Source organism: Bidens hawaiensis, unplaced genomic scaffold, assembly GCF_021521415.1.
Source record: "Bidens hawaiensis isolate Kalapana, Puna unplaced genomic scaffold, B.hawaiensis_p1.1 tig00003781_1, whole genome shotgun sequence".
Classification (NCBI taxonomy): Eukaryota; Viridiplantae; Streptophyta; class Magnoliopsida; order Asterales; family Asteraceae; genus Bidens; species Bidens hawaiensis.
In genome coordinates, this window is record NW_027491218.1 from 1,737,365 (window position 1) to 1,809,453 (window position 72,089).

A 72,089-nucleotide genomic window follows, 5' to 3' on the forward strand; every position below is an offset into this window, starting at 1 on the left:
ATAAAAGGGCTAAATGTTATATCTTTATTACTATTGTTATTTAAGGCTAATAGTTGCAATTTTTTTCAATTTTTTTTAAAGAGAATCCACAATCATCAAAATTCTTCAAATTCCACTAATGTCCTCATCAAACTTGTTGTGGCCGCTTGAATGCTTGATTGCTTTTCAAACCCCGCGTCACCCAAATTCTTCAAATTCCAAGCCTTACTTATGGCAGGCTGGTGGAAGAGATTGTTTTGGTCTTGACTGATTTACAAGGGAGGAGATTTCTCGGGATAGATTTACATGGATGAAGCTTTTTGTGTCTTGGGTAAAAGATGAGGTATAAAGAGAATCAATTTATGATATTATAAGACCATGGGTAGTCATAACTCTCCACCCTCAAACATTACGCGTCACGTGGCGTCCAGTCAAAGTTTTGTTTTTTTTACAAAAACATGGTGCAGTCATAACTTTCCGCCCCCAGGCGTTATGCGTCACGTGGCGCCCAGTCACTTTTACACCTTTTGTTCTTTTTATTTTTTTAATAAGAATAATCAAATAACAATAATATTTTATTAAATAAATATTACATTAAAATAAAAAAAATTACTCGTCGTCGTTGTCGTTCTCGTCGTCTTCGCCTTCTTCGTTTTTATCGTCTTCGCCATCGTCGTCGTCGTCTTCATTGTTGCTCTCATTTTGATCATCGTTTTCACCAGGCAAAGGCCGGTACATCCAAAGATGTTGGACCAAATCCTCCTTTAGTGCGTTATGTATCTCTCTTGACCGTACGGAATCCGAGTTTTCGAGTATTTGCTCCATACTTGCCGGAGTCCGTGGTGGATCCGGGTCCAGTATGAAAGTTGGACATATTGCTCTTCCCTCGTCCTCAATGATCATGTTATGCATTATGATAAACTCATACATAGCACATTTCATTCTTTTTAAAGACCATAGACGACAAGGATTTTTAACAAAATGTCATCGTTGTTGAAGAACACCAAAACACCTCTCGATATCCTTTCTCGCAAACTCTTGCACTTTCTTAAAATACTGTCTTTTTTCATTCATCGGGTCTCTGAATGTTTTAACGATTATTGCATACTCTGGATATATTCCATCACCCAGATAGTACCCATGATGGTAGAAGTTATCGTTAGCCCAAAACGAAGCGACGGGAACGGTCCCAGATATGTAACTCTCCATCACAGGAGACTGCTCTAAGACGGTTATGTCATTGTTGGAACCGGGAACACCAAAGAATGCCGACCAAATCCAAAGGTCGTATAAAGCAATCGCTTGAAGGCTGACCGTTGGTCCCTTTTGGTCACCTCGTGTGATTGACCTCGCCATGCAGTTGGACAATTAGTCCATTCCCAATGCATGCAATCTACACTCCCTATCATGTCGGGGGAAACAATTCACCTTTGTATGTGCCTCGTAAAGACGTCGTAGATCGTTACAGTTGGGCTCTCTCAGATAATGTGGTCATATAGTTTCAATATTCCTATATTTTACACAAATTTTATAAAATAAATGATTAAAGTAAACAAATGATAAAATTATTTAAAACAAAAAACAAAACGTACCGTAACAAAAATACTCCAAGGTGTCCCGAGTTGTTTTATCGACCATCTTTAAATACTCGTCGTTGATGTCGGCCGTGTTTCCGTAGGCGAGCACGCGTACGGCTGGCGTAACCTTCTGAATAGCCGTGAATCCTAGCGTCTCTCGACCGTCCCGCTTTTGCTTAAAGTAATCAAGCTCACGCTCCAAATCATTGGTGATGCGCATAAATAAATTTTTAGAAATCCGAAAACGACGCCTAAAGGTCTTCGGGTTCTTGTATCTCGGCGAGTCGCATAAGTAATCCGTCATCAACCAGTTGTTGGCTTCGGTACGATCTCGTTCGAGATATGCTCTTTTTGAAACGGGGGGTGGTGGAGAGCTAATCGCACTCGTAACGGAACTCATATAATTTGTCGCGAGCATAATCGCACTCGTAACCGCCTGTTCCTCCGCGTCGTCGTCGGCTTGTTGGCCGGGCCCGGAAAACCGTTTATATATAGATGGAGGATCCATGTATATAGTGAATTTTGTGTGAGGAAATATAGAGTTGAAAGAGATTTTTTATAAGCTTGATGATTTTTTACATATAGGAAATAATAATAATTTTTTTATTCCCCAACGGTAACTAATATTAACGGCTCTTTTTTTGATATTTGAGCCACATACTCGCGTTATATGTACAACGTTAAAAAAAACCAAAACGTCGGGAGGGGGGCGGTGTGCCCCCGACGTTATACACCAAAACGCGAGCATAACCCCACGACTACGGATGGTCAAAGATGATGAGTGTTATAAAGGTAGAAAAGGCTTTTGAAGGGTCTTTTGAGTAGGCAGTAGTGAAAGAGTGACAAAAAAAGACACATTGCGCTTTGTTATTGGGCTACAAAAACACATTGTCGCGCATAAACAAATACATCGTTACGACGAAATTGACGGGACAATATGTGAATTTATTTGTTGGTGGGAACACATGTGAATACTCTTTTCTTAGAAAGGACATGTTGGGAATTTTCCCCATGTAAACTAAGGACCACTTGTATCGCATGTTTATAAATGTATTATAACATATTATCTAATGGATAGTGAATTGTTTTCACTTTGTAAATAAAGACTCTGTAGTTAAATAACAATTAAACTATCGCGTTTATGTCTAATCATAATCGTATCTCACATCAATCCATTGTCGTCGAGTTGTATACCATGCTTAACAGGATTTCGACTATTTCCATCCTGGTTCGGTACTTATCTTTTAAGTATAAATCCTTATTAGCAAATAGGGATCTTCAAAGTCTTGTTCAACCAATTTTGACAAAAACTTTATTTTGAAACGCTAACTATTGTTTTGGAAAAAGATAAAAAAAACGAACAAATGAGTTTGGTTGTTTGATGGTTTGGTTTTCACAAGCTGGCGTTTTTAAACAAAGAAAAAAGTAGTTTTATTTTTCATAGGCATAGTTTTGTAATAGAATTTATGAAATAACAAGGATTGTCTATTAGTATAATACATATACATAACTATATATTTCTAAAATAAAAAAATAAAACATTGTTACAATTGGTTTCAAGTTTCAAACCATAAACTGTCAAATCAAACCGTATATATTTCAAGCCAACAAAAATGACCCACTTTCTTGGATTTGAACAATGTACATTGATGCATGATAATAGTTTTGTATACGACATGAATTTAAGAATGTGTTTCATGTAAGAAAAAAGGAAATATGAATTTTAGTGAACACATAACCATGGTGTTGCGTTAGTCTTGGTTATACGTATAATAAATTTGGCCATATGTGTATTTACAAACATGATTGCTTTGATAGGTTGTATACAAATTATTGAATTGTATGTTACATTTAAGTAATCAACTTATACGTCACACAACATGTACATGATAATGTGCATGATGTCATCGATGTATCATTGTCCGACTAACAAGTGTGCACAAGATCATTTCGTCATGAGGCCTTGTTATGCGTTTCAACAATTTTATCAACTTTGTCATCAAAACTTTTAAATATCGCGAAGACAACGACAACACATAACTATGCCCTAAAAATTGTATAGTAAAATTTATCTTAGCATTGTCTAGTGGAATTTAAGACTTTGGGCACATCATACACAACATTGTTATACGCTAACCTTCCACCAACTTATATCAAATGTTTATATCATTGTAATGAAAGGCTAAGAGTATCTTAACTATTATTTGAAAGTAGTTTTGACAAATAAAAGAAGACCAGTATACAAATGACTACAACTAGCGGGATATCCCACCTTGAGAAGGGGAGGTATATCAAACTTTTAAAAAACATTTAACCAAAAAATAAAATACGTAAAACCATCATTTATCAAGATTTAACGAACAAAATTAAAAACAAAATAAAAAACATTTATTTTAAATACCACTTATACCACATGCCTTATAACACACCATAGGAATCATCTTCACTTTCCAAATTGTAATTTTATTAATTAGAGTTTAGTAATTAGTAGTAACGAATCAGTCCTTACTTATATAGCATTTAAACTATCGCGTTCAACTTTAATCATAATCGTAGATTCGTATCACATATTAGTCCATCACTTTCGACTTACATCACGACTTTCAACCATCTCCAATTCTCCATCCCGGCTCGGTTAACCAAATCAAACTCTGCTCCGTCAACTCGGGTCGGATTTTGTAAAATACTCCGTTTTAAAATACCCGTTTCAAAATTCCTTTATAAATATTAGTAATAGTAATAATAATATCATTACTTATTATTATCTACCTACCAACCACAAAACCCCCAAATTACAAACGCTAACTCCTCTCTTCATTCATCAATGGCCGTTGATCGTGGAAACGATCCGTCGTTACCGCCATCGTCACCGGCGAACGTCGCCGTCGCCGTCGCCAACGGCGGCGGACTGGCACCATCAAACGCCAACTACCGGCTCCGATTGAACCCTAACCAAGACCACCGGGCGGATAACTACGATGATCTAGGTATGGAGTTCACTCCGCTTCTGTTCAGCTCACTCGAACGGTACTTGCCGCCGAATCTGCTTGATGTGCCGCGAGATACGAAGTATAAGTACATGCGAGATATATTGCGGCGGTATTCGACCGAAGGAGATCGTACTCGGGTGAGAATTTGTGGTATTTTTGTGAATTGGATTGTTGATTATGGTTATGAAGGTTGAATTATGGAAATTGAAGTGTTTTAGGGATTTATTTTAATGCATGTTGTTATGTATATGGATAATTTGATATTGTCTTTGTGTGTTGAAGCTTGAATTATGTTGTGTTTAAGTTGTTGAATTGAAGTGATCAAAAATTTAATCTAGAATGGTAAAATTAGGGCTGTAAACGAACGAACAGTTTATGAATCCTAGAATGGTATAATTAGGGCTGTAAACGAGCGAACAGTTTATGAAATTTCGATCGAAGGAGAACGTACTCTGATGAGAATATGTTGTAGTTTTGTGAATTGGATTGTTGATTATAGTTATGAAGGTTGAATTATGTTAATTTGAAGTGGTTTAGGGTTTGATATGCATATATGTAGTATATTGAACATGAAGTTGCTAGGTATTTGGATAATTTGAGATTGTTTTTTGTGTGTAGAAGCTTGAATTATGTAAATTGTGTGGATTTTTAGCAGAATCTGGCTATGTTTTGCTACTGTTGAAGGAATTGAAAACAGTTAGGTGATTGAATTGAAGTGATCAAAATTTAATCTAGACTGGTAAAATTTGGGCTGTAAACGAGCGAATAGTTTGTGAATTGTTCGACGAAGTTTAAGTACATGAGGGATATAATGTGGCGGTATTCGATCGAAGGAGAACGTACTCGGGTGAGGATATGTGGTAGTTTTGTGAATTGGATTGTTGATTATAGTTATGAAGGTTGAATTATGGAAATTGAGGTGGTTTAGGGTTTGATTTGCATATATGTAGTATATTGAACACTATGCATTCGATATCACTGATATTCCCATTTTAAGCTTTAATTAACAATTTTTAATGTATCATGCTAGTGTTTTAAGTCTTAATCAGTACCTACTTGCTACATTTGTTAGTGTTTTAATTTGCAAGTTGAGAAAGGTTATTTTGTTAATGGTAGGAATTTTCTCTATATATAAAGTATTAGTGTTAAATTTTCTATATATATAAAGTTTACATGATATTAAAATTACCGATGTCCGTTATTTTTTTCGCATTAACTGCTTAGATTGAATATGAAATAGCTAGGTATTTGGATAATTTGACATTGTTTTTGTGAGTGATGAAGGTAGAATTATTTGTGCTTAATTGTTGAAGAGATTGAAAACAATTAGGTGTTTGAAGTGATTAAAATCTAACCTAGAATGGTAAAATTAGGGCTGTAAACGAGCGAACAGTTTGTGAACCGTTAGGCGGGTAATTTGTTTGTGTTAGCTTGTTTAATAATTAGTAAATGAATGAACATGAAGTCATGAATGAGGAATTATGTTCGATTAAGTATGTGAACGAATGTGAACAAAATAAAGTTTGAATTCTGAAAGTTGGTTGTTTTAGGGTTGGATTTGCATGTATGTAGCGTATAGAACACAAATTAGTTAGGTGTCTGGATAATTTGACTATGTTTGCGTGTGTAGAAGCTTGAATTATGTAAACTGCGTGGATTTTTAGCAGAATCTGGTTAAGTTGTGCTTAAATTGTTGAAGGAATTGAAAACAGCTAGGTGATTGAAGTGATTAAAATTTAACCTAGAATGGTGAAGTTAGGGCTGTAAACGAGCGAACAGTTTCTGAATTGTTCGAAGAAGTATAGGTACATGAGGGATATATTGCGGCGGTATCCGACCGAAGGAGAACGTACTCGGGTGAGAATATGTGGTGGTTTTATGAATTGGATTGTTGATTATGGGTATGAAGGTTGAATTATGTAAATTGAAGTGGTTTAGAGTTTGATTTGTGTATATGTGGTATATTGAATATGAGGTAGCTAGGTATATGGATAGTTTGATATTGTTTTTGTGTGTTGAAGCTTGAATTATGTTGTGCTTAAGTTGTTGAAGAAATTGAAAACAATTAGGTTATGAAGCGATTAAAATCTAACTAGAATGGTAAAATTAGGGCTGCAAGGAGCAAGCAGAGTTCGTTTGTGTTTGCTTGTTTAATAAATGAATGAACATGAATAAGGAATTCTGTTCGATTAAGTATATGATCGAACGTGAACAAAGGTCGCGTTTGTATAATTAATGGGAATGAAGTTTGAATTCTGGACATTGAGTTGTTTTAGGGTTTGATTTGCGTGTATGTAGCATATAGAACACAAATTAGTTTGGTATCTGGATAATTTGAATATGTTTGCGTGTGTTGAAGCTTGAATTATGTAAACCGAGTGAAATATTAGCAGAATTTAGTTATGTCATGGTTAAATTTTTGAAGAGGTTGAAAACAGTTGGTAATTGAAGTGATTAAAATCTAACCTAGAATGGTAAAAGTAGGGCTGTAAACGATTGATCAGTTCGTGAACTGTTTCACGCGGAGTTTGTTTGTTTATTAAATGAATGAAGATGAACGAAGGTCGCGTTCATTTAATTGTTCTGAACTTCCATTCGATTAACAGGAATGAAGTTTAACTTCTGAAAATAGATATGTTTTAGAGTTTGATTTACATATGTAGCATACAGAACGCGAACAAGCTAGGTATTTGGATATTTTGACACTGCTTGCGTGTGTTGAAGCTTGAATTATGTAAACTGAGAGGATTTTTAGCAGAATCTAGTTATGTTGTGCTTAAATTGTTGAAGAAATTGAAAACAGTTAGGTAATCAAAGTGATTAAAATCTAACCTAGAATGATAAAAATTAGGGCTGTAAACAAGTGAACAGTTCGTGAACCGTTTGACAGGGAGTTTGTTTGTTTAATAACTGAATGGACATGAACAAGGAATTCTGTTCACTAATTAAATGAATATGCATGAACGGTTGCATTTGTTCAATTGTGTTCGTGAACGTTCGGTAACATGTTCATGAATGTTCGTTCATATAAGTTCATTTACATTTGTTTATGCTTGTTCGGTTTGTATTTTTTAAGTACTTAACTTGATGTATGTTTTGGCTAGTTATGTATCATATTTGGGATTAAAATGTTTTCTATCTGCAAATTTATATATGTTTATCTGTGATCACTTTATGTAGTTATGTCGTTTTGTGTTCAAAGTTAACGAACGAACAGGAACAAAGTTATTTTTTAATGAATGAACACAAGCAAGAAATTTTGTTCAGTCATGTGTTGGTGAACTGTTCTTTAGTCTGGTAAACTCTTAATGAACAAAGTCATGAACACAAACAAGGTTTCGTTCGGCTCGTTTTGTTTACAGCTCTAGGTAAAATACCTGCAGAAGTGCAGATTGGTTATTAGCTTTTACTTTTGCAGAATTCATTGATAATTTTGCATCAAAGCATGAGTTTGGAGTGATCAATTTAAATTTGGTATTTCTTATATCAAACAATAATTGTGGTAAATTAATAATAACTTGTTAATCATCTTTTCTTTGTTTCAATTTTAACAGGAGCAAAAGCATAAAGAATACCGCCAAAAAATTGTATCCAATTATCAGGTACAATTCAACAATATACACAAGTATCTAGTTTGGTATGACTAACTGCTATTTTTCATTTGAGTTTATTCTGATATGCATATGTTTTCTTGATTGTTTTGTTAATTTTCAGCCTCTTTACAGAGAACTTTATACAATAAATTCTTCAATGTTTTTCGTTCCATCATTTACGAGGGCCTTCAGTGCCCTTGAAAAGAACAAAGATGAGAGTATTAAAAGCATAATAAATGAACCTGCTCCCGGAATCTACACATTTGATATGCTGCAGCCACGTTTCTGTGAAATGTTATTAAGCGAGGTTTATATTCCTATTTTGTCATCGGATACTTTAAATTTTATGTTTTTATAATGAAATTCTAATTGCTCAGGTGGAAAATTTCGAGAAGTGGGTTCACGAAACAAAGTTCAGAATCATGCGACCGAATACAATGAACAAGTTTGGGGCTGTTCTTGATGACTTCGGCATGCAAGGCACACTTGATAAGTTAATGGAAGATTTCATCCGCCATATCTCAAAGAGTAAATTCGTTTATAAAAGTTTTTTAACATTAGTTAAAAATAACCCTACATGACTCTTATTATTGCCCTGCTTTTAAAATCTGTGCAGTTTACTTCCCTGATGTTGGTGGATTCTCTCTTGATTCTCATCACGGATTTGTTGTGGAGTATGGCATGGATAGAGATGTTGAGTTGGGTATGTGATAAGTTCCTGCTTTATAGATTCTGTTTTGTTTGTTTAAAATTAGCGCTTACGTTTATTTGAGGCAAAAAGTCATTTCAGTAGGTAGGTATTTTAGACAAACTCTATAAAAATTGTGCCATTTTTTGTTAAGTTTTCAAGAACATTACTCAAGTATTTAATTTTATATTCAGTCTTGCTATTGTTTCAGTGGTCAAAGTTCTCACGATTTAGTTGTTTTTTTTAACATTTATATATGTATATCGGCTTATCTCATTTCTAGGTTTCCATGTGGACGACTCGGAGGTCACTTTAAATGTATGCTTGGGAAAGCAGTTTACAGGTGGGGAACTGTTTTTCAGAGGTTTGCGATGTGAGAAACATGTGAATACTGAAACACATCCCGAGGTACACAAATATGTTTTTGTTACATTATATGAATAGAGTAAAATGTTAACCAGCTTCACCTTATATTTCATTCTACTATATAAACTGTTTAACATGCTACGTGATGGTACACCTTTCATTACATGTTAAGTGATGTATAATACTAGTTTACTAGTTTCTTTTATTGCTTTCTCAAATCCCATTGATCACAGGAAATTTTAAGTTTTAATTTGTGTAGACGTCGGATAAAAGTTGAGGATTTTTATTGGGAGAGAGAAGAAAAAAAGGGGGGGGGGGGGGGCTGTGGGGCTTTTTCTTTGGCTTAAGTTTTCTTAATGTTTCGGTGGGCTTTGCATGTCACAATCCTCTTTAGTTCCAAAATTATATAATAACTTAATTTTGTCTCTTATCTTAGTATACATTTTTCAGTTTAAATTTTAACCATTCAATTAATCTCCATTTGGTGAAAATCTCTTCAAGAAAGAATTGACTTTATAGTATCTTCGACAAGCATACCCTCAATAGCTTCTTCAAGTTCATGCATTCACAACAAGAGCTGCACGATGTGTACTCATAAGGTTCAGTTGGGAAGACACTGATAAGACATTTGTTGACCATCATTATGTTCTTGCTCAACAAGGTATTTGCAAGTTCAAGGATGAGGAGACCCAAGGAAGGAAAAGAGATAAATGGCTAGTATCTTACTGCCTATTGAAAACTCAAGCTTTCACATCATTGTTTTATCCAAACACTACAGACCATCATAGTGCTTAAGTGAGCGTCTGACGATTATGGAATGCTATAAGATGAACGGGCGACAGCTTTCCCAGACACTCCGCAATCTCCCGAGGCTTGTTTAAGCACCGTGATGAAGATGTGTAGTGTTTGAAAAAAAAAAACAATGTGATGTGGCGATTGGAATCATAAGAGTTTTCAATGGATTGTAGGCGCTCATCGTCTACCTCCTTTTCTTTTTTGAGTTTCTCGTTTACCTGGAACGTGCAAATACCTTTTTGGCCAACAACATAAAAACATAAAAATGTGCAACGTAGGTCTTACAAGAATCTTCATTTCTGAAACTAAGAAAATACATCATATGGCTAGCTCTTGTTATGAATGCATGAAGAAGGTATGCTTGACAATACTAAAATCAGTTCTTTTGTGAAGAATTTTCACCAAATGCTTGCAAAGAAAGTAGGGATGAGATGAGTGTTTAAAATAAGGGGTAAGATGTTATCGTAGTTCACATGTGAAACGGGTCAAAATCTTGGCTTTAAGAATCTTCTGGATGTGTGTTTTTTATTATTAGTTTCTTTTGGGTTATTTTGTTTATGGAGATTTATTATTTCGGGATTTAGATTATGGTTTTAATTTCGTTTCCTACTCATGGTGTACTCTAATTTTCGGTTTATTAAATGCAAAAGGGTCGGTCAGTGTTTGGTCAAACTCCTCCTCTTGTGTATTTTCTTTTGTGTTCGGACAACATATGCGAACCACTCAAATGTTGGATAGTTATTACATTTATCTCAACTTTTTATTAGTTAAATTAATAATTCATGCATCTATTAATGACAGGAAATTTTCGATTACTCTCATGTCCCTGGTCGTGCAATTATTCATCGGGGTCGTCATAGACATGGTGCCAGAGCTACCACATCCGGGCATAGAATTAATTTACTCTTGTGGTGTAGAAGGTATGTGACTCGTTTACTTATGAACATGCCAATTTGGATTTTTGTCGGTTTTTATATTACTTACCTAATACAAAGCATTTTTATTGCAGTTCTGTATTTAGGGAGCTGAAAAAGCACAAAAAAGAGTTTTTAAGTTTTTGTGGAGAATGCCAAAGGGAGAAGAAAGGAAGGCTTTCTCACTCTGTGGCTGCAAGGAAAAAGGTACTAGCATAGTACCGGTGATGTAAATGACCCAAGCCCGAGCTCATTTGAGCTCTATAACCAAAGCTCGGGCTCGAGCTCGGCTTGTTATATAATTATATTTATATAAATTTATAACTATGATATATTATATAACATAATATATGAAGCTTGATTATTAAACGAGCTAGATGTTTTTTAAGCTCGGCTCAGCTTTTAGCGAGTCGATCTTGAGTAGTTCACGAGCTGCTCGACTCGTTTACGTCTATAAATATTAGTATTGTCATGTTTGTATGGTTTTTTTAAAAGATCCTGGAAACTAATTGTTTTGTCTTTGATGTTTTCAGGAGTTGCTTGTAGGTGAAGGAGACGTTGCTTTGTGAATCATCGTCAAAAGATTATGGTTATGGGATCGTGTTTATTTTGACCATGTTGTACATTCAGGTTTCTTGCTCTTTAAATTGAACCACATTTTCATACTTTTTAGTCACTTTTAAGGTTCTTAATTGTCCTTGTGATGGAATGTTGTTTGTTAGAAGTTATAAACGTATGCCTTTTTTTGTGCTCGTTTTTGCTTTGACATAAATATCTTCTTACTTGATGGACGCGTGATCTTATATGTCATAATGTGCATTCAATGGATCGCGTTTGTTGTGTTTTGGCTGATTTAGAATCAATACACAATTCTAGTTTTATAAGTTGAGCATGTTTTTGTGAAGTTGAGGCTTGTGTGTTAACACAAATAACCACTCATCATATACTATTTGAGCTCTTACTTGGATCGACATAGTTGTAACACGTGTGCGTAGGTAGGCCTCTTTTGGATCAACAGATGTTAACACGTGTGCATATTAGGTTCTTTTATCACAAAGCATGGGTAGATGTTAGGCAATCCGTAGTGGAGGAGGGGGGAAATGCAAAAAAACTTGGCTCACATTCCCCTTCATCTAGTTGTGTACACAACGTTGGGTGGTTTTTTGAAGTCTAACACCCCCCCCCCCCCCCGGCGGAGGAGAGGGGTGTTCCCCGCCAAAACAACTCTCACAATGCTCTTGGTATTAGAGCGTCACAATAATCTTGGTATTAGAGCGCATGCAAACAGTTTAAAGGGAGATGACCTTTAGTTGTCCAAGTAAACGTCATTTATTAAGTTTAATAATGTTGTAATGTATCCAACTCGTCGAAGAACCGTTTATGTAATTCGTGTACTTTATATTGAACGACAATATTCATTCCATATCTTCTAGTTGTATGCATGCTAAAACATTGCTATGTTTCATAGCATTAAAACGTTTACTGATACCTTATCAACCGTTACCACATCAACTTAAAACTTTAATCTTCATTAGTTGTCTTTAAACTAAGATAAACTGTTATCAACTTATAGACTTTAGTAGATATCTCATGTTCAAATCTTACTTTGATTAATTTCCTATATATTAATTTCGAATCTTACTCTATAGACTTATCTATTAGTTAATATTACATCAGGTCTGGCAATTGTTCCGGTAACCAATTATATGAAGTTTTCCCAGCATAATAAAACTATGCGCTATAAATATATATGTACGTAAAAAGAATGCAAATATATTTAACTTTCTAACTCCCTTTTGCATTTTTCTTTTCTTGAACATGCAACAAATCCTCTAAATAGATGACTAGCAAAATTCATCACACTCGCATTTTAATCCGGAGAAAACTCACCTCAGGCCAACGCCCGTGACACTCGCCTGAAGGCATGAAAATACAACAAGATAAAACTCGTCCAGTTCAAGAATCCAACTAGTGAAACACACCTACTCACCTCTCATGATCACCTGATGTCAAAACTAAATAAAGAGAGAGGATTTGAACATGGGTTACATTGTTAATCTTTTGGCCGACGTTTTTACTCAAAATTCTCCCAAACCACCATGTACACCGGCCCGCATCTAAGTTTTTGGAGACATTTTGGGTGTCAAAGTTACGTACATAACTTTGAAGGGGATTCGTTTTGTGTGTGTGACAGAGAGAGAGAGAGAGAGAGGAGGAATGATTGCATGAGAATTATGGAGTTTTTATCACTATGTTACTTTTTACAAACCGCTCCAATATTTACTGGATCGCCACGTGTCACAAAACGCTTAGGTATAAAAAGTTTTAACTACACATGTTCTTAGCGGTAAAATTATAATATTTTATTCTTGAGTTAATGACCATTTTAGTTCCTGTGGTTTGCTACCTTTACCACTTCAAGCCAAAGTTTGAAATTTTGTCAATTTAGTACTCATAGTTTTAAACATTAGCCAATTATGTACCACATGTCTAAGGGCATCCAACTATGTTGTTAGTTTAAGGGTATTTTTGTCTTTTTTTTTATTTTGAGTTAATGGTCATATTCGTTCCTGTGGTTTGATACTTTTGCCACTTCAGTCCAAAGTTTGAAACTTTGTCAATTTAGTCCTCATAGCCAATTATTTCCTCTCGTCTAACGGCATCCAACTATGTGAGGCCGAATATCGTAGCGAACAACGTAATTATGTCCCCTCGTCTAACGGCATCCAAATGGATATTCGAGATTAACATACCGTAGCGAACATCTAAGTCGAGATCAACATCACGAGGTCGAATATCCCACATTTCCATGTTTTCTCAAGAAATCGATACACCAAATCGCCTGTGTGTTCTTCAAATCATGGTGTTGTTCTTGAATTCGTCGAACTCTAGGGTTGTAGATGGCTAAACAGTATTGATTACGTCTAAAAAGACGATTATACCTTCACCTAATGTCTAAAAAGACATTTATGACCCGCGCGCAAGAGAAACGTGATAACGAAGTAACCACATAGTTGGATGCCGTTAGACGAGGGGAAATAATTGGCTATGAGGACTAAATTGACAAAATTTCAAACTTTAATCTGAAGTAACAAAAGTATTAAACCACATAGACGAAAATAACCATTAACTCAAAATAAAAAGAAGAAAGACAAAAATACCCTTAAAATAACGACATAATTGGACGCCGTTAGACAGACGAGACGTAATTAACTAATGTTTAAAACTATGATTACTATATTGATAAAATTTCAAACTTTGAACTAAAGCAGCAAACCACACGAACGAACGAACGAAAATGTCCTTTTAACTCTTTATTCTTTGTGTACTGTGTTTAGAAGGGTAAAAGCGTCTTTTGGACACACTAAACCACCACCTTCGTCTTATTATTATTATTATTATTATTATTATATAAACCAACCCTTGGCCACCGGCGGACACTCCGAGATCACACAGTCACTATAAACAAACAAACCCTAACTCTTTATTCCATCGATCAGATCCACAGTTCAATGGCGTCCGCAAACTTCGTGAAGCTAAACGCATCTTCTTCACCGTGGATCGGTCAACGATCGTTCAGTCAACGGTCCGGATCACCTGCCGTTACTCGTGTGTCAGTTATTCGTGCTGGATCGTACTCCGAAGAGCTTGTTAAAACCGCTGTGAGTTTTTTTTTTTAATTATATATGTTGTTTTTGAATTGAATTGAAATGAATTTGCTGTGAATTGTGTGTTTGTATAGAGGATCTGATTTGTTTTAGGTAGTAGGTGATGTTAGGGTTTAGCACGGTTCAGTTCGGTTTTTAGGCGAAACCGAAACCGAAGTCTTCGTTCAGTTTTTCGGTTATTTTCGGTTTCGGTTCTAGTTTTTTTTTTCTTTTTCAGTTATGTGTAGACATGGTGAAAAAATAAAATAAAAGTGAAGATACAAAGTTATTACGTGGAACCATACGAATACAAAGTTGTTAAGAGTAATAGAGTTTAAAATTCAACAAAGTTCTTAATCAAAAAACACTAAAACCTTAGTCCTAATCTTTGTTCATCATCTTGTTTATAATCAAAGTTTAGTCCCTGTCTTCATAATCTTCATCATCATCAATCGGTTTTTTTCGGTTTTTAAAAATGGAAAACCGAATCGAAACCGAGAATTTGGTTTAAAAAAAAAACAAAAAATAAATAGTTGGTTAATGCCTCGGTTTGGTTTTTTTCGGTTAATTCGGTTTTCTGCTCACCCCTACCAAGTGGTAACGTTCTCTTTGAATCATTAGCAGTTGTAAATGTGTGCAACCGGTCCGAAACTGAACCGATGGTGTGATTTTATGTTTTTGTGAAAACAAAACTTACGATTTGGTTTTGGTTTTGCATAATAAAAACCGAAACGAATTTGTAGAGTTTCATCTTTTAGTCTGTATTTTAAGTAATTTATAAAAGCTCAATAAAGCAATGCAATTCAATTATTGTAGCCCAAATGTATAATAATCAACTGGTTATTTATTTGCAAAATAGCCATAATGCACCGGACTTTATTAGATTTGGAATCCTGAACTCCTGTTTTTTGTAATGATATTTGTGATCATTTGAAGTGGAACATGTATCTTTGAAAAGAGAGATAGCTCTTTTCACTATAAGCTATTGTTTGTGAATTTTGTGATTCAATCATCTGTACTTACTGCTCGTCTGCTTCAAAATATGGGACTACGAAATTAAATGACATGAAGTGTACACCAGTATACTAGTATAGTGAGTATTAAACTAACTCAAATTTGATCATCATTGTTAGCTTACTCTTTAGTTTTTTTAAGTTGTAATTTAGAACCTTTTCTAGAGTTTTTCTGTACCTCTTTTATATACCTTCATTGTTAGTTATTTACATGAAATATTTCGTTCACAAATTGGGTAAATATAGACACAAATATGTGGAGTTTTCTTTTAAAAGAGTGTGTTTGTTTGTGTGTGTGTTCAATACAAAATCAATTTTATGTAGACAACTGCAAGAACCGCATAAACATCTGTACCTATTGCTTTTAATGTGATACCCAAGGCAATTATTTGTTAAAATTTGTTTTCTATTGAACAAACTTCTAGCATTATTAGTCAAACCTAGAAAACGCTGTTGAAAATATGGAGCTTGAACTCTTGAGAAGCTAATGCAAGATTCAGGATAATTGCAAGCATTAATATATTAATCCTTGCTAAATTACTCTTTTTTTTTCTTTCTTGGATCAGAAAACAATTGCATCACCGGGTCGTGGTATCCTTGCAATTGATGAATCAAATGCAACTTGTGGAAAGAGATTAGCATCTATTGGATTAGACAACACCGAAGCCAACCGACAAGCATACCGACAACTTCTGTTGACCACACCGGGCTTGGGTCAATACATCTCGGGTTCCATCTTATTTGAAGAAACCTTGTTTCAGTCAACTACAGATGGAAAGAAAATGGTTGACTGCTTGCGTGAACAGAACATTGTTCCCGGAATCAAAGTTGATAAGGTAAATCTAATATTTCAAAATATTCTTTTAACTGTTTATTTATATTCTTACATATTTGAATACGGTCAACAGGGTTTGGTTCCACTTCCAGGATCCAACAATGAATCTTGGTGTCAAGGGTTAGACGGTTTGGCCTCTAGATCAGCTGAGTATTACAAGCAAGGAGCTCGTTTTGCCAAATGGTGAGATATATATCATGATAAATGTGCAAATAATATAAATACGGTGTAGTATTAATTAGGTTTGTAAATGAACCAAACGAGCGCGAACGGAGCATGTTTGTTTTTGTTCGTTTTACCTTAACCGAACAAAAAAGTCTAGCGTGAACAACTAAACGAAGTGCTTTTTTTCGTGTTTGTTTGTTAAGAAAATGAACGTGTTTGTGTTCGTTTATGTTTGTTCATTAACATTATAGACGATTGTAAGTGAATTGACAATAAACGAGCATAACTGAGCTAAAACCAATTAATAGTAAAAAAAAAGTAACAACATATTGGGCCTAAAAAGTTATTAAATGAGTATTATGTATTTGGCCTAAAAAAATTTAAATGAATATATTTACGAACGTAAACAAACGTAAATTAACGAACATAAATGAATGCAAACGGGTGAACATAAGCGACTTTAAAGTAAACGACCGCTCATGAACATAAACGAACGAACATGACATGTGTACATGTTCGTTCGTTTATTAAATAAACGAAATTCCCACCAAACGGTTCGCTAAATGCGTGGTTCGTTTACAGGCCTAGTAATAATTAGTTAATTAATCATCATATTTTATTTTCTAGGCGAACTGTTGTGAGCATTCCATGCGGTCCGTCTGCTTTGGCTGTGAAAGAAGCTGCTTGGGGACTTGCACGTTATGCTGCTATTTCTCAGGTTTCTATTTATTATATATTGTACACTTTTTATATTTTAATATAGTTTAATAGTTTATGATATTTATATAAGTATGATCTCTTTGTGTAGGACAATGGGTTAGTGCCAATAGTGGAGCCCGAGATCCTTCTAGATGGGGACCACTCAATCGACACGACACTTGAAGTAGCTAAAAGAGTTTGGTCCGAGGCTTTCTACTACTTAGCAGAAAACAATGTTTTATTCGAAGGAATTTTGCTTAAGCCCAGCATGGTTACACCAGGCGCCGACCACAAGGAAAAAGCTGACCCTGAAACCGTTGCTAAATATACACTCACCATGCTCAAGAGGAGGGTCCCACCTGCAGTTCCAGGCATCATGGTACCATTTACAAAACTTAAAAACATTGTTAAACGTATTTAATTTAATAAATCTTTATTTTTAACTGAAAATGGTGGTTCTATAGTTCTTGTCAGGAGGACAATCTGAAATGGAAGCTACACTAAACCTACACGCAATGAACCAAAGCCCGAACCCATGGCACGTGTCTTTCTCATATGCACGGGCCCTTCAAAACTCCGTGCTCAAGGCATGGCAAGGGCGGCCCGAGAACGTTGAAGCAGCCCAGAAGGCATTGTTGACCCGTGCGAAAGCAAACTCACTGGCCCAACTTGGAAAGTACTCGACGGAAGGCGAAAGTGATGATGCCAAGAAAGGAATGTTTGTTAAGGGCTACACCTACTAACCGGGTTTACGTAATTTGTTTCAACATATGCTTGTAATATTGGGTTTGGTTAATAATTTGGTCTGAAGACCATGAGGAAAACTAAGATCTGACCCTTTAATATGTGGGGCGGTCAAAGGTGAGGGTGAGTTGTATCATCGGTTTGATTAATCATTTAGGCTAAAACCGGCCATGAAAAACCATACCAAACTATGAGATGATTAGTTTTACAGATTTTCGTTGGACTTTATTGTTTAGCTATACATACGCAATCTTCCTTAAAGCTCAACTTGAATGGCTTGTAGCCTACATATAAAAGTGCGTAAAAAGGTGTTCCACTTTAAACGATCAAGGGTTTACATCACAATATTGTGACTTGTTAACTTATTAACTTATCTCCTCACAATAAGTCATAATACAAAACACCTATCAACAATCCCAAACACCCCCGTAGTAGTAAGCTTAGAGGTTGTGTAAGTTAGCCGGTCTTAAAAAAAACCTCAACCCTTAACAACCTCCGAGTATCTAACTCTAAATCGGACCATAAGCACCCCTCGCTTATGTACAATCTTGCTTACCACCAAATTCACTTGTGTATAGAACTTAACAATAATAACCTTTTTTCGTATGTCTTTACATCTATAAACACAAAAATGTCTTAAAATATACAAACCTAACTTCTTGTCGCCCAAAACGTAGATTTCAAAAAAGTAAAGTGATTACACGTCAAATGGCTTCTAGCTTAGTGGTATAAAAAATGATAAATAGTAGTGTCCATCCTCATTAGGGTTATGGATTCGGGTATCATACTAAGTAGTGGGGTAGATTTAGGAGTATGACTATGGGTGTGTGAGTTAACCGTTCTAAAAAAAAGTGAATACACATAACTCATCGATATGTCTCATTGGTATATAAGTAAAATCTTATGATGTAAACACTCATGTATAATATATCTTAAAAACAGTCAATTCTCTTTAATTTCCTTTCATAAGGGTAAAAAAAGAAAAAACTTTTCTGTCAGAATTTTAAAAGAACTCATTTGGGTTGTATTAAAAGATAAGATTTTCAATTCAAGGTTACTTGGTAATTAGTAATTACTAAATTTGGAACATAGAGTTGAAGTTGATTTTAGTTCACAATAGTACTAACTACATACTAACATTGTGTAATATTTGTACAACAAACACGATATGCGCATAATACACTCGCAACAACATTCATTTCCCATGAACGATGACTCCATTTAGCCCGAAAGTGTGTTTGCTTATCCTAATCCTAATATGATGGTTTTCTTGTCTTGTTCATTCATCCCTTTTATATTATTATTGATAACCGAAACAATCCATCACTGAAAAACAGCCTAACCAATGGGACCAGTTAAAATGCAGCCTAACCAAGAATACATGACGGTTGCGGTTTACTTTGCATTTGTAGCTAAAAACTCATTCTTGCAATTATATTAATAACTTGTACAAGTAGATCGTCCCCAAGGGGAAAGAAGTAAGGCATGCATTTATGGTTGACATGATAATAATCATACATCAACATTCATTTAGTAAAAAAATGAAAGAATACAATTTCAAAATTTTCGGACATTTATCTCATCTACATCATACCTGTTATACTATCACTATCCTGTCTTATGGCCAAAAAGATTGCCTTTTCATCTCCTTGAATGTATTACATCCGAGTTAAGATCACTGCAAAACATACAAACATGATAAATAAGCAACCAAAGTTAAACGTTTAAACGGGCTAGTTTGACACTTTGACCCACAGTCGTTTATTAATTTTATTAACGAGTTATATTTTTACGATTTTGTACTTAAATACAAAGGTGAATGTTATGTAATATGTACATAAAAAACCATCAAACTAAATTGTTCATATGTTTTCCTTTAGCTTTTAGTTGTTTACCTACAATACACATGTGTAGGTTCTACACACACTATATATATATATATATATATATATATATATATATATATATATATATATGGACAGGTTCAAGAGGGAACTAAAAAAAGTGGGGAACTGAATCACTCTTCATTTTACATGTAAAAAAGATACTAAAAAAATCATTTTTCATGTAAAAAACACATTTTTACATAATCTTTAGAGATTTTTACATGTAAAAACATGTAGAAGCCTTTTTCAAAAATGAAATTTCTTTTTTTTAATTTTCAGTTTAAAAAGCGTAAATTTTTTATTTTTTTTTGCAAAATTCGTTTTTTTATTGGAATGTCTCTACATGTATTTATAAGCAAAAAAGTCTTAAAAGTTTATGCTAAAACTAATTTTTTACATGTGAAATTGAGCTTTATATTATTTTTTTACATGTAAAATGAACCGTTCCCAGTTCCCCACTTTTTTTGAGTTCCCTCTTGAACCTGCCCTATATATATATATATATACACACACACACACACACACATAGACAAGAATATGAATCAAACCAACCTAAAATGCCATGCAAGAGATCTGCCAATGTGTCCACCAAAGTCATTTCACAATTGATGAGCCACATAACTTAAAGAAACTTTGCATCTTCAACTACCACTATGAATAACCAACCGATTTCCGTTCACCATTCACATAACTACCAAGTACCACATTTTCAAGATAATGAACCGCATGAGCCTTCGAGTTCAACCCTATATGCTTCAAAAGTGCACTATACGTACACGAATCCGCCTCGATCCCTCTATCCACCATCTCATTATACAACCGTAACGCCTCACTCCAATTTCCCAAATCATAATTCCCTTTTATCAAAATTGTGTACGAATATTTATTAGCGGTTAAACCTCTTGACTCCATTTCAACAAAACATTCATAAGCATCGTACATTCTTCCGGATTTACAATAACCATTGATTAACGCATTGTACGTAATCACATTTGGCATAATACCCTTGTTTACCATGTCTTTGAAATACATAAATGCCGATTCTACCCTTCTACTAACCGCATGAGCATGAATCATCACAGTGTAAGTCACGACCGTTGGAGTCACACCTTTGGTTTCCATTTCAAAAAACAAGTCTTTAGCTTTTCGAATATTTCCCAAATCTAAATAAGAACATATTATGCTTGTGTACGTCACGTGATCCGGAACAAAACCGCTACTAACCATTTCTTTTAATAACCTATTAGCGTCTTCAACGTTAGCAGCCTTACAAAGTCCATGTACAAACACATTATACGTGATTAAATTAGGTGTTAAACCCTTTTCCAACATTTCTTCTAGTAAATTAAAAGCCTTTGATGTGTCACCAAGCTTAAACTCTCCAACTATCCGAGTCGTGTAAGCGTAATGATCCGGTTTCAACCCACGAGCCAACATCTCATCAAACGTTTCTTTAGCCATGGTCAAATCACCCATCCTGTAACAACCATTGACCAATATCGTATAAGTGTAAACATCCGGATCAAAACCAATATCGACCATTTCGTCCATCAATCGTCTTGCTTTCTCCAAATTCCCGTTCATACATAGTCCTTGCATAAGGGTGTTGAAGGTAATCATAGTAGGATAAAGATTTATACGTCTTAACTCATATAACAACGAGAAAGCCTCGGTCAAACGCCCCAAAAGACTATACCCGTATATCAAAACATTATACGAAACTATATCCGGTGTAATATTCCTTTTTAACATAGCGGAATGTTGTTGCCTAGCGTTAAAAACCCGACCTTGTTTGCATAAACCATACATGAGAATATTATATGTATACACACTCGGTGAAGCTCCCGCTACACTCATTTCCTCAACAAGATTAAACGCTTTAACAACCCACCCTTTCTCACAATACCCGCGAATCAAAGGATTATAACTATACGACGAAACTTTCAAACCCAAAACCGACATCTTCGAAATCATCTCTTTCGCTTGCTCGAAATCACCTGCTTTAACCAAACCACTAATTAACGCGTTATACGTAACATCGTTCGGTGCACACCCTCGCGTTTGCATCTCTTCTAAAAGACTTAACGCCTGATCAATCGCCCCCTCTTTACAATACGAATCCAACAACGTATTGTACGTTACAATATTCGGTTTAATCCCGTACTCGTTCATTATATTATATATCTCATTCCTTCGACTAACTAGCTTCTTATTTCGTAAAAGCTTCAAAACCCGATTGCAATTCTTGACGTCCGGTAAAACGTTACATCTAATCATCTTATTAAACACTAACAAACATTTTTCGACGAGTAAATTCTTAACTAAAAAGAAAAGCATATAGTCGAACACCTTATCTGCAACATTTGGATTCATCTTTTTATCAAACAAATCATCCAAAACCCGATCAAAATCCAGACAAACCACCCGTTCCATAACCGGGTACGCTCGATTCATCAAACCGGCTTCCGCGAGGATCTCGAGAACCGCGATAACCGAGCAATTCGACACCCGAACACCGTGTTGTTTACTAACCCAATAAAAAACCCTAATTGCGATTCTGGGTTGGTGTCTAATGGAATAAAGAAGCTTAGTGAGCAAATGGGGTTGTGTAATGAGTGGGTTTAGGTGTTTCTGTAATGGGGTTTGGGTTAATTTTGTCGGGTGTGAAAACGCCCAATTGGTTGATGAAATTAGAGTTTTCTTGAAATGGGTATTGGTGGATGAATGGTGGTATGAGTTGATTGATGAGAATAAGAAGGTTAATCGGACCTTGGTGACGATGGATCTTGAAGATCTAACATGGAGGGTCATTGAGATTCATTCATGTGATTAATTGATTGAATGAAATTAGGGTTTTGAATGATGGATTGACGTAGATGAATCCATTGCCACCAGTAGCTCTAGTGGACGGCGGCTGGTGTTGTGTTTAGTTTAGTGGACTTTCGACTATAGTAGAGATTCATTACACGTCAGCTCTAGTGGACTTTCGACTTTTATCCTATTTGTTTTTGTCACTCTCTTGCTAAGAGACGACTACGTCGTTATTGAAGATGCTGACGTGGACGTTTTTATAATTGAGCTAGCAAGTCTACATGGAAAATCCGTTTTAAAGAAAATTCATATTTAAGTTGATCACTTCATCTTCGAGATCATAAAACCCTAACCACCACCACCACCCGCCTCCATCGCCACCCCCTTGCCTTTAACCACCACTAGTAAAACAATTGTCGAAGCACCACCGTCTACTCTCGTGCAAAAAGTCTAATTCCACAATCGTCTTTCCTACTAAAATGACTTCACGTTCTCTCCAGACTTATTCATGACCATTCATGTAACATCCCGAAATTTCTAAAAATAGTATTTAATATATTATTTATTTATAATGAAAAAGTTTACTTGACTTAGTAGAGAATTGATAAAATAATAAGGATGAAAGGATAAGTAGGCTAATTAGATGGAGTTAATTATGGACCAAAAAGGAAATATGGGCCTTAGGTCCATGGGCTTAAGGGAGTATAAATACCCCCTAAAACCCTAATCCTTTCCATTATTATCAATCTCTACACCATAGCCTACACCTTAGAAAACACACACACAACACCATCCTAAAACCCGAACCAAGATCCGAAGGCGAAAACCCGAGCTTGTTGGTGCCGGAACGTCGTGACGGACCAAAACACCATCAAGGCTTAACCGTGTTCGTAGTTCGACTCGTTCAAGGTACGTTTATAGTTAGAAATCGTTCGTATAGGTTCGGTTTGATTTGGGAAATCATAGATCTGTGTTAGTTTGTTATAAACAAACCCAAAACAACAAATATTACTGGAATTGATTAGCATTTGATAGGTTAATTGTTAACCTAAAAGAACCTGTAACCTATATGCCTAAATCGCACCCCTTAAACATCGATGTTAGGCCGATTTGATGGTTGGGGTTTGTAGGCGCTGGTCAGACGATTCCATTGATACCAAAATCGTGATATATGGTTAAGAAACGAAGGTTTAATTGCATATCTAAGATCTGTTGATTATTTGCTGTTCTTGACGATTTTGACTTTGACCCTTGAGTCAAAGTCTGGATAAGAACTATGGGTGATTCGTTATGGGTGATTCGTTAGCTAGTTCGTTATGGGAGCTTAGCGAATCAGAGGATGATTCTTTACCCAATTCGTTAAGGGCAAAGTAACGAACAGGAGTTTAATATAAAGGCAGAATGGTCCCTGGACTTAGAAAAGAATTATATAATTACATAACAGCCCTTAGAGTTTGGCAATTTATGAAAGATACCTTTAAAGGTTAATGAGTAACGATTAACTAACCAGGTAATGATTTAATGAAGTAAAACAGCTTAGACGTGTAAGACTAATTAAGTAGCAATGAGATGACTAGAGCAGTACTTAATACTGTAATTATTAAACAGTTAGACGCGCACAGCTCAAGAAGGAGTAACCGTTAGCAGAAGAAGTAACCTAGTTCAGGTGAGTTTCTAGCCCCATTCCTCGTTATGTTTTCGGGGCTGTGTGCATACTCGATGTGTTGTTAATACATTTATCCTAAGTGATAAGTGTATGCCATATGTGATATATGTGATAGGTATGAATGATTGCTTGTCGGTACGCGAACGATCTTCGGATATTGCGCGTACTGTTAGGTTATAAATAAAGGTACGAATATTATATATGGAAGATGTATGAACATTACAAATGAACACTTGTCGGGGCGTGAACGATCTTCGGATATTGCACGTATCGACAAGGGGTATGGTTGTTAAATGAATGATGTAAAGAACGCCTAGAGTGTTCTTATGCTATAATGTAATTATTGTATATGTGAAGTATGTGTATACAGATACACTAATGGTACGTGAGTCCTACGTTCGACATAGTAAGTTAGGATGGCGAATCCCTCTAACTTCTGTTGGACCTAGACTCGGCTGGTGATGGCGTAGTTAAGGACTGTGGGCCTTATACGTGATGTAGATGATAGATGTAGACGTAGATAGGGACGGTGGGCCTTATACGTGTTATAGGAGATAGACGCCAACGTAGGTAAGGACTGCGGACCTTATACGTAATGTAGATAGGCGTCAGCACAGGAAATGACTGTGGACCTTATACGTGCTATATTTGTGTTGTGGTAGCATAGGGGAAGACTGCGGACTTCGTACGTGCTATGGTTATAGGTGATAGACGCCAACGTAGATAAGGACTGCGGACCTTATACGTATTATAGATAGGTGTCAGCACAGGAAAGGACTGTTGACCTTATACGTGCTATACTTGTCTTCTGGTAGCATAGGGGAAGACTGCGGACTTCGCACGTGCTATGGTTTAGGTTGCAACATAGGGAAGGACTGAGGACCTTGTACGTGTTGTCAATATAGGATGGTACAGAGAAGGACTGCAGACCTTGCACGTACTATAACTGGTGAACATAGGTAAGGACTGCGGACCTTTTACGTGTTTACGACCTTGAGTACAGGTATAGACGGCGGACTATGAACGTACTCTCGGTAGACTGAGGTTAGTGACTGTATATATGTATGTATGTATGTATGGTAGTGGGGTAACAGATTAAGTATGGATATGTATCTTCGGATATGTATGTATGTGTATGTAATGTATGGCGTCCGATTAACTAGAACTCACTCAGCGTAGCTGACTTTTAGTATGCACGCAGGTGAGTAGAATGAGACAGCTAGCTTGAGCGGGCACATGGTGGGCGAATAGGAGACTGGCATCTGAAGACTCAAGATGTTTTAATGTTAATTGACGTTTATTTTGAAAGACAAGAATGTTTAATTAAGGCAAGTTTTGGATTGCTGTAATGTTTTATGAAAGTTTTTATATTCCGCGAAAGTTTTAATTACTCTGATTTGTAAGAACTGTGTTTATGAGTAAATCCGACGCTAAAGTAGGGCTATCGGGAACGGGGCCTTACAATTCATCATCGCATCACCTCACCTAAACTAGTGTTCCCGGGCCTAATTTCGCAGCTCCAACCACCGATGCCGCTGTAACATCATGAAATTTTCGAATAAAAATGCCCAGTCTTTAAAGTCCAAGGACTAAAAAAATAAAAAATAATAAAAATAAAAATAAAAATCTGTTATTCGGTCCGATCGCGATACGCGATCCCCCAAGACCCAACATCATCGCGTATCGCAATGACGTGGTCTGACAGCAGACGCGTGCCCCGTCACGTGTCCCCATGTGGCACTGCGTAAGCCACGTGGCACACGTGGCCTTGGTTTTAAAAAGCGCGCTTAAAGCGCAAAAAAGCGCAAAGCGCCCTAAGGCGCATGCTCCATCGCTTTACATAAGGCGCACTCTGTACAAGAAGCGCAGCAGAGGCGCAAAAAGCGCACAAAAAAGCGCAAAAAGCGCACGCTTCATGTACACGACAACGTTTTGTGCATCCGGACGTTGTACACTAGGCTTTTGAGCCTATACTTATAGGTAAAATATATACTAAATCATATATAAAGCTATATATTGGGTAGTGATGCTAAAAAATATATGGGATACATAAAATATTTTTTACATGAACAGTTTGCGCCTCACGTACGGAAAGCTTGCCGCTTTTGCGCTTCACGCTTTGCGCCTTAGTTTTTGACCCTGTCGCTTTTGTGCGCTTCACGCTTTTTAAAACCAAGCACGTGGCAAAGCTACAAGGTGATTCATCAAGCCTAGTCGCGATACGCGATGACATCCAAGAAGGTCATAACGTATCCATATCCAATAAAATAATTTTATAAGATCCGTTAACCCACCGCGTTACGCGATGGGTCAGCTGAGCAGCGCCTATAAATAGGGTCATCAGCCTTCTTCACATCACACACCTCAAGTTACAATCACTTCTCTCTCTATAATACACTCTCTCACTACCTCGATACATATGCCCACCGAACCTCCTCGTAATCCATGCGTAAAACCGACATTATCTCGAAATCTGTGCCACATAGCGATGATGTTGCCTTGAAGTACGTGCAATCAAGAGAAGACCCGACGACCGCCTCGAAGTGCGTGCCAACGAAGTTCAACGATCGGTGTGCCTCGATTTACGTACAAGAAGGTGTTGAACAAGATGATTCGAGAAACGAGAAAGCGTCGAAGTGCTGCCCGAGAATCTAGGGAATAATAATCCAACCAAGGTAGAGATAATGCCCGAATAAAATATTAATCGAGGTTCATAAAGAAAATATAATCGAGGTAACGATTATACAAAAGAGACTAAAGGTCTTCAGCTAGATTAAATATCTAGTATTAACAAAAGGTTATACTCCTACTATATGTCCGAGATAGTTAAAGAAAGATCGATCAGTGAAGTGAAGCTGATCCTTTAAAAGGTGAATACGCCCAACTTTTATAAACTTGTATTAAACGAGTCAAATAAATTGATTACATGAGATTACGTATCTCTAAAACATTATGAACAAAAGTAATCGCTGGCCCTCAGGCTGTCATGTCGTTTGTTTGGATCCTTACATATGTGGTTAGACAGTGGGCACACCGCGCCACACCTGGTTATAAGCCTCCACCATGACGGGTCGGACCTAAGTTACATCCGAGAGAGGGTAATCATGTGTATACTGATGGTAGCTAAGTAATCTCGAACGCTGCGGTGTTTGCTGAGCGGTTTCGAGTAGGTCTTAAGTTTGTAATTGTGTTTTATGTTTTAACTTGATTATTCCTAAGCCACGATGGGCCGAGACCTAAGTTATGTCTCGAAGGGTAATTAAGTAAATAAAATATTTTATGTGTCAGCTTATTCACCAACATGTGTTGCTGACGTATTTTCAAACTGTTTTACAGGTGACGAAGGATCGTCGTGCTTGAAGAATCGAAGTGACATCTAGGCGATTTGATGACTCAGATCATTTTGTTAAATTTTAAAATATGTAAATGGTGGTTTGATAAACAAGTAATCATTTTGTAAACATTAACAGGTATTATTAAATCCCGTATTTTGATATGTAAATATTAATATTTTAATCCACGTAAATATTTTCGCAATTAATCCGCAACTCTGATTTATTTACAAAAAGTGTACCAACTGATGGTTGCATGCCCAGGCCCAAGATGGGGGTGTGATAGCCGCCACCCTCACCCTACACCACCCATGTTTCTTCATCATAGCCACCATCTCTAACAATTACAACCCTAATTTCATAAAAAAGAACAAATTTGAAATCTCTACAAATGAGGTGGTAGTCGGAAAAACGAGGGAAATGAAAAGATAGGTAAAGAGCAACAAGAGAGGTAAAAGGGGCGATTGATGGCGACAATGACGTTGATTTGCCTGACTAACCTCACATCATATTCTTTTAAAAACACTATTCCATGGTGGCCTCACTACATGCTCCCACCACACATACGCTTCCTCCAACCTAGAGAGTAAATCGAGAGAGATGGAGAAAATAAATAGATGGTGGCAGTGGTTCAGGTGGTGGCGGTCGTTCAGATGGTGGCGGTGATTCAAATCATGGTGGTGGTATGGTTGTTGATTAGGGTGAGGGTGGGGTAGAATATGACTGGTTGTTGATTATTGGAATTTTAGACACTTGAATTTCAAAAAGAATTATACATAAGCCTGCCACATAATTAAAAAAATGTCATGTCAGCATCTCCACTAACGACGTATTTATCTATAAGCGAATGAGTGACAAAACAAATATGGTGAAAGGGGGGAGTGGTGTATAAGTTATAACAAATAGAAAGTTGGGAGTGGTAATTGATGAAAGTTGAGAATATTAAAACCCAATACCCCTTTATAAAATGGATTTCAAAAGTTTTGAACTTTGTAGGACTTGTTAGGGATAGGTAGGAGTGATCGAACGGGTCTGGTATGTTAATAGTTAAAACTTACCCAAACCTGGCTAATGATAAAGACTATACCCATGAACAGATTCTATTGTTAATACTTGGTTTGGTATCTATGTGGGCCCGACACGTGATCGGTAGCTATGAGCTCTAATTTTCTGAGCTACAAGTCCCACTACATTAAAATATTAAAGAGGTGAATATGGACCAAAATTAACGTATATTCCTAATCCTAAACGAAATGGAATGACGCAAGGATCCATATGCAACCACAACTCATATGCTGTTTTTTCAACAATAGTTAGTTCGTGCCACCACTTAGTTTCACCCAAGCTTCATCTTGGCTATGGATAGATCACCTAGGTTTGGGTCCATAAAGCAGTGACAATTGCCCTATAAAGACTCACTTTCGCTACGGATCCGATGGGTTCCTTTAACTATGCCATTGCCTAAGCGTCACTAGCCCATTCTTCAACAAGCAAGTGGTTAGAGCCACGGGATCCTCCCACCGCTTGCGTGCTTAAGGTTTTATGTTCCATTACACTATCCGATGGGGTTCTTTTCACCATTCCCTATGGTACTACTTCGCTATCAGTCACACATTAATATTTAGCCTTGCGAGGTGGTCCTTGCTGATTCACACGGTATTCCACGTGTCCCATGCTACTTTATCAAAGAGTAAAATAATGATGCTTTCAGTCACTAGATGGCGAACTCTCAGGTCTTGGAACCGTTTGTTAGTACTGGAACTGATTTGTGCAGTTTCTAATCCATTTCGTAAGGCTCCAAACTAGGTGTCCTACAACCGGATACCGTCGCATCGTTTATACCTAAAATACAATTTATTTCAATTAATCATTGTAGTAGAAAAATAAGAAACATTGCATTAAAGTCATTATTCAAAGATTACATGATAAATACCTTAATCTACAAATGCCCCAACCATGTCACGAGAAATCCTCTTCCCAAACCAAAAGCTCCATGTCCTTCACACACGGACACTGACCTACATACAATCTAACACACACGCAAACGTCAGCTACTGAATCTAATTCGATTTTCTTCTCGATGTTAAACTACCTAACTTTAATTTACTTAAGTTTTTTCAAGTTTAACCACAAAAATTTCAAACCAACAACCGAACCCGCAAACACCCCACTCCTTATTCTCAAAAGAGGTACTTTTTTAACTTTTTATACATACACGTAATACTTGAAGGTAGGCCTGTAAACGAACCGAACGTTTGATGAACTATTAACCGTTTGGTGGGAAGTTCGTTTATTTAATAAATGAACGAACATGAACACAAAATTTGTGTTCGTTTAACTAAACGAACGAGCATGAACACATGTTCTGTTCGTTCATTTATGTTCATGAACGTTTGTTTATGTATTAATAGAAAATAATTAAATATTATCTGGATATATCATCCACTTAAATGTTTTATATATGTTAACTTGTGTTCGTTTATGTGTTTTCATTTAAGTTTATTTATGTTTGTTTGTGTTCATACACATTGGTTCATATATGTTTATTTATGTTCATCTATCTTTATTTAGTTATGTTTGTTTAGATTTTAAACAAACGAACATAAACGAACACAAATGTCCATTTTTAAATAAACGCACATGAACATAAATATTTGTTCGATTAATTATTAAGTTAAATGAACGAACACGTGTATGCCCTTGTTCGTGTTCATTCGATTCGTTTACGGGCTTTCAATATTCACATTGATGAATACATCGATCTTATTCTCTAGCCTCTACCGATTTTATTTGTGTTCGTGAACCGTTCGCGAACACATTAATTTCCTTAATGAACGAACACGAACATAAAATCTCGTTTGGTAAGTGTTCGTGAACCGTTCATGAAAATAATATTTTCTTAACGAACGAACATGAACAAGGCCTTGTTCATGTTCGATCGGTTCGTTTACAGCCCAACTTGAAGGAGGGTATTTACCATTTCCACAATTTTCTTGAAAAAAAAATAACATCCGGCGCATGATTAGATCACCACTGGTGTAGTTTTGCTAACATGCACCATATAACTAAACTTGTACCTACCAATATCATTCATCAACACAAACACTTCAAATTACATCAAAAACACAAACAATAATGGGTTCAAGTGCTTTAGTCAATCTTCAGTTTAACACAAAAAGCTGCATCAAATGTTTAGTTTCAAGAACAAATCTTTTGGTTCAAAAGAAGAAGACCCATGTAAGCATGAGGCAAAGAAACAAGGTTAATATAGTCATTTGTTATTCAAGGTTTCCTCCACCTGAGGATATAAGAGATATGCAAAGACAGCTTGGGATTGGAGGTGGTGGACCAGTTGCTGTTGAAGAACAAATTAGTAAGTTTTTTTTTTTTTGGGAATTATTGTTATTTTTAATGTGTTGGGATTAGGGTTTTTTTCTTTTGTTTAAGATTTATATAGTTGGAGAATGTGTGATGGGTTTGATTGATCTTGGTTTATTGAAGTAAATTGAATACTTTATTGGATGAATCTTGAAAAAGTTAGATGCTTTTTCTGGAAATTTTGTTAATTTTAGAAGATGTTGTAAGCCAAGCCTGAGCTCAAGTCGTTCCATTTCGAGCTCGGCTCGTGAACCATTTTTCAAGCTTGGGTTTGGCTCGTTTATTATTTACCAGTTATTATCCCCTGTATTACGATGTTGTTTTACATTATTTGTTTGTAATATTTATATATTTTTTTAGATTTTAATTTTATTTATTGTAAGGAATTTAATAATATATTTAGGATTTGATGATGAAAGGGTTTTACAAATAAATGAGATGTTATAACCTGGTTTAAAAGCTATTTGGGTTTGGTGAGACCCATGACCCGCTTATTTTTTTTACTATAAAATTGTTTCTTAATTATAAATATTTTTTAAAAAAAGTTGGATACTAATTTTTAGTATATCACTATTTTATAGGATTTTCATATCAAATATTTGGTGTATTTAATTTTTAATTTAATGAGATGTTATAACCCGTTTAAGGGCTATCTGGGTTTGGTGAGACCCCCATACCCGTGAATTCGGGTCAAATGCATGAGAATCCTCCATTTACAAATAAAGGAATCTGGTAGTTTGAGAAAATGTAGGGAGGTTTCATTTATATATATTTAAGATTTAAGATTAATTAATTTATATGTGTTTTTAATTATTTTTGCTTAATTTGTGGAAAAACTTAAACGAGCCTAAGCTTGGCTCGAGCACGTGTGGTACCTTAAACGAGCCAAAACTTGGCTTGAGCTCGGCTGTGGAGTGTGAAATTAATACATAGAAGTCTAATAGAGGTAAAACTTAAAAATACACACTGTGGAGTTGAGACTATATCTTTTTTTTAAAGCTTGAACTTTTATAAATCATATGTGAAACCATTCAGTACATAACTAATTTTAAGCATAAAACCGCAAGAAATGCAACATTGAAAATAAAAACTTCATTTCTCTGCATTCTTTAATCTTTATGTTTTTTCTCACTTTCATGTATTAATCTTTTTTTTTTTGTGATTTATGATTGTAGAGGTGGTTGAGGAGGTGAAACAAGATACACAAGACAAGGGTGCAATTTACAACTTTTTTTATCCAGATAAAGAGTTATTACCGGAAGATAAAGAAATGAGTGTTTTTGACCATCTTGAAGAACTGTGAGAACGCCTTTTCGTGTCGGTTTTGGCAGTTGGAGCCGCGATCGCGGGGTGTTTTGTATACTCAAAGGAACTTATAGTGCTTCTCGAAGCTCCTGTTAGTAGTCAAGGTGTTAGATTCTTGCAGTTAGCTCCTGGAGAGTTTTTCTTCACAACTTTAAAGGTTAGTATTCATTTGACTTTTTAGGTCAAACAAGACATACACTTTGACTCAGAACTGTGTGTTAGGTTGACCCGAAACAGTTTTTTTTCTTTTTTTTTCCAATTTTTTAGATTAATAATCATGTGTAAAGTATGATTATGTAAATCATATTAATTCTGTGGGAAGTTTTTCTTTTAAAATACATTTTGGTTGACTTTCGACTAATTTCTGTTTATGCTAATTTTGTAATTTGACCCGTTAGACAAAACATAATCCGAATCAAACCATTCATATGTGAATAAGTTGAAAATGCTACCTCTAGCTATAGAAGCATCTTTTTTTTTATCAAGAAGTTGCTAAATACGTCTGTGAATTAGTTCGTTTGACCCTAAAAGTCAAAGTTCACTTTTTTAATAGTTATAAATTATGACTTTATATTCTTATCCGTCCACTTTGTTCCTAAACGAGACACTGTCAAACAATGACTTCTCATAATCAAATAAATATCAATCTTGTTACATGGAGATTTGTTGTTATAAATATCAATTATGCTAAACTTGATTAAATCATTGCAAAACTAGCTTTTTAACCATCAAGGCTGACATTGACCCGTTCCCGTTTTAGCTAACTTTTTAGCTTGACCCGTTAATAAAACATAACCCAAATCGACCCATTCATATACAAACATACAAATTGCCACCTCTAGCTATAGAATTATCTTTTCTTATATATATATATATATATATATATATATATATATATATATATATATAAAGAAGTTGTTAAAGCCATCTCAAAGTTAGTTTACTTGACCGTAGAAAGTCAAAGTTCGCATTTTTATCATTTTCATTAGACGAGAGTATCCATTGTTATAAAAACAAATATCAATCTTGTTACACGGGTATTCATTGTTATAAAGATTTCACTTTTAGTCAAAATTCTATAATAAACTCGTTGAAATCATCGCAAGATTCGATCTTTAACCATCAAGAATGTGAATTTGTGTTTGCAGGTATCCGGATACTGTGGCCTTCTATTAGGAAGCCCGATTATTCTGTATGAAATCATAGCATTTGTTCTTCCGGGATTAACAAAATCGGAAAGAAAGTTTTTGGCGCCAATTGTTCTTGGATCATCTGTACTTTTTTACGCGGGAATTGCATTTTCATACTCGGTTCTCACTCCGGCAGCCTTGAATTTCTTTGTTACGTATGCCGAGGGCGTCGTTGAATCCTTGTGGTTGATTGATCAATACTTTGAGTTCGTGCTCGTGCTTATGTTCAGTACAGGGCTGTCTTTTCAGGTACTTGAATAATATATATCGGGGTGTGAATTTCTGAAACGGCATGAAACTTACACGGGATTCGTGTGTTTGGGTTTGGTCTAAACGGGTTCGGGTTAGTTTTGGGTCGAGCATGTTTGGCTCATTGGGTCGTGTTCGTGTCGACCTGGGGATTCGTGGGTTGACCCGTTTGATTTTTTACTTTTTACAGGATTTAAAAGATAAAAAAAGACATGAACCTCAATTATATAGAATAAATGTAAATATTTTTAAATGTTGGTATTTTTTTGTTGTAAATTTGTACTTTTAGAGTTTTAATATGCAAAATAATAATAATAATAATAATAATAATAATATTAATATTAATAATAATAATAATAATAATAATAATAATAATAATAATAAAAATTGGGTTAAATGGGTCATGTTCGCTTATTCGAGTCAACCTACTGATTCGTGGGTTGACCCATTTAGTTTTTTACTTTTTAAAAAATGTGCTTTGTGTTGTAACTTAAATTGATTGAGCATATTATGCCAACATTTATAAAATAAAAGATAAATGAACATCATTTTTATAGTTGGTATATAAAGCTTTTCTACTTTTCTATGTTTTGCTGTAAATTTGTAGCTTATGAGTATAAATATGCAAAAAAAGTAACAAATTTAATTTTGATTTTGAAACCGACAGGTTCCGGTGATACAGTTACTGTTAGGGCAAGTCGGTTTGGTGTCGGGGGATCAAATGTTGTCTATATGGAGATACGTGGTGGTCGGTGCAGTTATTGCTGCAGCTATTGTAACCCCTTCAACCGATCCGCTTACTCAGTTGCTATTGGCAGGCCCGCTTTTGGGTCTATACTTTGGCGGTGCGTGGACCGTTAAGTTTATGGGTCGGTAACCTGTCCGGTCCTGATAATGCATGGACTCTGAAGTCACTTGTAGACAGTCGGTTCTCCGGTCAGGGTTCCAAAAGATGAATTAGCATGTTAGTTAAAAGACTTGTCATTTTGTTGTAATCTTTATGTTGTAATGTCGAACCAGTGTCTTATCGGTTTGATGGTTCAAACGGGCCCAAAAACCGGATTACTGTAGTTAGTCTTTGTTGTTTTGCAATAAATATAAGTTATAATTTCATCAATAGATGATATGTTGGGATACAACTGGAATCAAGTCATTATCACTCGCGGTTTTGGCTATAGCGAGTCTATATACGTCTTAACAGAATACAAACTATTATACATCTGTTTCTAAGCCGCTCCTGAGGACTCGATGTATATAACGAACAAATACGAGCATACATCTTATGTGTTCAATTATTTTCATTCATTTAAGCTCGAGCCAGCGAATTAAGTAGAGGTACTTTAGAACAAGACATTGAAAATGCGAGAGGCGATGAACATAAATTATACAACTTTCAACAATTTTCCCCCATTATTATCTGTCAATAAAAAACCGAAAAGGGGGAAGGGGGGGGGGGCGAACATTGTCTCAGCTTCTCTATAACAAAATCAACACAACAGTCGACTCGCAAAATAAAAAAATGCCGACACCAAAATCAACAAGTTATTCCAAACGGGTAAGAAGAAATTGGAAAAGAGTGTTTGCGGTCTAGGCGTTGTCCTTGGCAATCTTCTCGGCCTTGGCAATAACCTCGTCGATACCACCAACCATGTAGAATGATTGTTCTGGTAAATCATCATACTTCCCGTCCAACACTCCCTATAAACAACCAATTCACGACACAAATTAAACGACGTTAACTATTAAATTACATAATTTAAATTATATAATAATAAACTAACCTGGAAACTACCGATGCTTTCTTTCAACTCGACGTATTTACCAGGGGCACCAGTGAAAACTTCAGCAACATGGAAGGGTTGACTCAAAAACCTTTGAATCTTACGGGCACGAGCAACCGTCAACTTATCATCTTCACTAAGCTCGTCCATTCCGAGAATTGCAATAATATCTTGAAGATTCTTGTAGTTCTGGAGAACCTTTTGTACACCACGAGCCGTGTTGTAATGATCCTCTCCCAAAATATGGGGTGAAAGCATACGCGATGTGGAATCAAGAGGATCCACAGCAGGGTAAATACCAAGCTCAGAAATCTGTGATAATGAAATAATATTATTTTTAAAACATATTATACTTTTCATCCAACAAAAAATGCCCTTTATGTTTTGAAAAGTTTGTGCCTATCATCTTTCGATCATTGTCATTTAACTGTTTTAAAAAAGATAAAAGCCTAGTTACGCTCGACTTGTTTACACCCTTAAGTAAAAACCCAAAAATTGAAAGTCAAAAAAGCAATTGCATATGAACCAGCCCGGCTCGTTTTAAACGACTATCCTAGCCACCCATAGATGGAAAGAAGCAAACCTGTCGGGAAAGCACAGTAGTGGCATCCAAGTGAGCAAAAGTAGTTGCAGGAGCTGGATCTGTTAAATCGTCAGCAGGCACATATATAGCTTGCACGGATGTAATAGAACCCTTTTTAGTTGTTGTAATACGTTCTTGAAGGCCTCCAAGATCTGTAGCTAACGTTGGTTGATAACCGACAGCAGATGGGATACGACCCAGTAAAGCAGACACCTCAGAGTTAGCCTACATAATAATAAATACAAGAATTACATAATTACTCAATTGCATTTTAATAATGTAAGACAGTTGTTAACCACAATGTTACCTGAGTAAAACGGAAAATGTTGTCAATAAACAGAAGCACATCTTGTCCTTCAGCATCTCTGAAATGTTCAGCAACGGTCAAACCGGTCAACCCAACACGAGCACGAGCACCTGGTGGTTCATTCATTTGACCGTACACAAGAGCACACTTGCTCTCACTCTATCATGAACAATAAAAAACAAGCATTCAAATAACATTGTCAAACTTAGTCAACATGTTACAGATAACATAAGTATCTAATACACAATTACACATACCTGCTTGTCACCTAGCTTGATGACACCACTTTCCATCATTTCTCTGTACAAATCGTTACCCTCGCGGGTTCGTTCTCCAACTCCAGCAAATACAGAGAAACCACCTAGTAAAAGAATATAAATAATGATTAATAAAAAACTGAAATGCTTAATTAAGATATTACAAATAGTATCATCTACTTACCATGGGCCTTAGCAACATTGTTAATAAGCTCCATGATAAGAACAGTTTTTCCAACACCAGCACCACCAAAAAGACCAATCTTTCCTCCTCTCTGATATGGTGCAAGAAGATCCACAACCTAAAAGATCATAAAAAGATTATTATAAATTTACAGCTCGTAATGATGTGTCAGTATTTAAAAAGCAGTGTGTACTTCATTCGTGTATTACCTTAATACCAGTGACAAGAATCTGTTGTTCAGTTGCTTGTTCAACAAAAGCAGGTGCTTCTCTATGAATAGGCAAATAGTGATCGGTTTCTGTTTAAAATTAAAACAAGTTAGATAGCAATAAAACACTTTAACTAGAATAAGTGATGCTACTCAATGGAAAACAAAACATACTGATTTCGCCTCTGTGATCGATCGGCTCTCCAATAACGTTAATGATACGTCCAAGAGTAGCTCTGCCAACAGGTACCTATCATAATGATAACATGTGGAAATTTAGCATGATATCTGACAACAATGAATCCTAGACTGACGAAACCATGATATAAATGTATGTAGCATAAAAAATAAACACTCTCATACATTTTATGAAGTATGATGTATTATGCTTGGTTTTAATATGCACACAAAAAAAACGCATAATGCACAATGCGCTGAGCCGCTGATGAGATCGCATCAGATTGTTATGTGCTGCAATTCCATGATGTGAAAATGATGCACTCTAAACCACATTACGTGCAATGCGGTCTGGTGTGTGCATTTTTTAGTCGAAGTGAATTCATGCATAGACTACTTGTACGCGCAGAGTTAAAACTTAAAACAATTATTTTGGTTACACATAAAATGTCGTTGGTGGTACTATAGCTCTTTCTGAATTTATTTACTTTAATTAGGCCTGTAAAACTGTTCGTGAACCGTCCGGCGGGAAGTTCGTTTATTTAATAAACGACCAAACATGAACAAAAATCTTGTGTTCGTTTAATTAAACGAACGAACATGAACACATGTTCCGTTTGTTCATTTATGTTTGCTAACGTTTGTTTATTTATGTTTGTTTGTGTAATAATACAAAAAAAATAAAAATTATCTGGACGCCCTGCTTGCGGTGCGCGCATATAATGTATATATGTGTGAACCCACGGTGGGCAAAAGTGAAATTGCACTAATTTTGACGTTATTTTACTAATCTCGTGAAAATAATGTTAAAAGTGACGGAAGGTTAATCAGGCATCATGTGGTGGCATTGATAGCCGAAAGGCAAGGGTACATGCACCAATCAGCCGGTGTCCCGATGATTGAGTGTTATGTGCCTTATATCCAAGTCTTGATGCAAAACTACTATCGAGCCGGGGGTCTCACCGGAAGCAGCCTCTCTATCCCTATGGGGTAGAGGTAAGGCTGTCTACATCTTACCCTCCTCAGACCCTACCATAGCTTTGCTATTGGCGAGAAATACTAAGTACGATGATGATGATGAATTAAATATTATCTGGATAAGAATATAAAATAATTAAATATTATATGGATGAGTCATTTACTTAAAAGTTTTATATTTGTTAATTTGTGTTCATTTAATTGTTTTCATTTATGTTTGTTTGTGTTCATTTACATTTGTTCATATATGTTCATTTATCTTTGCTCAGTTATGCTCGTTTAGATTTTAAACAAACGAACATAAACGAACACAAATGGTCATTTTTTAAGAAAACAAACACAAACATGCCCTTGTTCGTGTTCGTTCGATTCGTTTACAGACTTTCATTATTCACATTGATGAATGCATACATTGGTCTCAATCTCTAGGCTCTGCCGATTTCATTTGTGTCCGTGAACCGTTCGTGAACACATTATGTCCTTAACAAGCGAACATGAACAAGGTCTTGTTCGTGTTCGTTCGGTTCGTTTACAGCCCTAACTTTAATCTCTTATTTTTTACTATTTAAAAAGTTAACGAATAAAAAATATTATCAATAAACAATTTCTTAGTATTTTCTAATAACTAATGTACCGGATACATCACGCATCGGTTTATCAAATCAAAACACGCATTGAGCATTTTAAAACCAAGGCATTATATTGTAACAATAAGATAAATAACTAACTACTCATTATTAACCTATACTAAACTCTTAACTAATTCTAAACACTCAAATTAACAACGGCAACCGCTTACGGTAATAGGCGAACCGGTATTCAACACGCGTTGCCCTCTCACAAGTCCTTCGGTCCCATCCATCGCAATCGTCCTCACCATATTCTCCCCCAAATGCTGCGCCACTTCAAGCACCAACCGTATCGAGTTGTCCAAAACCTCCAACGCCGTCAATATCGGCGGCAATCCTTCACTAAACCTAACATCCACCACAGCACCAATCACCTGACACACCTGTCCAATCGCACCTGCGCCAGTAAACTCATCGGTAATCTTACCGTCATGCGATCCGGTAGCGGTTGGTGGTGGAGGTTGAGCCGGAGCTGAGGTGGTGGCGGTGGAGTAGGTGGCGGCGCGTGTGAGGAAGTAGCCGGTTGGAGATGGTTGCGCGTGAGGGCGCGTGCGGGGGAGTGAGCGGGCGGCGAGTGGAGATTTGGATAGAGGACGGTGGCGAGAGGAGCGGAGGAGAGTGGCGATGAGACGCCGTGAAGACATGGCGGATGACGGCGGATATGTGACGGTTAGGGTTAGGGTTTGAGATGTGTGGTTGGATTTGAGTGAGTGTGATATCTGGATTGAAGAGATTTTTACGCTATGGGATTCATAGGCACAAAATACGAATGTACCTGAATTTAGGAAATTAACGTTAACAACGTTCGGGTTTTACTGACTTTCAAGTTTTAGAGTTTCGAATTTACAGGTAACGTTCGGATTTATATACGTCCGGGTTTTGTTGATGTAGCGAATGTAAATGATACTGACTGAATTTGTGTCGACTCGTCGTCGTAACACTCGAGATTACTGACCGAATAAGTATCGTTTTAAACATTTTAAGCACAAAATAATATATACATGAATTTAACAAATAAGTTGGAAATTATCGTTAAGGACGTCGAGTTTTACTAACTTTTGGGGTTCAGTGCTTCGATTTTACCAATAACGTTCGGATTTTACATACACATGAGTTTTTTCGAAGTAGCGAATGTAACTGATACTAAGCAAATTCGACGTTGACTCGTCGTCGTAACGCTCGAGTTTCACCATGGCCGGGTTTATCAACAATGCTCGGGTTTTACTTATCGAATAAGTGTCGTTGTAAACATTTTTTTTTTAATATTTTGGTTTGACGAATTTATTTTGTGGGTTTAATTTTGGTATTTTAACGAGCGTAACCAATATCAACTGAAAATGCATTGGATATATGATGTATCTAATAGTCACCTATATTGTATGTTTCACCAGTTAGAAGTCACGGTTTTTGTTTTAGTAATTTGTGTTAAGACTTCTTATGATGTCACTCGTCATGTTAATATCATCACTCGAACACAATTAACTTTACAGACTCCTCTTATCCACAGCATAGAACATGACAATATGGGACTTGAATAACAATCAAAACGCCCATCCTCCTTTGTTGAAAATAGTTTTTAAACCTGGTGTGTTGCGCCGGGACAACTGGTAGAACCCTAGCGTTGAAACCCATACGTTGGTAAAGTTCAAGTGTTACAACAATAAGTCGGCGCAAATTCGATCGGTGTCAGTTACGTTTGTGGTGGAAGAACAACTGAAGATGTAGATTGGTGCAATTATAATCAGAAAGAAAAATGGTAGTAGAGACACGTATCAGAACACGTGGAAGTAAATCCATGCATACAATGACTTGTAAACCATGTTAGAATACAAGTCCATGCGTTGCTACATACAATGCAAAACCATAAAAATATCCACTATTGTGGACAACCAGATTTGAACTCTGGTTGTCAATGTAAAAAACCAAATGACTTATAATAACAAAGAGTTAGATCATGTCTTCATTCCACCAATATATCTTATATACAAAAAAGTCTAGGAAAACTTCTTCATAACATCAAATTTCTCAATTCTACTAATTAGATGATGGTATAATTGGGTTTTGTTAATAAAGTTTATTGAAGAAAGGATTTTGTTTTCGAAAAAAAAAATAACACCCATTTGAAAATTATCAAATTAACAAGTTAGTTTTAGTTACTATGTGCTTATGTTGTTTGAACTTTTAGAAACTAAACATGTGATACTTGAGTAAAAGTTATGGTTTCCATTTAGGGACAATTATGATTTGAAGTCTTTCGTATAAGTCGATTTGAGTTATTTTTAAAACTATATGAATTGTGTTGGACAAGGCATATCAACTTGAAGGGTCAGAGTTGGTAAAAAAATCCAAAATGTTATCTAGGGGTCAACGCGGTTTGATAATGTCAATGAAATGATTGATAGGGTTACTAAGAATAACAAACCACATGTCATGTCACACCCAGCCCTGGGATCATAAACGTATGACTAATAGTTGATAAAGGTTTTGTAAATGCATTAGAGTTGCGTGATTCTAGCGGAAGTCTTTCAATTAAATATTCCTTTATTTAAATATCGGGATTTAAATACCCGTCTTTTATTGCGAACATCTCTTTGGTTAACAAAAATTATATTGTTTTATAATTTCAGTGTCTAAGCCATCAGATAGCATTTAATGAATATTTCCAATCTTTTATTCTGTCTTTCTTGTCAAGGTCTAACCTTACTGAGTTCATGTAAAACAATTTTGAAAATACGTCAGTTAGATGCTAGTGAATAGTCGACTCAGATATGCAGGGCGCTACTTTCACAATCCCTGGGATTCAACAAATATAGTTTTAATGAGTCAACAAGGCGCCATTTTCACGATCTATGTGACATGTATCCACTTGCATACGCATATGAGCCAACATTTTCTCCGTGATTGTCCCCATTAAGGAGAAATTGTTCGAAACATATGCGTAGCGGACCGTACCAGTAACCTACACACTCATGGTTGGTTAATTTGTATATAGTTAAGTTCGTTTATTTACTAGTTTTAACTGTTTATTGTGGGAACTTTGATACTTCATACGTGTTTATTGTATTTCATGTCACATGCATTAAAGCAGTTAATTTGGACCTGTTGAGGCACAGGATGAAGACCCGGGACGTCAAGCAAGCGAAACGAGGAAATAATATTTAATTTCTGATGAGAAGACCAATCGCGATACGCGATGGGCCAACATGAAGACCCATTGCGTATCGCGATGGGATAAAATATTGATTTGTTGACTACGGTCCATCGTGATACGCGATGGACCCAGACGGGAATGTTAGAGCGCGTTCGTTTCACAGAATTGAATGAAATTGGAATTGGAATTTGCATAGGATTTTGAATTAGAAGGAATTGGATTTGGAATCTGAACATTCCCATAGGAATTGGATTTGAAAGGAATTGAAATCCAATTCCATTTTTTATGTGTTCGTTTGACAAATGAATCGGAATTGAGGTTTTTTTTACGAGGATAACGGCGGAAACATTTTAGTTTTAGATTTATTGTTTTTTATTTATATTTTGCATTATAATTTTTTTTGAATTTTTTATGGGTTTTCTATTAAGATTAAAAACCCTAAAAAATATTCAAAAATAATTATAAAAATTCATAAATCAAAATATAAATTTAAAACCAAAAAGTAAAAAAAAACTAAAATGCTTTATTCGTTGTCCTCGTAAGCACAAAAAAAAAAACCCTCAAGAAAAAATTCTAATGAGTTTTTTTGAATTCCTCTACATTTTGGAAGGATTTGGAATCCCATTATTTAAAGGAATTTGAACGAATTGAATTCCGATTACAATTCCAATTCTTTGAACCGAACACACCAAAATGGAATTTAAGGGGGTGTTTGGTAGAGGGATTTGATTGGGGAGAAATGGAATTAGAAATATTTCTTTTGTTTGTTTTCCACTTCTCATTTCTATTTCTCTTTCTATTTCTCTAAAACTAGAGAATTCCATTTCTCTTTAAAACAAAGAGAAATCCATTTCTCAGCAGCCTCCTCATAGCATGTCACCACCTCGTCTCCGGCCACCACCTCGTCTCCGGCCACCACCCCGTCTCCGGCCACCACCCCGTCTCCGGCCGCCACCTCGTCTCCAAGTCTGCAACCGCCACCTCGTCTCCAAGTCTGCAACCACCACCCCGTCTCCGCCGTTCGCAGTGGTGAACACAGAGATGGTAACCGGTTGTAGGTTGCAGGTGGTACGGTGTGAACGGAGATTAGGGTTTCAAGTGGTGGTTCGTGGTAGGTTTGGGTTTTCAGATGGTCGGGTGATTGTGGTCGCAGGTGGGTGACAGTGGTGGTGGAAATCGGCGGTGGTTGCAGGTGGCTTCTGATTATCATCATCATCATCGCCACCACAACCACCACCACAAAATCTCCAAAGAGGCAGTGATGACAGATCTGAGCCTCATTTTTCTATATCTTATGTTCCACAAATTTGAATCTTTTTAATTTCTTGTGTACTGTGGTTGAAGAAGGGGGTTTGGTGGCGGCAGCCGGTGGTGGTGGGCTGTGGTTGAAGAAAGGGCTGTGGTGGTGGTGCTGGTGGTGTGGGGCTGTGGTGGTGGGGCTGGTGGTGGTGGTGGTGCTGGTGGTGGTGGGGCTGTGGTGGTGGGGCTGCGGTGGTGAGTGGTGTCAGGTTGGGTGGAGGTGGGGTTGGGTATTGTAACACCCCGACCAAAGGCGGATTATACTCGGGGCGCCACATATTGTTTCATTACTCGTGACACTATTGGGTGTCAATATTTAATAAATACATTCATTCGCGCACACGCAACGTAAACACAAGATAACGTAAATCATCAATATAATTTAATATATTATAAATCATAATATTCGAACAGCAATAACTTGTCTTGATACATTTTAATCTAGGTCCAAAAGTAAAAACGTCCTACGTGACCTAGAGCTCCAAAACAGCTACTGCAAACCTGAACATGTGTTAAAATAAACGTCAAACACTTGCGTGTTGGTGAGAAATCAAGTTTAATAGATAATAGATAACAATAAATCTGCGCGCAACACGTGTATGTCTGGTGTTTAACAAGGGTGTAATCAGATTGTGACCAAGCCTAAATAGATCATAGCTCATAGTTCAATCCGTGCTCCCAAATGAGCACAAAAACAAGAAAGCATCTGTGCAAGTGTAAACAAAGAAAACCGTAAACGATAGGTCTCCCGTGTTCATCTAATGGATCCATGAAAACTTCGGAATAGGCCGAACAAAGCGGTTAATGATACACACATACAAATAAACAGCCAAGTAAACGTCCTCAACACATGGGATACTGCGCGACTAAAGTTTATAAACAAGTTTAAGACTCTAAGTTTGTATGAACACATGAACATCCCAAAACATTAAAAATAAAAAGGGATTAGGTACGAGATTACTCACTTGATAAACGATGCGGTGTAAGATAAAGCAAGAACCAACTCAAACAAGCACAAGTTAACCTAAAAATAAGATATTATTGGTTTAATGATTTGTTTTAAGTCTTGAATATATGTTAGCATAATTAATAAGTAAGTTATTATATATAATATATTACCGGAAAAGCAGGGCAGAACAGGAAGGAAGACGGAGGCAGAGAGGAAGACGGAGGCAGAGGAAGAACAACAGCAAGGAGCAAGAGAGAACAGGAGAGTTTAAGTTTAGTGTTTGTGTGTGATGTGTTAGGAAAAATAACATTATTATTTATAGAGAAACCCTAAGGAACACAATCCCTAGAAAAGGGGAAAAGATCTCCAAAAAGTAAAAGATTCCAAAAGCAAAAGATATCAAAAGATATGGCAGCTGCAGGGGGCAAAGGAAAAGCTGACAGGGAACAGTAAACAGGCATGGGAGGGTCAGATAAAGGTACTGGTCAAGCATGGAAAAGCAGATCTCCAAAGATATTGTCAGTCACTTTTTCTGTCAACCAATGGGGTTGGTGCGCATGCTGCGCCGAAAGTAACTTTTCAGACATAAGACAGGTTAGGTCAACAGCTCAGAAGATAAGATAACACAAAGCTAACGGCTAGATTAAACAGGAGAAAAGACACAAGGGTTAAGCGCGAGAAGGCATCGAGCGCGAAGGCAAAAGTGCGAGAGCGCGAAGGCAGACAGAACCAACCTTAACGCGTCGCAGGAAGAATTACATTTCTAAGCGCGCCGCGGGAAGAACTTCAATTCTAAGCGCGTCGCGAGAACTATATTCCTTAGCACGTCGCGGGAAGAACGGCATCCATAGCGCGCCGCGGGAAGAACTAAAATCCTTGGCACGCTGCGGGGACAGTTCGTCTCGCGTATCGCAGTAACAGGTGGTCTTCACGCAGGCTTCCTTGTAAGGAGTCTGGCGCGTGGAGCTGCGCAGACAACCTTAGGCGGAAAGGAACAAAGGACAAAAAGAGGGAAACAAGACTTAAGGGCGGAACGACGACAAGAGAGAGAAAGAGGCGGGACGGCAACAAGAGGGAAAAGAAGGCGGAAAGAGAGAAGAAGAGGGACGGGACGGCGGAAAGAAAGAGAGAGAAAGAGGCGGGAAGGAAAATATATTATTATTATTTAAAGTAAAATTTAAGCATAAATAAATAAATATTAAATCATAAAAGAAAGAGATCGGATAAGAGAAACGGGTACCTGGGTCGGGTCGGATCGGGTCAGATGTCACAGGTATGGTAGAGTTCTCTGTTTATTTTCTCGTGTACCAAACAAGAGCAATGATTCTCATTCTCCATACCAATTCTCTTTCTCTACAATTCCATTTCCATTTCTATTTTCTCTCCATTTCCATTCTCTGTACCAAACACCCCCTAAGATTCCAATTCCAACGAAATGAACACGCCATGTCATGGCATTTTAATTCCAATTCCTTTGAATTCCCACGAATTCTGTGAAACGAACACGCCGGTTTTTATGTTTTTGATTTTTTGATGACCCTATCATTTCACAACCAATTCCAAGCAGTTTCTAGAGCAAAGAGAGGACGAATCCATCACTCCGAATCATACCGGGATTATATCTATGTTCACAATCATCATAATTGAAGATTCCATGATGTCGAGGCTCGGCTAAATCCTTCGAGTCACACTCAGGATGTAAAGATTGTATCATTTTCAGTTTTCTCATGTGTTAAGAACGAATACTTTGTAACTATATTTGATTAATTTATGAGTATTGATGTTTAGTATTTTTATGCATTCAGTCAGGTTAGGTTTACATTGATCAGAACGATTAGTTTGTTGGTTGCTATAATAACTGCTCATAGGACTGTTTTGACTAGTTAAATTCAATGAAGCGTGCAATTGCCCTTAGTTAAGTCACACTGGTAGGGATTGTTTGATAACTAGTGTCGTGTATTAGCGATTGTTGGTGCCTAAGGTTTAGCTCGTTAGTCAGTCTGTGTTAATCAGTGATAGTTAATATGTTAGGTTATGTAACGATTCCGGCAAATTCAGGTATACCCTAGCCGGTATATACTATTTATGTGTTATTTAATAATGAATATATGAATTATAATGCGTTTATACGAGTATGTATGATTCACATTACGGATTATACTCGATTATACAGTTAATCGTATTGGAAATACGATTAACCGATTAACGGTTATTAAAGGCCGAACGAATCGAGGATTTCATGATAGACGAGATATATGATATTTAGTGATGTTTACGAAGTGTTAAAGCTTCGGGATAAGTGAATTAAAGCACAGAAAAAGAATTTCGATTTAATGGTACGTCGGTACGTTAAACGAAACCTTTAATACCAAACCAAGCAAGAGACGATCGATCAAGCCGAAAAAGATGCGCAATTATTAATAATATGATGTTTTAAGATAATAAATGTCATGGTTTAAGTGTTTAAAGTTTTTAAATCGGTTTTAAATAAATTTCTTTTTTTTAAGCCGAAAACGACCATTTTAGCCTCGTTTTAAGTTAGATTAAACATTTAACCGAAAAACGAACTGAACCAGATTATCCAAAACGTTATCCAGATTTCAGAAATCCAAATATGTGGTTAGAAATGGAGAGGTGGGTCCCACCCCACCCCCCTTGACTTCCGATCGGGATTAAAGGGTATAACCCCTTTTTCCTTGTTATTTTTTTTACACAAACATTCCAAGATCTTCATCTCCTCTCCACTTTAAGATCCAAAAATCCAGAATTTTAGCAAGAAAACCGAGGTAAAAATCGTGTTATTTACGTGTTCATCTTCGTTTATTGAGTTTACTTTCAAGAAAATGAGGTTTCAAAGATGAAAACCGATTCTTGCATGATCAAGTGATGTATACGGGTTATACAAGGGATCTTGGTCCAAGATTTTTACGGTTTAAATCTTTGTTTTTAAATCATAACCGAAACCATGAAAGAAATGGCTTGATTGTGGGAGTAACTTGCTTGGTGTGGTGTTATTGTGCTTGTAGGTGTTGTATCTAGTTGTTAACCAAGGCTAGAAAGCAAGATCCTTGCGATTTGAAGCTAAAAACATAAGGTAGTTCGGTTTATGTTTGGTTATGAGTGTTTTGGACAGATTGTGGTACCTTTAGAGTTAGGCTACTAAATTTCACAAAGATGATCTACACATGAAAATATGAGATCTGTGAAATTTTGGTAATTTTTGGACAAAGGATGAATATTTGGTGAATTTAATGCTCGGTTTTGGCCAAAAATGGTGAAAAATAGTTAAATATCATGAAAAATTCTGGAAAATTGCAGATAAGCTTTTTATAACATGTAAAAGTCACACACAAAATTTTAGGTCAGTTGGAGAAGTATAAGTAGGCTTTTCGGTTAAACAAGTTCTAGGGTTTTCTAGCTCGGTTTTAGTGAAAATGGCATGTAAAAAGAGATTTTGGTTCTGGAAAAATTACAGGGGACTAGGTGGATGGCAGGGGTCATCCAAGAAAAATTTGGGGTTTTTTTAAGGTCGTTTGGTATTTACGACATATTTAGTGTTTAAATGGTGTTTAAAAATTGATAAATAAATTTTAAATATAAAAATTAATTCTGGAAATATTTTTATAAAAATCCCCACTGTCAAAAAGTGATTTGTGCAAAATTTCAAGATCCGAGATTAAATGGAAAATTATTTGTGTAAAAACAAACTTTTAAAGTTTAAAACGCGTAAACCGGTAAAGTTCGCATAAACGAGCTGACTGGTGAATAAAAACCCTAAAAATGAACTATTTTCATATAAATGAGTTAAACAAGTAAAAATAAATCATCCGAAAATAATTCGGATGATTTGGGTAATTTTATCCGATTTAACAGTTTCCGGTACACTAAAGACGGAAACGGGTCCCGCGGCCAAACGGGGCATCTAAATCGAGTTCTAATTTCACAAATTTAATTAAATTGTCAGTCAACAACTATTTTCGGGTCGTGTGTGACCAAAATCATTTTTTTGAAACGTAAAAACGGATAACCGTGCTAGGCACGCAAAACGGGAAAAACGACTAATAGTAATTTTAACTGTTGAACTCTAAACGATATCACAATCTGAGTCCGGAGAAGTGTTTCTGGGTTAACATTGCCCCCGAAACGGGTACAGTACTGGGTTAACAGTGTCCCCAGAAGTACCGGTTAACACGGTTAAGGTTATATTAATAGTGATTGCATAGTAACGAACTTAGGGATCGTATTACAGATCCGGATTAAAAGCTTGCGTACTGTGTTACCTGCTTGTTTACGATAAGGTGAGTTTCACGAGCCCCTTTTTCTGAATTGTTTTCAAATATTTCCCCGGGGCGGAAAGCATGTTACTATGAAATGTTTAAGTACATACTGAACGCATGGATTTGCGTGTATTTACATATATTTTATTGTACGGGAATCGTACGGAAATGTACTAAGATGGTAATTGTCTGAGTTGCTAACATTGTAAGGCCCCGCAACACGAGTGATTAGCTAAAAGCCGGTAGAGTGTGAATAGTACTATTGGTCTGACAAACCCAACTGGTCCGGCATGGATTTGCTGATGTTTCCCAGCCAGTTGCACATGTCTATTTTGTTGTTATATAATTTTGCTATGTAATGTTAGGCATAGCGGTTTGGGGCAGGTCCGTGGGCGGAGTATGCCACGGGGTTGTATGTGGATAGTCAGAGGTTTCACTTGTGGGCTCAGCATAATTACATCGCTAATATATGATTATTATAATGATTTGTCACTGTTTATTTAAATTAGTGAAACTCACCAACTATTCGTAGTTGACCCGTTTTCTTTACATGCTTTCTAGGTACCACCAAACGGGAATAATTGCTACATGCTTGACGATGCGTGCTTTTGTGGAAGCTTAATGATCTTTTTCTGTATTAAATATGTTAATGTATTGTTGGTAAAACTTATGTGCTACGCCTAGACGGTAACTAAACTTGGAACAATGTAATATGATGTGAATCAATGTAGTGGTGTTTTCTTTATAAGCAATGCTGTTGATATCAGACGTGTCTGTTACATCCCGTTTACGTTTCCGCTGCGGTTACGGGGTGTTACAGGTTACATGAGAATATTGTTTGTGTGCATACTTGAACCCCGGGTGTGATTTGCTTTGGTTAATTGCTTGAATTTGTTAAATTGTTTAATCAACATTAAAACCAAACTATTTGCTTGTGTGATCAACACTACAATTCATTACTTCATAATATTATAAATTAGTTACATGATTACATTGACCACATACTCTTCGTAGGTCGACACCCTACTTACCCTAGCTTGCTTAGATGAATAGGAACTTGATTTAATTGTTTTTTACTAGATAGCGACAATTTAGCATCACAAACACAAGTCAACATTTCTCCAGGACTGTCCCCATCCAGGATGGTTTGAGACTGACGGGTAGCCAATATGCTAATTGTCAGTTATATTTGGACCCAGACACGTGTGCATTTTAGCTTGAGTTTTCGGACTCTTCAAGAAAAACAAATCGACTGTCTCTTAGAATAAAGTCTTTTTAAACATAAGTTTAAAAGTTCTCATCGTAATCATGTTAAATAAATATTGTACGTAACCACATACGTAAAAAGTTTAGACATATCCATGTTCATAAACGTGTTCTAACTCTTTTGAGACAAATAACGGGTTTGTCCCATAGGAGTAAATCATTTTAACAAAGGCAAGACGTATTCACATTATGTTTCGGTTTGACATATCCTGATATATTAATTTTCTATCTCGGATGCTTAATCTCAAATAAGCTTTACGACCAAGTATAAGTCGATCACTATAACTTCTTAAGCTCAACTAGAATTGTCATGTTTTCCAAGATACAAGGGTCAGACTACTTGATAGTGAAACAACTCTGGATAGAAGGCTCGGGTTTATTTGAGAGTGGAAAGATATTCAAATTTGGATAAATCAAAATGAACTTTCAAGCCCCCTATATATAGTGCTAAAAATACTTAATGATTAAGTTAAAATATCATGAGGTGTCTTAAACATCATGACGTGTTACTAAAATTTAACATGTGTAATTTTATTACACTAATCCAACTAACACACTTACATGTGTCATATGACTAATCACGTGTAAACCATGAGGTGTTTGAATATTAAGAAATGTGATACTAGGATTTGACGACATTTGTTTTTATCTCCTACGTTCCTACTTTTCTAAAAGTGAATTTGAAGTACTTCCTTTTTCAGTTTCCTTTCATTTTCTTATATTATCTTTGTTCTTCCTTGCAACTCTTTGAACTTCACCATCTATCTCTCTCTTCTTTTTAAGTTTTTATGTTTTTTTTATCTTCAACCTTCATCGAATAACTTTTCTTGGGGTCGATGTCTAAATTTCTTGAGGTCAGTATCCAAATTTCTTAAAGGTAGCTTTGGGTTATATATACTAGTTTCATGGGGTCCGGAGGACCCTAGTCCCTAACACCAAAATTTACCCATGCTTCGAACACTTACATGTTGGACCCGATGGGGCTAAGAAAGTAAGTTGTGCTTCCCTGCAACTCTTGGAACTTCACCATCTATTTTTCTCGCTTTAAGTTTTTATATTTTGTTTATATCTTCAAACCTTCTCCGAATAACTTCTCTTGGGGTCGATGTCTAAGTTCCTTAAGGTATGTATCAACATTTCTTAAAGATCGCTCTGGGTATCAAAATTTCTTTAAACCTTCACTGTATATATACTAATTCCATGGGGGTGGGGGTGGACGGCCCATGTCCCTTTCACTATCCACCTTTGCTTCGAACACTTACATGTTGTACCCGATGGGGCCAAGAAAGTAAGTTGTACTACGTACAGACAGAAGTATATGAATTCAAAATCAAGAATAATTAACCTTATACGACATATCACTAGGTGTTTTGATCTTGATGAGACCGATTCACACAAAAAAAGTGGTTCTTTGTATCAAGCAATGTACAAGGAGAAATTAGAAATTTCCATAATCAAACAGAACTACTCTTTTAGTTATGTTGAACACGGGGGGGGGGGGCATATTTGCACAAATTTTTACATCGAATGACTTAACAAGAAACACTTCAAAGGCAGATGACTCGATATATATGATCAAAAGAAGAAAAAACATATAACAACCTATAAAGCGTAACTAGTAAGATATGTTTGGGTTCTGATTTATGGAGTTCTCTCACGAAAAACATATTTACAACATTGATAGCACACTATGTTCATTGAAATTAGGTTATAAGAAAAAAAATGCTAAACTTTAGAGTTATACCCCTTAATATGATGGTTCTATTTTAGTATAGCATCTGATCAATTTTTTTTAACACGGTGTCTTATTGAGAAAAAGATTTTTACTATGTCACAGTCCCCGATCCCTATACCTCGGGAGGGAAGCCGTGAACATTGATTGGTGGTATCGGTGTTTATTAAATTATTTTGCAGCGGAAAATTTCATCAGAACCGTAGTTAGGAAAAATGATCAGAGTTATAAAAACATCATGATTACTATTATGATAATCCGGGAATTTAATCTCTTTTGATACAAACATAAGTTTTATAGGGTTAAACCATAATTTACAAAACACGTTTATTTATTCTGGTGACAAGCCACTTATTTAAGCTGGAAGCCCGCATGCATCATTCCTTTGTCTCTAACAAGTCACATGAAACATGTTTAAAATATTTTATCAACAAGAAATACTGGTGAGTACATTCATTTGTAAATGACACATTTTATAGTTACAGCATTAAGATGTTTTTACATCTGCCTGCTTACAAATTACCGAAAGGTACTTGTCACTCGACCGTATCTATGACTGTGGTCATATTACTTATTGGCTAACACTTGTCCAATAAGTAACGTGTAATAGCCCAGTAGGCAAGCCTTGTATACAAAACCCCACAATATCAGTAGTAACCATCCCGTAAGTCTACAGAGACTTAATCACTGTAATGTATTTTAAATACTTTAAAAATACTTTTGAAAATATTTAGACATTCTATCATGGGTTTTGTAGGTTTTGAAATCACCATGACAGTGTCGTAAAAATAGTTGTCTCACGCAAATGTGAGTTTTATAAAAACTCGAATGTCTCACCTTGCAAGTTTACAATTAAAGAACACCTCCTGGTATTAAGCACCTAAGAAAAACACAATGTAGTATAACTAGATTAGTATAAAACCAATAATCATAACGATAATCACGAGAGTAGAAACTTTACACGATGGCACAATGTCATACCTTAAAAGGTAGAGGTTACGGATTCGTGTATATTTCTTTCGATCGGATAGGGTATCGTTACGACTCGGTATTATACTCTTAATATGTATTAACATATGTGTGTGAAATTAGAGAGAAAGAAATTTTTGGTGCAAAGAATGAACGTCCCATTCTCAACCTATTTATAGCTGATTTTGGACCTCGTCGCTGTACGCGACAGCCATGGGCAAAGGGCTTCGCGTATCGCAAAGCATCTTATAGCTTTGCTGTGTCAGCCCTAGGCCTGCTACGTGGCATGCCACGTGGTAGGCGACGTGTCTCATCTGCGTAACCTCCACGTCGCGGTATGCTATGGGTAGTCTAAACTCGTCGCGTATCGCGATGGAAGGATTTTTATTTTATTATTATTTTGTTTAAATCTCAATTCCCAACAAAAATACTAAGTCGGCCCTTAAGCGGCTAGGTGCAAAGTGCACCATCAAAGCGCCACATTGCGCCCATCGCACTTCGCCCGAGCCCGTGCCCGTGCGCGTGCACGTGCACGCGCACGTGCGGGTGCTTCGCACCCTCCTCTAGGACCATTGGGTGTGATATGTCTTATAAGAACATTAACATATAAATTTTCTTTCTTATAAAGAGCTCACTAGTTTGTTAATCTAGCGATGTGGGACAAGAACTTACAAACCTATTTATACTATGGTGGTACCTTCTCCATTTCTTTCCTCCACCAATGTGGGATGGAATTTCCTTCTTTTATTTCCTTACTTCTTTTTCCTTTTATTTATTTTGTGGTTTGTTATAGAGTCCCCTCCTTATTTTGAATCTCCTCCTCGAGATTTGATTGGAATAAATGTGGGTACTTTCGTTTCATTTCGGATTCCAATTCCCAAGTATATTCTGGTCCACGTTTTGAATCCCACTTCACTTTGACCAGAAATATTCTTTTATGCTTGAGATTCTTGATCTTTCTATCTTCAATTTGCAAAGGTTTCTCAACGAATTTCAACTTTTCATTTACCTTTATATCTTGAAGGGGTTTACTTCTAGTGTTTTATCAGCTAAACATTTCCTTAAGTTACTTACATGAAGTACATCATGTATACCTATCATTGCTTCTGGTAATTCTAGCTAATAGGCTACTGGTCCAATTCGTTTGAGAATGTGAAATGGTCCAACAAATCTTGGACTTAACTTTACTCTCTTACCAAATCGGATTACTCCTTTCCATGGAGACACTTTTAGTAGCACTTTGTCTCCAACTTGGAATTCCAATGGTTTGCGTCGATGATCCGCATAACTTTTCTGACGATCTCGTGCGGTCTTTAATCTTTCCTTAACTTGATTTATCTTATCAGTACTTTCTTTTATGATTTCAAGACCAGATAATTGTTTTCCTCCTATTTATGCCCAACATACTGGTGTTCTACACCTTCGTCCATAAAGGGCTTCAAATGGGGCAGCGTTAATGATTGTTTGATAACTGTTATTATAGGAGAATTCTATTAGTGGTAAATGGTCATCCCAATTTCCACCAAAATCTATTACACATTCTCTTAGCATGTCTTCCAATGTTTGTATGGTCCTTTCACTTTGACCATCAGTCTGTGGATGGTATGCCGTGCTGAAGTTTAATTTTGTTCCCATAGCTACTTGGAAACTTTTCCAAAAATGAGAAGTAAAACGGCTATCCCGATCCGATACAATGGATAATGGAACTCTATGTAATGAGACAACTTTGTCTACATACAGCTTAGCTAATTGTTCCATTTTGAAAGTTTCCTTAATTGGTATAAAATGAGCTGATTTTGTTAATCTGTCCACAATCACCCAGATTGTGTCATTACCTCTTCTTGTGGTAGGTAATTTGGTAACAAAATCCATTGTTATTAATTCCCGTTTCCATTCTGGCATTTCTAATTGTTGAAGTAATCCGGATGGCTTCTGATGTTCTGCTTTAACTTGTGAACAAGTTAAGCATTTTGAAACATAACTAGTTTGTCCTTTTTCATTCATATCCACCAATAGATTTTCTTCAAATCTTGATACATTTTATCTCTTCCAGGATGCATTGTGTATTTGGAGTAATGGGATTCTTCGAGAATCTTTTCTCGTAATCCTCCTATGATTGGTATCCAGATCCTGTTCCCCATTCGGAGAATTTCATCATTTCCTTTGACAAGTAGATCAATGGTACCATTTCTTTTCTCATCAGCAATATTATTTTCTTCTATTGCTTGTTTCTGAGCATTCTTTACTTCATCAATTAAATTGATTTGAAGTTCTAACCTTAGAGCTCGCACTCTTTTAGGTTTCTCATGCTCTTTTCTGCTTAATGCATCGGCTACTATATTTGTGTTACCTTCACGGTATAGGATTTCACAATCATAATCGCAAAGAATATCCATCCAGCGTCTTTGCCTCATGTTAAGCTCCTTTTGCCCAAAGATATATTTTAAACTTTTATGATCTGTGAATACGGTAAACTTACTACCATATAAATAGTGTCTCCAGATCTTTAGGGCAAAAATTATTGCTCCCAATTCTAAGTCATGTGTTGTGTATGTCTCACCCCGGCTTAGGGCCTAGGCGTATAACCAATAGTTGGTACATGTTTTGTAAATGCATCAGAGTTGCGGTTTATTTTAGCGGAAGACTTTGGTTGAAATAAAATATTAATTTATTTGAAAACTTCTCGGATAAAAAATATCCGTGTGTTTGATTTATAAATCATATTTAAATCTTGTTTATAGTATTTTAATAATTTAAAACTGAGCCATATCTACCTTGCGAGTGTCTATCTTCATGAATGACTATATTCCTTGCTACCTGTGCTAATCTGTTTCCCTGAAATAACTTGTCACACCCCGACTTAGGGCCTATGCGTGTGACCACAAGTTGGTACCTGTTTTATAAATATATCAGAGTTTATGGGTTAATTTTAGCGGAAGACTTTAGGTTGAATATAATATTAATTTACATAGAAAATCTACTTGGGAATTAAACACCCAAGTATAGTTTACCAAATATATGTTTCATAATACAAGGATTTGTTTATCAAAAACGGAGTCATCTTGTACGCGCTTCTATCTTCATAAGACTCCAATCCTTGCTAATGCTACTTATGCTAAATTACCTGCAATGGGTTGGAAAAATACGTCAGCTATATGCTGGTGAACACCTATGACTCAATAAAACATTTTGAATGACATTACAATACAAATATAGTTTTCTCGACAAGCTCAGCGGAAGCATTTCTACTTCCGGTATATGTACCACTGCCCTACACACACAACGGTATACTCCGAGCCACACGGCCCTGAACAGAAAACTGGTCATGACCGTTTAGCCCTTTTCGACCACCTGGCCATTGACTGATTGATTGGGCTTAACATTTATGTCTGCATCCATACACAGGCGTATTCGGTCTGAGTTGATTTTATTTTCTACTTTGTATTATAACGTTTTTGAGATTACTCGATCTCATGTAGACATTTGATTGACTCGTTAAGACAAACACCCGTTCGTCTCATTGAGTATAAATATGTTTTGACTGATTAGAAAGGTTAACGAATTCACCTGTACCGTCGGTGTTGAAAACCTTGACTGACTGATTGATTGATTGTGAATGATATTAACCTATACGTAAATAGATTTGTATGAATGTTTTTGAATGGTGTTTTTTGATTAAGCTATGATTGCTAAGCTTAACCTTGAAATCGTTTATCTTTGATTTGTGAATGAAAACACTTAATTTTATTTGAAGTTTGATATAGCATGCTTTGGCCTAATAGGTTATAACACGTTGGTAAGTTTCTCCAGGTAAGTAAACGGGTCCCTCGGTTGATTGGCATTTGTACGAATTACTTTTCCTTAGGCAAGAAACTTACTACTAGTGCTATCCCCCTTCCAGTTACTACATGCCCGTCAAAATATATCTTTTCTTTAACATTACTTCATCATGAAGTAACGTTTATGAAAACATGATTGTGATTGTTTTGTAAAATACGATCAAGGTTAAAGGCCATAGCCTCGATTGATAGTCTAATCTATAATTCAAATAACTTAAACATAACTCCTACGTGAATGCGGATACTTAGATTGATAATAAGAAAAAGGCAGGATCTCGATCTACTCGATTATATGATTGCTACTCGATTATGACCTCGTTCCTTGCACTAACTTCGAGAAAATGACACGTCGGCTTGCTACGGCGATAGGGCACGCTTTTCAATGCTATGTGTGTGTAAAATAGAGGTGTTTTTGGGATGAATTGGTTCAATCCCGTAGCCCTATATTTATAGGCTGAAATCGTACCCCGTCGTGGTACGCGATGGGGTTCTTGTGACCCGTCGCGTACCGCGGCGCCGCAATTTGACGCCGCCTTATGCGGTGGTGACACGTGGCCTGTCACAACGTGCCACGTGTTAACACGTGGTTGGACATGTGTCCACTGACTCAGCAAGTCCATAGCGCTATGCGATGGGTTCAGGCTTACCCCGTCGCGTATTGCGATGAGTTCAGATTTTTAGAATTTACATTTTTGGTCCTTATACTTTATAATTAGTGTATTTTAGGCCTAATTTAAAAGGGTAAAAGACGCGGTGTTACAGTGTAATTCTCTTCATGCTTCTTTAATTGTCTAGATGCGTAAGCAATAACTTTCTCACGTTGCATTAGTACGCATCCCAGTCCTGATTTAGAAGCATCACAACAAACTATGAAATCTTCAGTTCCTTCTGGTAGCGCAAGTATTGGGGCATTTGTTAACTTTTGCTTTAAAGTTATAAAGTCTTCTTCTTGCTTAGGTACCCATTCAAACTTGACATTCTTACACGTTAACTTGGTTAACGGACCTGCTATTCGGGAAAAATTTTGAATGAAGCGTCTATAATATCCTGCTAACCCTAAGAAACTTCGAATTTCTGTAGGAGTTTTAGGAATTTCCCAATTAGTAATAGCTTCTATTTTGGAAGGGTCCACGTGAATACCTTCATGGTTAATCAAGTTTCCTAGAAACTGTACTTCTTGTAACCAGAATTCACACTTTGAGAATTTAGCGTAAAGCTTATCTTTTCTCAATAGTGTCAAAAGTGTATGAATATGTTTAACATGATCTTCATTGGTTTTGGAATAAATAAGTATATCGTCTAAAAACGATTACAAATTTATCCAAATATGGTTTACATATTCGGTTCATCATATCCATGAATGCAGCTGGTGCATTGGTTAAACCAAATGGCATGACTGTAAACTCATAATGAACATATCTTGTCCTAAAAGCTGTTTTAGGAACATCATCTTCTTGCACTTTTAATTGATGGTATCCTGAGCGTAAATCGATTTTATAAAAATATCGATCTCCTTGGAGTTGATCAAATAAATCATCAATTCTCGGTAAAGGACACCGATTCTTAATTGTGACTTTATTCAATTCTCTATAATCGATACACATACGCATCGACCCATCTTTCTTTTTGACAAACAGTACTGGTGCTCCTCAGGGTGATGAGCTAGGTCGTATGAAACCTTTTTCTAGCAATTCATCTAATTGTTTCTTTAATTCTAACATCTCGGTTGGCGCTAATCGGTATGGTGCTTTAGCAACTGGCGCTATTCCTGGTATTATATGGATTCTAAATTCAACTTCACGATCAGGTGGTTGTCCAGGTAAATCTTCTGGAAAGACATCAGGATATTCCGATACTACCGGAATTTCTTTTAGCTATTTTCCTTTGGCGCTAACGATTACAGAAATCATATATACTACGCCTTGTTTTCTTAGATAGCTTGCTGATTTCATTACTGATATGAACTTTCTAGGTTAGAGCATCTTATCTCCTTGAATTGTAATAATTTCTCCTGTTGGCGAGCTAATTTCAACAGAATTTGTGTTACAGAGGATTCGAGCATGATTGGCTGCTAACCAGTCCATTCCTAATATAACATCGAATCCAACCAGATTCATTGGGAGTAAATTTGCTTTAAACTGGTGGCCTAGTAAGTTGATGTTTTCTTCTTGGAGTACTTCATGAATATGAATGGAATTTATATCGGCCATTTCTACTGTGCAGACTTGATGGAGTTTGTGTCACACCCCGAATTAGGGCCTAGGCGTGTGACCACAAGTTGGAACATGTTTTGTAAATATATAAGAGTTTATGGGTTAATTTTAGCGGAAGACTTTTGGTTGGATATAATATTAATTTACATTGAAAATTTACTCGGAAATTAAATACCCGAGTATTGGGTTACAAAAGACATGTTTTCATATTACAAGGATTATATATCAAAAACGGAGCCATCTAGTATGCGCTTCTATCTTCATTAAGACTCCAAACCTTTAATGCTACTTGTGCTTAATTACCTGCAATGGGTTGGAAAAATACGTAGCCATATGCCGGTGAACACGTATGACTCAATAAAACATTTTGAATGACGATTACAATACAAATATAGTTTTCTCTACAAGCTCAGCATAAGCATTTCTACTTCCAGTCTATGTACCACTGCCCTACAAACACAATTGTTCCCGAGCCACGTAGCCCTTATCGGGAGACTAGTCATGACCATTAGCCCACGGCCACGTAGCCTTTGAATGATTAGGCTGAACGGTTATGTATGGATCCAGACACATGTGTATTCGGTCTGAGTTGATTTTATTTTCTACTTTGTATTATAACGTTTTAGAGATTACTCGATCTCATGTAGACATTTGATTGACTCGTTAAGACAAACACCAGTTCGTCTCATTGAGTATAAATATGTTTTGGCTGATAAAAAGGTTAACGTATTCACCTGTACCGTCGGTGTTGTAAACCTTGACTTATTGATTGATTGAGAATGATAATTAACCTATACACGAATAGGTTTATATGAATGATTTGAATGGTGTTAAGCTATGATTGTAAGCTTAACCTTGAAATCTTTTATCTTTGATTGTGAATGAAAACACTTAGTTTTATGTGACGTTTGATATAGCATGCCTTGGCCTAATAGGTTCTAGCACGTTGGTAAGTTTCTCCAGGTAAGTAAACGGGTCCCTCGGTTGATTGGCATTTGTACGAATTACTTTTCCTTAGGCAAGAAACTTACTACTAGTGATATCCCCCTTCCAGTTACTACATGCCCGTCAAAATATATCTTTCGTTTAATATTACTTTATCTTGAAGTAACGTTTATGAAAACATGATTGTGAATGATTTGTAAAATACGATCAAGATTAAAGGCCATAGCCTCGATTGATAGTCTAAGCTATAATTCAAATAACTTAAACATAACTCCTACCTTAGTTCAGATGCTTAGATTGATAATAAGAAAAAGGCAGGATCTCGATCTACTCGATTATATGATTGCTACTCGATTATGACCTCGTTCCTTGCACGAACTTCGAGAAAATGACAAGTCGGCTTGCTACGGTAACGGGGCACGCCTTACGAGGTTATGTGTGTGAAAATGGAGGTGTGATGGGATGAATTTGGCTTCAAACCCATAACCCCCCTTTTATAGGCTGAATCTGGACCCCGTTGCGGTACGCGACCAGTTCTTTGGGACCCGTCGCGTACCGCGGCGCCGCAATATTGTGCCGCCTTATGCGGTGGTGACACGTGGCTTGTCAAATTGCGCCACGTGTCGACACGGTGTTCAACACGTGTCCGGTGACTCACCAAGCCCGTCGCGATACGCGATGGGTTGAGTGTTACCCCGTCGCGTACCGCGATGGGACAACATTTTCAGAATTACACTTTTGGTCCCTATACTTTCTAAGTTAGTATATTTAGGCTTAAATTAAAGAGGGTAGAAGACACGGTGTTACATCCTCCCCACCTTTTGAATAATCTCGTCCTCGAGATTTATTGGAATAGATAGGGATATTTCTTCTTCATTTCTGACTCGAGCTCCCACGTATACTCGGGTCCACGTCTTGAATCCCATTTGACCTTTACGAGTTTTAGTCGTTTGTGCTTGAGAAACTTAATCATACTATCTTCTATTTGAATCGACTTTTCTACAAACTTAAGCTTCTCGTTGATCTTGACATCTTTCAATGGCATTGCAAGGGTTTCGTCGGCTAAACACTTGCGGAGATTGGATACGTGAAACATGTCGTGAATACCTTTCATCTCATCGGGTAATTCTAGGTGGTAAGCAACCGGTCCTATTCGTTCGAGTATTTTGAATGGTCCTACGAATCGTGGGCTTAATTTGCCTTTCTTCACAAATCTTACTACTCCTTTCCAAGGTGAAACTTTAAGTAATACTTTATCGCCTTCTTTGAATTCCAATGGCTTGCGACGAACATCCGCATAGTTCTTTTGTCGATCTCTTGGCGTTTTCAATCGTTCACGGATCTGTATTACTTGATCGGTAGTCCTTTGAACAATTTCTGGTCCTGACAACTGACTATCACCTGTTTCTGACCAACATACAGGTGTTCTACACTTTCTCCCATACAATGCTTCGAATGGTGCTGCTTGGATACTCGTATGATAACTGTTGTTGTACGAGAATTCCATTAGGGCAAGATGGGTATCCCAGCTTCCTCCTAGATCAATCACGTAGGCACGAAGCATATCTTCTAAGGTTTGAATTACACATTCACTTTGGCCATCAGTTTGGGGATGGTACGCAGTACTTAAGTTTAGTCGAGTCCCCATGGCTTTTTGGAAACTTGACCAAAAATTTGAAGTGGAACGACTATCTCTGTCGGATATGATGGATAGCGGCACACCATGTAAGGATACAATGTTTTCGACATATAAATGTGCTAACTTATGCATACTAAACGTTTCTTGAATTGGAATGAAATTGGCAGACTTGGTAAGTCTATCTACAATAACCCAGATTGCATCATTTTGGCAAGAAGTTTTTGGTAACTTCATGATGAAATCCATAGTTATCATATCCCACTTCCAAATTGGTATTTCTGGTTGTTGAAGTAATCCTAACGGATTTTGGTGTTCAGTTTTCACTTTGGAACACGTTAGGCATTTGGCTACATACAAGGCAATATCCTTCTTCATCCCGATCCACCAGTAATCGTCTTTTAGATTGTGATACATCTTGTTACTACCTGGATGCATCATATACTTTGACTTGTGTGCTTCTTCTAGAATCTTATCTCTTAGACTTCCAACCATCGGTACCCAAATCCTTGTACCGAGTCTAAGGATTTCGTCACTTCCTTTGATTAGTTGGTCAATAGTACCATTTTCCTTTTCGGCTTTTATATTTCCTTCTTCCAGTGCCAACTTCTGAGCTTCTTTGATTTGACTAGCTAAATCGACTTTAAGTTCCAATCTAAGAGCTCGGACTCTCTTTGGCTTCTCATGTTCTTTTCTAATTAAGGCGTCAGCCACTACGTTGGCTTTTCCTTCATGATATACAATCTCACAGTTGTAATCATTAAGTGTTTCCATCCAACGCCTTTCTCTCATATTCAACTCCTTTTGATCAAATATATGCTTCGAGCTTTTGTGGTCAGTGTATACTGTGAACCTTACACCATACAAGTAATGTCGCCATAATTTCAACGCGAAAATTATAGCACCTAATTCAAGATCGTGCGTGGTGTAATTCTTTTCATGAACTTTCAATTGTCTCGAAGCATAAGCAATCAATTTCTTTCCTTGCATCAAAACACTTCCTATTCCCATGTGCGGAGCATCACAGTAAATGATAAAGTTTTCCAATCCTTCTGGCAAAGCCAAAATGGGTGCATTGGTTAACTTTTATTTAAGTGTTTCGAATGCTTCCTCTTGCTTTGGTCCCCATTCAAACTTAATTGCCTTTCTTGTGAGTGAAGTTAATGGGACAGCTATTCGGGAGAAGTCTTGAATGAATCTTCGGTAGTATCCGGCTAAGCCTAGAAAGCTTCGAACTTGATTCGGTGTCTTGGGTTTCTCCCATTTGGTTATGGCCTCAATCTTTGCTGGATCTACTTGAATACCCTTCTCATTTATAACATGACCAAGAAATTGTACTTTGGATAACCAAAATTCACATTTCGAGAATTTGGCGTATAATTTCTCGTTCCTTAGGGTTTCAAGTATAATCTTAAGATGAACTTGATGATCGTCTTTGGATTTTGAGTAGACAAGAATGTCATCGATGAAGACAATAACAAACTTGTCCAAGTAGGGCTTGCAACTTCGATTCATCATATCCATAAAAGCTGTTGGAGCATTAGTGAGTCCAAAAGGCATTACGGTGAACTCATAATGTTCGTATCGGGTTCTAAGTGCTGTTTTAGGTATATCTTCTTCTTGTACCTTCAATTGATGATAACCCGATCTTAGGTCAATCTTGGAAAAACAACTTGCTCCTTGGAGTTGATCAAACAAGTAGTCTATTCTTGGTAATGGATACTTGTTCTTGATTGTGACCTTGTTCAGTTCTCGGTAATCTATGCACGTTCTCATTGACCCGTCCTTCTTCTTTACAAACAGAATTGGAGCTCCCCACGGTGACGAACTTGGTCGTATGAATCCTTTATCTAATAATTCGTCTAACTGTTTCTTCAGCTCTTTCATTTCCGTAGGTGCCAGGCGATAAGGTGATTTGGCAATTGGGGAAGTTCCTGGCATAAGGTCGATCTTAAATTCTACTTCTCTATCAGGCGGGGCTCCTGGTAATTCATCAGGAAATACGTCTTTGAATTCAGACACGGTCGGCACTTCCTCCATCTTCTTGGTTTTGGGTTCCTTGGTTACATAGGCCATGGATGCGAGGCATCCCTTACCTATGCAATGACTTGCTTTGATCTTGGAAATGATTCCCACCTTTCCTCCTTCTTTATCTCCAGTTATATGAATGGTTTTGTTATTTGGGGTTCGTATGTCAATGGCTTTATCGTTACATAGGATACGGGCCTGATTACACGATAACCAGTCCATACCTAAAACTACATCAAAACCTGCTAATGTCATAGGCAACAATCGTACATGTATGACGTGATTGGCTAAAGATATTGTGGCATTCTCTAAAGCTTCGGTTATTCTGCTTATATTCCCATCAGCAGTTTCTACTTCATAATGTTTATATAGTTTAACTAAAGGCTCATTTAATAGACTACAAAATTTATAATCTATAAAACTTTGGTTTACACCCGAGTCAAAATAATATTCTAGCATAAACATTATTTATAGGAAACGTACCGGTGATCATGTCCGGTATATCAGCTGCCTTCTGGGTGTCTAGCACAAGGACACGTGCATTTCCTTTCTTGGCATCGGTCTTCGCACCGCTACCACTTGCACCAACCGTCACCGTCGTTGGTTTCTTTTTCGAACATTCGTTGCTATAATGTCCCTTCTCACCACATATGAAATATTCCACTGTTTTCCTTGTGAAACTTGCTTCCACATGACCCGGTCTCTTGCAGAAATTACATGTAACCGAGTTGTTTGGTCGAAGACATTTTCCGAAGTGTCTCCTTCCACATGACTTGCATACAGGGCGATTATACACAAATCCCCCTTCTCCTTTCCTCTCCGTATTTTTCATCTTTCCACCCACACTTGTTTTTCCATCATCTTTCTTCTTTTCATCCCGATTCCTTATCATCCCATCCATCAAGTACCCGGCCAACTCCATGGCTGATTTCGTCGAAGACGGCATGTGTGAACATACTAAATCACGGATTTCTATTGGTAACCCGTAGATATAGCGCGTTACTTTATTAACTTCGGGAGTGACCAAGTGAGGGACAATCCTACAATACTCAAGGAACTTGGTGTTATATTCCTTGAGATTCGTTCCTACCACTTTATGGTTCCAAAACTTAGTTTGAATTTGATCTATCTTGTTTATTGGACAAAATTTCTTCAATACCATTGCTTTAAACGTTTACCAATCCAAGTTGTATAGGTTATCTCTACCCTTGATTCCAATTAGGGTATTCCACCATTCCATCGCCTCCCCCTTGAACATTTGGGAAGTATACTGAACCTTTTCCCTTTCCGTACATTTACCTATCAATACAATCGACTCTATTTCCTCCAACCATCGGAGGGTATGTATCGCTCCTTTATCCCCGTGAAACTCTTTAGGGTTATACACTTTAAACATTTTGAAATCACAACCTTCATGTATCTTTAATTTCTTTGTTTTCTCATGGAGGTTGTTTTCAGCAGTGAAGCTTTCATCACTTGCTTCTTTCTTTTTCAGTTCTTTTTCTTTCTTACTTTCTTTCTTTTCTGATTCTTTCTTTGATTCTCTCTTTGAAGTAGCAGTTTCACTTCGAATTACTCTTTTGTTAGATTGAGAGGCAGTTCGGCTTGGATCATTTTTCAGAATTTCATAGATTGGGTTTACAGCCTCTTTTATTAGATTGCGGATACCAAGCACATAATTTTGTGGTATGGCTTGTATATTTTCCGCAATTACTTTTTCTTGCATGATTTCCTCGATAGTCTTTCCTTTATTGTTCAATTGAGTTTCTTGTTTAATGTTTGCTTTAGACATGCTGTTACATGAATAAAACAAGATTCATAAAAGACACACTTTATATTACATTATTTATTTTACAAGAAAAAGATCACAACAACTAGCAACTGTACATAACAACAATTTCTAATCCTTAATCCATTTTGTAATAAGATTTTTCATCTTGTCACATTTCTTAGCTATCTTTTTCCCAATCTTCTTTTTGTCTTTTCTCTCATTCCTCAGCTCATCTATCACTGCATTGGGCGGGTTTGGATATCCCGTTGGTGCGGATGCGGCTGGGAAGAGATAAGCGTTCTCCTTGGGATAGAGATGTGGGTTAGCAACGTATGCATGCATTTCTTCATCGGGGATATTAGTGGTATAAAATCCCTCGATAAGATTTGCCTCCTCACGAATCTCTTTAGCTTGTTGTGAGATCGAAGGCCTCAGTCCTAAATATGGAGGAAAGTAAGGATTCTCATTTTCTTCTTCCTCCTCGGGATCCTCCTCCGATTCATAAGGATTCTTGATTGGTGATGAGTTAAATCTCTTTTTTTATGGCATGCTAACCCTCATTTTTGGTTTGTGAATGGGTTCTGCAGATGCTGGTGGGGTCTCGTATTGATAGTTCAATGATGGTGATCCAAATTGCCACCTCCTTTGATCAGAGTGACAATTCATCCAGCTTGATGATTCCGATTCAGTTTCGTGCTTGATCTTACTCTGCACCTCCTGTTCCTCGGAAGGATAGTATGTTGGAATGTCGGAGGGGTAATACTGGGGAATGTTGTCCTCGGTATTGTCAGAGATTTCGATTGGACATTGTTGACTACCTGGGAGATACATGGGTTGGCTCCCATAGGGTATCACCGAATTGATTGGTTGATTGTGATTGAAAAAGCTAGTATAATATCTATTACTACTCTCCATATCGGATGGATCGTAATTGATTTTCGGTTTTGATCGAATGGCTACTCGGTGTCTACGACCAAAGTAGTTAATATAAGACATCTGCACTTTAATTAGATTAGAGATAGGAGGTTTACCAATCCTATCTTATCCCTACGAATAATAGTAACAATAATAATGGTTAAAGCTTAGGTACTAATGTTTAAATACCTAACTCGCTGAAACCGATGGCTCTGATACCAACCTGTCACACCCCGACTTAGGGCCTAGGCGTGTGACCATAAGTTGGTACCTGTTTTCTAAATATATCAGAGTTTATGGGTTAATTTTAGCGGAAGACTTTAGGTTGGATATAATATTAATTTACATTGAAAATTTACTCGGGAATTAAATACCCGAGTATTGGGTTACAAAAGATATGTTTTCATATTACAAGGATTATATATCAAAAACGGAGCCATCTAGTATGCGCTTCTATCTTCATTAAGACTCCAATCCTTTATTGCTACTTGTGCTTAATTACCTGCAATGGGTTGGAAAAATACGTCAGTCATATGCCGGTGAACACGTATGACTCAATAAAACATTTTGAATGACGATTACAATACAAATATAGTTTTCTCTACAAGCTCAGCAGAAGCATTTCTACTTCTGGTCTATGTACCACTGCCCTACACACACAATTGTTCCCGAGCCACGTAGCCCTTACCGGGAGACTAGTCATGACCATTAGCCCACGGCCACGTAGCCTTTGAATGATTAGGCTGAACGGTTATGTATGGATCCGGACACATGTGTATTCGGTCTGAGTTGATTTTATTTTCTACTTTGTATTATAACGTTTTAGAGATTACTCGATCTCATGTAGACATTTGATTGACTCGTTAAGACAAACACCAGTTCGTCTCATTGAGTATAAATATGTTTTGACTGATAAAAAGGTTAACGTATTCACCTGTACCGTCGGTGTTGTAAACCTTGACTTATTGATTGATTGAGAATGATAATTAACCTATACACGAATAGGTTTATATGAATGATTTGAATGGTGTTAAGCTATGATTGTAAGCTTAACCTTGAAATCGTTTATCTTTGATTGTGAATAAAAACACTTAGTTTTATGTGACGTTTGATATAGCATGCTTTGGCCTAATAGGTTCTGGCACGTTGGTAAGTTTCTCCAGGTAAGTAAACGGGTCCCTCGGTTGATTGGGATTTGTACGAATTACCTTTCCTTAGGCAAGAAACTTACTACTAGTGATATCCCCCTTCCAGTTACTACATGCCCGTCAAAATATATCTTTCGTTTAATATTACTTCATCTTGAAGTAACGTTTAAGAAAACATGATTGTGAATGATTTGTAAAATACGATCAAGGTTAAAGGCCATAGCCTCGATTGATAGTCTAAGCTATAATTCAAATAACTTAAACATAACTCCTACCTTAGTTCGGATGCTTAGAATAATAATAAGAAAAAGGCAGGATCTTGATCTACTTGCTTATGTGATTGCTACTTGATTATAACTTCGTTTCTTGCACGAAATACGAGAAAACAGCACGTCGGCTTGCTACGGCAACGGGGCACGCCTTTCGAGGTTATGTGTGTGAAAATGGAGGTGTGATGGGATGAATTTGGCTTCAAACCCGTAACCCCCCTTTTATAGGCTGAATCCGGACCCCGTCGTGGTACGCGACCGGTTCTTTGGGACCCGTCGCGTACCGCGGCGCCGCAATATTGCGCCGCCTTATGCGGTGGTGACACGTGGCCTGTCATATTGCGCCACGTGTCGACACGGTGTTCAACACGTGTTCGATGACACACCAAGCCCGTCGCGCTACGCGATGGGTTGAGTGTTACCCCGTTGCGTACCGCGATGGGACAACATTTTTAGAATTTACACTTTTGGTCCCTATACTTTCTAAGTTAGTATATTTAGGCTTAAATTAAAGAGGGTAGAAGACACGGTGTTACAGTTTGGTTAATGGTTGATTTAAGGCTTGGCAAAACTTCGTGTTTATAAAACTTTAGTTTGCTCCGGAATCAAACAATACTTTAGCGTAAACGTTATTAACAAGAAACGTACCCGCAATGACGTCCAGAATCATTGCTGCTTCTTGTGCAGTAAGCTGAAAAGCTCGTGCATTCTTTTTAGGTCCATCTGTGTTCTTTGCTTTGTTGTCAGGCACCTTTATCAGCTTTGGACATTTGGGACGGATGTGGCCAGGTTCTGCGCAGTTGTAGCAAACACGACTTTCCTTTCTTCTACATTCTTCATCCGTATGTCCAGCCATTTTGCAATAATTACAATACTTAGTTTTCTTAAAAGCGCATCTCCCTGAATGCCTTTTTCTGCAAGTTTTACAAAAAGGATGAGCATAGGATTGCCCTGTTCCTTTCTTCTGAAACTGTTGGGTAATCTTTTGGGCTAGATCTTTCTTTTTGTTTTCTTCCTAAGTTCAGACTAATCCGTCTGTCAGGGTATTCGCTAGCTCAACTGTTCTTCAATAGTCTGAGGTCTAGCTGACTTTACCAGATCGCGGATTTCACTTACTAATCCCCAAATATAACGAGAAATTAGTACTGATTCTGGCGAAGCCAAAGCCGGCACCATTCTCGCATGTTCGAAGAATTTTGTCGTATACTCACGACACTTCACACCTTCCATCTTGTGGTTTAAGAACATAGTAGCAATCTTTTCTCTTTCATGAGGAGGACAAAATTTCCTTTCTACTATTTCTTTAAACTCTTCCCAGATCATAGTATAAACTATGTGACTTCCTTTTGACTGGAGGACTGTGTTCCACCATTCCATTGCTTCATTAATGAAGAGGTTAGAAGCATATAATATTTTATCTTCTTCAGCACATTTACTGATTCTTATAATAGCTTCTGTCTTTTCTAACCAGCGTAGTGCTGAAATAGGTCCTTCTTTTCTAGAGAATTCAGTTGGTTTACAGGCCAAGAAATCCTTGTAAGTACAACCGTGAACTTTTGACTTTTTGGGTAATGGTTTGCTATTTCCTCCATTTACACTATTACTAGCTTCAGTGTTAGACATCAAAATATGTCAAAATCGTAAGCATAATACATAAGCATAAATAACACATAGGCACAAAATATGTCAAAATCGTCGATCTTTGCGACATTTACTCTTTTCATATATATGCATCACTATATTTTACATCTACACGCTATATATATGCGTCACTACACACCTTTCTTACATACATACACTCTTTTTTTATCAAAGAAATTACAATAATGAACATATAAATATTATATATATATATATATGGCTTTATATATCAGGCTCTCGGTCATAGTACTTCCAGAGTAGGGTTTCCCCAACATCCCTCAGTCTATTGGCGGTATCCACCAATTCTTCCCCATAGTGACGGAGCTCTATCGTCATCTTCGGTGTCATGGTGGGGTAGTTTGCGGTTTCAGCCTAGAATGGGGCATAAGGATTTGAAATCATTGTTTGATATTGCCAATCATTCGTCCACCATTCTTCCATTTGAGCTTGGCTAATAATATCATTAGGGAGCACTGTATTATTTGGGTCCTGGGATGGCATATTAGGGTTACTGGAACTTGCTGCACCCATATCATTGAATATTGGTTGAAAATTTTCACATTCATCTAGGCATTTGCCTTGTAGCTCCTCCATTGGTATTGTTGACATGGGTGGTGGTAAAGTTGGTGGTGGTTCTATTGGTTGTGGTTGAGTTGGTTGTTCAGGTTGTGGTTGAGTTGGTTGTCCGGGTTGTGGTTGAGTTGGTTGTTTGACTGTGGTTTTTTCCTTTCTTATTTCTTCTCAATCCTCGTTGCTAGTCTTTGAGCCTTCTTCTTCTTTTAGGCTTTGGTTTTTCTACAGGTTGGGCTTGAAAGATCATGGGCAAATCGGATATGTAATTATTGGAATAATTGTTGGAGACTCAAATGATGGATATGCAAGCATGATAACTTATATGCTGTTCTATATCTCCATGAATCTAGGAACTTTTGCTTGCATTGTCTTTTAGGTTGTTGTTGACTACATTCTCCTTCTTCTATATCCGTGGAATTAACGGATATGTGTTCAAAAGCATCAACTAGCTCACTCATGCTGTTAAATTAAAAACAATAAAACAACGAACTCCAAAAGAAAGTAATAATTTTTTTTTCACGTGTGATTAGAATCTTATGTTTATGGTTAACACATAAGTTAATGCATGTATTTCCTAACATTAGTTTTTAAGATTAGGTATTATTAAAATACCCATATTGCTTAAACCAGTGGCTCTGATACCACTTCAGCTGTCACAGCCCCCGACCCCTATACCTCGGGAAGGAAGCCGTGAACATTAATTGGTGGTATCGGTGTTTATTAAATTATTTTGCAGCGGAAAATTTCATCAGAACCGTAGTTAGGAAAAATGATCAGAGTTATAAAAACACCATGATTACTATTATCATAATCCTGGAATTTAATCCCTTTTGATACAAACATAAGTTTTATAGCGTTAAACCCTAATTTACAAAACACGTTTCTTTATTTTGGTGACAAGCCACTTATTTAAGCTAGAAGCCCACAAGCATCATTCCTTTGTCTCTAACAAGTCACCTGAAACATGTTTAAAATATTTGACCAGCAAGAAATACTGGTGAGTACATTCATTTGTAAATGACACATTTTACATTTACTACATTAAGATGTTTTTACATCTGCCTGCTTACAAATTACCGAAAAGTACTTTTCACTCGACCGTATCTATGATTGTGGTCATATTACTTATTGGCTAACACTTGTCCAATAAGTAACGTGTAATAGCCGAGTAGGCAAGCCTTGTATACAAAACCCCACAATACCAGTAGTAACCATCCCATAATGTATGTAGTAACCATCCTGTAATGTATTTTAAATACTTTAAAAAATACTTTTGAAAATATTTAGACAATCTATCATGGGTTTTGTAGGTTTTTAAATCACCATGACAGTGTCGGAAAAATAGTTGTCTCACGCAAATGTGAGTTGTATAAAAACTCGAATGTCTCACCTTGCAAGTTTACAATTAAAGAACACCTCTTGGTATTAAGCACCTAGGATAAACACAATGTAGTATAACTAGATTAGTATAAAACCAATAATCATAACGATAATCACGAGAGTAGAAACTTTACATGATGGCACAATGTCATACCTTAACTGGTAGATCTTTCGGATTCGTGTATATTTCTTTCAATCGGATAGGGTATCGTTACGACTCGGTATTATACTCTTAATATGTATTAATATATGTGTGTGAAATTAGAGAGAAAGAAATTTTTGGTGCAAAGAATGAACGTCCCATTCTCAACCTATTTATAGCTGATTTTGGACCCCGTCGCGGTAGCCGTCGCGGTACGCGACGGTCGTGGGCAAAGGGCGTCGCGTATCGCGAAGCATCTTATAGCTTTGCTGTGTCAGTCCTAGGGCTGCTACGTGGCACGCCACGTGGCAAGCGACGTGTCTCATCTGCGTAACCTCCACGTCGCGGTACGCGATGGGTAATCTAAACCCGTCGCGTATCGCGATGGAAGGATTTTTATTTTATTATTATATTTTTTTTAAGTCTTAATTCCCAACAAAAATACTAAGGCGGCCCTTAAGCGGCTAAGTGCAAAGTGCGCCATCAAAGTGCCACTTTGCGCCCATCGCACTTCGCACGTGCCCGTGCGCTATCGGGTGCTTCGCACCCTCCACTAGGACCACTGGGTGTGCTATGTCTTATAAGAACATTATCATATAAATTTTCTTTCTTATAAAGAGCTCACTAGTTTCTTAATCTAGCGATGTGGGACAAGAACTTACAAATCTATTTATACTATGGTGGTACCTTCTCCATTTCTTTCCTCCACCAATGTGGGATGGAATTTCCTTCTTCCATTTCCTTACTTTTTTTTCCTTTTATTTATTTTGTGGTTTGTTATATACTATCACACTAGATCATGTAAAATAATATATTAGTGTAATGGATATTTTACTCATGTGTGTTGTTTTGCACTTGTGTTAAATCTTATTGTCCAAGTTGGATTGAAAGTAATTGAATGGGCCATCGAAAAGGTTCGAAAGTCGGTGAAATATGTGAGAGCAAATGCTTCCAGTAAGTGTAAGTTCACGAAATGCATACGGATACTTTCTTTATAGTGCGGAAAATATATTTTTCAAG

The 72,089-nt window shown here is 36.8% G+C and overlaps 6 protein-coding genes across 6 annotated transcripts; 4 read left to right on the plus strand and 2 right to left on the minus strand.

The window, feature by feature from the left end:
- The first annotated feature begins 4,296 nt into the window (after window positions 1-4,296).
- LOC143624469 (2-oxoglutarate and iron-dependent oxygenase domain-containing protein CP2-like) lies at window positions 4,297-11,701 on the plus strand. The gene is made up of 9 exons (XM_077095113.1): window positions 4,297-4,683; window positions 8,101-8,148; window positions 8,261-8,446; window positions 8,517-8,667; window positions 8,756-8,842; window positions 9,111-9,235; window positions 10,790-10,908; window positions 10,998-11,109; window positions 11,436-11,701. Exons 1-9 carry the CDS (start codon window positions 4,381-4,383, stop codon window positions 11,469-11,471), a joined length of 1,167 nt encoding a protein of 388 aa, XP_076951228.1. The 5' UTR covers window positions 4,297-4,380; the 3' UTR covers window positions 11,472-11,701.
- A 2,644-nt stretch (window positions 11,702-14,345) lies between these two features.
- On the plus strand, window positions 14,346-18,215 carry LOC143624470 (fructose-bisphosphate aldolase 3, chloroplastic-like). The gene is made up of 6 exons (XM_077095114.1): window positions 14,346-14,564; window positions 16,129-16,398; window positions 16,471-16,580; window positions 17,190-17,280; window positions 17,371-17,640; window positions 17,726-18,215. The coding sequence occupies exons 1-6, from the start codon at window positions 14,415-14,417 to the stop codon at window positions 18,002-18,004; spliced, it is 1,170 nt and encodes a 389-aa protein (XP_076951229.1). The 5' UTR covers window positions 14,346-14,414; the 3' UTR covers window positions 18,005-18,215.
- Window positions 18,216-19,400: 1,185 nt separating this feature from the next.
- LOC143624473 (uncharacterized) lies at window positions 19,401-22,810 on the minus strand. The gene is made up of 2 exons (XM_077095115.1): window positions 20,444-22,810; window positions 19,401-19,683 (listed from the first exon to the last, which is right to left on the minus strand). The coding sequence occupies exon 1, from the start codon at window positions 22,700-22,702 to the stop codon at window positions 20,543-20,545; it is 2,160 nt and encodes a 719-aa protein (XP_076951230.1). The 5' UTR covers window positions 22,703-22,810; the 3' UTR covers window positions 19,401-19,683; window positions 20,444-20,542.
- A 7,993-nt stretch (window positions 22,811-30,803) lies between these two features.
- LOC143624478 (sec-independent protein translocase protein TATC, chloroplastic-like) lies at window positions 30,804-34,941 on the plus strand. Its single transcript, XM_077095121.1, has 4 exons — window positions 30,804-31,073; window positions 32,254-32,540; window positions 33,532-33,822; window positions 34,490-34,941. Exons 1-2 carry the CDS (start codon window positions 30,836-30,838, stop codon window positions 32,379-32,381), a joined length of 366 nt encoding a protein of 121 aa, XP_076951236.1. The 5' UTR covers window positions 30,804-30,835; the 3' UTR covers window positions 32,382-32,540; window positions 33,532-33,822; window positions 34,490-34,941.
- On the plus strand, window positions 32,661-34,699 carry LOC143624443 (sec-independent protein translocase protein TATC, chloroplastic-like). The gene is made up of 3 exons (XM_077095098.1): window positions 32,661-32,669; window positions 33,532-33,822; window positions 34,490-34,699. Exons 1-3 carry the CDS (start codon window positions 32,661-32,663, stop codon window positions 34,697-34,699), a joined length of 510 nt encoding a protein of 169 aa, XP_076951213.1.
- A 312-nt stretch (window positions 34,942-35,253) lies between the features above and the next one.
- LOC143624474 (ATP synthase subunit beta, mitochondrial-like) lies at window positions 35,254-39,701 on the minus strand. The gene is made up of 9 exons (XM_077095116.1): window positions 39,097-39,701; window positions 37,317-37,392; window positions 37,144-37,232; window positions 36,935-37,052; window positions 36,751-36,854; window positions 36,494-36,652; window positions 36,187-36,411; window positions 35,604-35,915; window positions 35,254-35,520 (listed from the first exon to the last, which is right to left on the minus strand). The coding sequence occupies exons 1-9, from the start codon at window positions 39,568-39,570 to the stop codon at window positions 35,410-35,412; spliced, it is 1,668 nt and encodes a 555-aa protein (XP_076951231.1). The 5' UTR covers window positions 39,571-39,701; the 3' UTR covers window positions 35,254-35,409.
- Window positions 39,702-72,089: the final 32,388 nt, after the last annotated feature.

Coding starts and splice junctions, on each gene's coding strand:
- LOC143624469 (XM_077095113.1), top strand. CDS start 4,381: ATGGCCGTTGATCGTGGAAACGATCCGTCGTTACCGCCATCGTCACCG. Junction 8,668..8,755: donor CATCCGCCATATCTCAAAGA/GTAAATTCGTTT, acceptor AAATCTGTGCAG/TTTACTTCCCTGATGTTGGT. Junction 11,110..11,435: donor CTGTGGCTGCAAGGAAAAAG/GTACTAGCATAG, acceptor TGATGTTTTCAG/GAGTTGCTTGTAGGTGAAGG.
- LOC143624470 (XM_077095114.1), top strand. CDS start 14,415: ATGGCGTCCGCAAACTTCGTGAAGCTAAACGCATCTTCTTCACCGTGG. Junction 16,399..16,470: donor CCGGAATCAAAGTTGATAAG/GTAAATCTAATA, acceptor TACGGTCAACAG/GGTTTGGTTCCACTTCCAGG. Junction 17,281..17,370: donor GTTATGCTGCTATTTCTCAG/GTTTCTATTTAT, acceptor CTCTTTGTGTAG/GACAATGGGTTAGTGCCAAT.
- LOC143624473 (XM_077095115.1), bottom strand. CDS start 22,702: ATGACCCTCCATGTTAGATCTTCAAGATCCATCGTCACCAAGGTCCGA.
- LOC143624478 (XM_077095121.1), top strand. CDS start 30,836: ATGGGTTCAAGTGCTTTAGTCAATCTTCAGTTTAACACAAAAAGCTGC. Junction 31,074..32,253: donor TGCTGTTGAAGAACAAATTA/GTAAGTTTTTTT, acceptor TTATGATTGTAG/AGGTGGTTGAGGAGGTGAAA.
- LOC143624443 (XM_077095098.1), top strand. Junction 33,823..34,489: donor GTACAGGGCTGTCTTTTCAG/GTACTTGAATAA, acceptor TGAAACCGACAG/GTTCCGGTGATACAGTTACT.
- LOC143624474 (XM_077095116.1), bottom strand. CDS start 39,570: ATGTCTTCACGGCGTCTCATCGCCACTCTCCTCCGCTCCTCTCGCCAC. Junction 36,653..36,750: donor TCAAGCTAGGTGACAAGCAG/GTATGTGTAATT, acceptor TGTTCATGATAG/AGTGAGAGCAAGTGTGCTCT. Junction 35,916..36,186: donor CTACTGTGCTTTCCCGACAG/GTTTGCTTCTTT, acceptor TCATTATCACAG/ATTTCTGAGCTTGGTATTTA.